The sequence below is a fragment of the Microtus ochrogaster genome, unplaced genomic scaffold (assembly GCF_000317375.1).
Source record: "Microtus ochrogaster isolate Prairie Vole_2 unplaced genomic scaffold, MicOch1.0 UNK46, whole genome shotgun sequence".
In the NCBI taxonomy this organism is placed as follows: Eukaryota; Metazoa; Chordata; class Mammalia; order Rodentia; family Cricetidae; genus Microtus; species Microtus ochrogaster.
In genome coordinates, this window is record NW_004949144.1 from 2,223,231 (window position 1) to 2,295,319 (window position 72,089).

Sequence of the window (72,089 nt, forward strand, 5' to 3'; positions counted from 1 at the left end):
CAGAAGCTGGGGGAAGGTAAGGGAAGCCCAGCTCCTAGCTTGGAAAGGTTTAGCTTAGGGGGTGGGGTAAGAAGTGCTGGGAGGAGCCATGAGTACTGTCCAGGGTTTCTTTAAGACCTGAAAGTGGTAATGTTTCCATGTACAAAAAGTGACATTTTAAGTCAGAGAAAGGATGAATTCATCTTGATTGGTAGCTAATAATTCTTGTGTTAAAAGGTAATGGGTATTTTTTCTCTGACACTTGCAATTAGCGTTTATTAATTCTGTGGCCTTTTCTCTCTGTATTTTGTTCCAGGCTTAAGATCACTGGGAACGGTCAATATGCCTGTCTACACAAAAACGGCATCAGCAGCTCCAGCAGTCATCTGTTTAAAAAGTGGGTTTGTATCAAATGAAATGCCAATTCCCAAAGAAATTAAAATCTCGTAGATCTAAAACATTCTATATCAAATGTAGCTTTAATTCTCTCTGAAAAAGATTATATTATTATGAGCATGCATGAAATGTATGCTTAGACTTTTTCATTCTTGTCTCCTTTCAGACTTGATTTCTAAATCTGGTTTTTATAAATCTGTCCAGTTCTTGACATGTAAGATGACTCTGTTGTACCCTATTTAAAAGCGGCTTGGCTTGGGGATAGCTCAATGGTAGAGCATGTACTTGCTTAGTTTGTGTAAGGTCCTGAATCCTACTTCAGGGTTAGACATATACACATTTCACATCTCTTTGGCTAATGAATTTTCATATTTAATAATTAAATAATAATGGAAATTTTATATTTTAATTTATTCAATGTGTATATTAATTCTTTGAATTGATTTGAATTTAAATTAAATTCAAGCTAATCTCACATATAATTACTTCTCAGGAGCTCTAACTCTCTTGGATTTGGAGGGTTTTCTCCTTTCTTTTATGAGCAATACTGGCAGTTAGCTATCTTTTATTTTTTTATATTTGCATTATTTTATTAACGCAACCCAAGTATGTAGTGTAATTGATACAGAGAAACTTTACAGAAAACATTATTTTTTTGCACTGAAGTTGCCTGCCAGCTTGTGAGTAAACAGTCTGAATTAGCACCTCCTTCTCTCTACCTGTGACTGCCCAGGGTCTGTCGCCCAATGGGCCCTGTGAGTGGTAAGGCTCTGGCAAAGACCTTTAAGGGCGTTGTTGGTACTTGGCTGTTCAAACTTCTCCAGTGTCTGAGGGTTAGTGTCAAATGTCAGCCTCTTCAGAGGATTGCAGTTTCATGTTCACTGAGGTTAACACTGTTCCTCTCCAACACACAAGGCTTTCTTAATGTTATTGTGAAGCTGGTGGCACACATCCTCTGGGTGCTAAGTGTATGCTCTTTGGCTGGAATTTAGATTGCGATGGGATGCAATGCAGAATGAGTCAAGAGCTACCTTCGCCTTATATGGCAGACCTCATCTCAGCCTCTCTCCAGCCTCATTCTTACTTTCCATTTCTCTCTGTGCTTCCAACATCCTCTCCGCTACAAATGTTCTTTCGATTATTTCAGTCTCAAAATGAATAGAGAAAATTGCTGTTTGTTGTTAAGTAGGTTTCAAGTAAGTAAGAGGCTAAAAAATATAATGTTATTCCTAGCCATAACCCACCATAGTACATGCAACAAAACTTAGGATTTTGTTCCTTGGATCTTTATGCAATCCAATTATATTGCATTATTGCTCCACCATTCTCCTGTGTCAAGAATAAACTAATAGCTGCAAATGGACACAGTGGAATCTTAGAACCAAACTTGTAATTACTTCAGAAATGTAGAGACTAAATAAGTGTGCAACTTTGTTATTTGATACCAAATACTACAAGATGCACAGAAACACATGTGTCAGGAATAAGAAGAAGTTAGTGGCAGAACAGAATGAAAGAGCCAAGAAAATTATCACTGGAAAAATATTTTCAGATGGATAAGTAAAGAAAAAAAGGGAATTTTTAGGCAGACATGGTAGCTCAGGTCTATAATTCAACATTAGGGAGGTGAAGGCAGGAGGATCTTAGGTTCGCAGTCAGCTGGTGCTATATAAAATTAACTTAGGCAGAGAGGCAGAACAAGAAAAATAGGACAAATACATTTATCCCCCAAAAAATTCTCACCAGAAGTGTGAGAGCAGAGTGAAAGGAGCATGTGAGGTTTTGCACAATTTAAAAGTTATGCTAGTCTCTTGGAATGATGGAGAAAAGTAAGCAGGATGGGAGCAGATCTTAGATATGAATGCAATCAAAGAGGATGAGAGAAACAAGGAAAAAATTATATCCCAAGTTTGTGTCTCAGTTTACCAAATGAATACCAGCATTGTTAGCTGACACAGAAAGGAAGGTTATTGAGACAAGCTGAGTTTCAGAGGGTTGTGGATATATCTGGTAGAAATTCAACCAAAAGCAAAAGGTGCAGCCACGGAAATAAGGAAGCAGTTCAGAATGGACACATGAGACAGACAACATGAGAGTTTCAGGGATGTGAAAGAGCAAACCTATGCAATGAGAGGAGAGAGGTGGGGCAGGGACAATGAGCAAGCAGCCATCACAATCATTTCCTCACTGGGGGAAAAAAAGAAAGAAAACCTTTCTTCTTACACATGAACTTACTCCCTTGTTTTCTTTTATTCTTTGTTCCTGTATCTAGCTTTTAGCAGGGATGGGGTGGGTTGGGAGTGCTTCTTTGGGTCTTGTCTTTTCCAAGCTAAATTTGTGCATAGATTTGCATGAGTGAACAATACTATGTCTTCAGATGGAAGACATCTCCACACATCTATAGAAGTAGTAACTAACAGCACTACACAGTTTATGAGATTGCTCTAACACACTGTTGGATCTGTGATAACCCTCATGTTGAGTAATGTCTGAACACAGTAAGAAAATATGTATATGGCTCTTTACCTACTTCAGGTTATAGCTTGTCATTTATAAGAACATTTTGTTATAAGTTTTGAAGATGGAGAGATCATGTCACAAATCCCTCTGTACAACCTATGGTTTAAACAGCACTTCATGCTGGCTCACACTTGTTGACATAGACTTTAAAATGTTGATGCCTGCTTGTTAATTAATACTAAAATAAAAACTTAAGGAACAAATTGAGACTTTTGCTTATTATTTCAATAAAATCACAAATATCCCCACATAGCTATTGAAGGAAATTATGGAAAATTTTACCTGTAAATATTTATCACTAAGAATCTGGAAAGGCGCATCTAAGTGTCATAGCTTTTGATGCTATTAGGATGAAGTCAAGGTTGCAGAAATGGATTCTCTTCCTTTAGTGATTTAAGAAATTAAAAGACAGGAAAAACAATGTCTCAGAAGCCAGCCAAGTTTTATTCAAATGAAAAGTGCTTAATGTGCATGCACACATGTATATACACACAAGCACACCCAAAAATGCACATATGCACACATACATGTGACATGCATGTGAACACAAACAAATGGGAAAAAATAGAAAATCCAGAAATCTGTACATATCAGATAATGATTTCGAAGTAATATAGCACAAATGTATCTGTAGAAAGGACACTGTCTTCAATGCTGTTGGAACAAAAATATATTAGATAATCAGAAAAAAATGAAATTAGACCTTTATTGCATGTCAAATTTAAGTAAAAACAGTGGATTAAGAAGTAAAACTGTGAAACCTCTGGAAGAGAACAGAAAAGCCTCTATCGCATTGGTCTACAATGTGCAGCTACTGTTTTAGCTTTTGCTGTTGTTTTGGTGTTGCTTTACTTCTTATTTTCTTTCTTGTTTGTTCAGTCATCACCTTAATCATCACACTCCAGTTTCTTTAGCCTTTGAGTTGGAACTGCAACAATCACATTCCAAGGAACTTGCAGAGTTTCCGTCTCGGAATAGGTCTCCATTACTGGCCCCTCTTGCTCAGGAGAATCTAGATTTTGAACTGGCTGTCCCATCTCTCTGGTTCATGTTGGAAAATCTAACCCCTAATCATGTGAGCCAATCTCATAAATCCTCATTTAGAATTATATGTTTTCTTGTTCCTTTTTCTCATAACAGCCTTGAATAATACAAGTGGATAAAAAATAGGACGGTATACAATATGAATATCATTCGTTGACTAGGAAGAAAAAGAAGATGAAAGGAAGAAGGGAGAGGAAAAGGAGGAGGAAATCTTGAATTTATAATAATATGGACAAATCTGGAACTCACCGCATTAAGTGAACTAGGACAGGCACTGGAGAAAATACATAACCATTCTTATAAGTGATGAATAAAATACTAATTTAACAAAACAGGAAGTCAAATGGTGGGTCCCAAGGTTTAGAAGGATACATTTGAAAATATCAAATGACGCAAAATTTCTTTTAGATAAGGGTAATATCTTCAAGATAACTAGTGTTTACCATGATGACTATAATAAATAAACCATATATTGCAACTCTGAATCTCACTAAGAAAGTAGGATTTTAGATTGATTAATTAAATTCATTGTCCATAGGGTTGAAGAATATTTGTCGCTCTTGCATCTGATAGCACACGATCACCTGTTACTTCACCTCCAGTGACTCTAACACCCTTTTCTGGTGCACTTCTCATATGTTTGTTTACAGACACACACACACACACACACACACACACACACACACACACATAAATTAAGATTTTTTATTTTGAAAAAATTCAATTTCTTAGAACCTCCTCATCAGAAGTTTACCAATATTTCACACACAACACAAAATTTTGAATTTAGTACAGAATGTAGTTTAAGAATAATCCTTAACAAGACATTTAAAGAAATGTAGTCGAACTGTTTTATGTATTTATTTATTTTAACATTTAGTTACTTCAGTGTTTTAATGTTTACATCAAAATCAGTGTTTGTGACTTAAATATTAACTTTCTGTTATTCTCTTCTCTCCTTACAACTTTTTTCTATCATCTTTTCTCACATTTATCAAATATCCACCTTAATAAATAGTGCATAGTTTTTCACACTCATGTGGCTTTATGGATTGTTTTGCATTTAATTGTGTGTGTGGATGTGGGTGTATTTGTACCATATGTGTGCAGGAAAGCACAGAGTGGAAGCGCGAAAGCTCACCCCTAAGCCCCACGAATGCTTGGGATGTGGTTCTTAACAAGTCATGTGTTTTCACCTCAATAAACAAGGTTCGTTGTCACAATTGCACCGGATCTTGGGATCACATGTAGGTTGGAGATGCATAAGCAGGAAGTATATCAGGATACATGTTTACTCCTGATTGGATGAAGGCGGGAAATACCATAGCGTTCTGGGTGTTTACTTTTATGAGCTCCTGACTGACCTGAATCCAGGACCACGTCTCTGAGAATTCCGGGTATGTACGTGAACAGAGTCCATTTTCCTGGCAAGTACTAGAGCTCTCTTTAATTGGATAATTGTGGGCCGCTGTTTCTCCTCGCAGTTCTCAGGTTTAACATTTGGAATTCCCGATTTTTTGCCTGGCAATCTTGTCTACTTCCCCTACCCAAGAGGATAGCTATATGTTTTTCTTTGGGTTCACCTTCTTATTTAGCTTCTTTAGGATATCAAAATATAGACTCACTGACCTTTATTTGTGGCTAGAAACCAATTATGAGTGAGTACATCCCATGTTCATCTTTTTGGGTCTGGGTTACCTCACTCAGGATAGTATTTTCTATTTCCATCCATTTGCATGCAAAATTTGAGAAGTCCTTGTTTTTTATCGCTGAGTAGTACTCTAATGTGTATATATTCCACACTTTCTTCATCTGTTCTTCCATTGAAGGACATCTAGGTTGTTTCCAGGTTCTGGCTATTACAAATAATGCAAAAATCGGGATCTTAAGGGTGGGGTGGGAGGGGGGTAAGGGGAGAAGGGGAGAAAAAAGTGAGAAGGGGAGGATGGGGGAGAACTTGGGGCAACGGGATGATTGGGATACAGGAAGGTTGGATAGGGGAACAGGGAAGCACATATCTTAATTAAGGGAGCCATCTTAGGGTTGGGAAGAGACTTGGACCTAGAGGGGCTTCCAGGTGCCCAAGGCGAGGTCCCCAGTTAGTTCCTGGGGCAGCTGAGGATAGGGAACCTGAAATGATCCTATCCTATAGCCATACTGATGAATATTTTGCATATCACTATGGAACCTTCATCTGGCGATGGATGGAGATAGAGACAGAGACCCACACTGGAACACTGGACTGAGCTCCCAAAGTCCCAATGAGGAACAGAAGGAGGGAGAAGATGAGCAAGGAAGTCAGGACCAAGAGGGGTGCACCCACCCACGGAGACAGTGGGGCTGATCTATTGGGAGCTCACCAAGGCCAGCTGGATTGTGACTGAAAAAGCAGGGGATAAACCCGGACTCTCTGAATATGGCGGACAATGAGGGTTGCTGAGAAGCCAAGGACAATGGCACTGGGTTTTGATCCTACTTCTTGTTCTGGCTTTGTGGGGGCCTAGCCAGTTTGGATGTTCACCTTCCTAGATCAGGATGGAGGGGGGAGGACTTTGGACTTTCCACAGGGCAGGGAACCCTGACTGCTCTTCAGACTTGAGAGGGAGGGGAGAGGAGTGGGGGGAGGGCGGGAGGAGTGGGAGGCTGGGAGGAGGAGGAATTTTTTTTTCTCAATAAAAAAATAAAAAAAATAAAAAATAAATAATAAAAAAAACATTTGGAATTCCCTAGTGAAATCATATCATTCATCCACATTCTGAAGCTTGTCAAAGCTCCCAGACAGGCAATCCAGGAGGCCTTCCCCTTGGAATTCAAGGATCCAGGACTTATCTTTCAAAAAGAAAATACCAAGCATGTTTTTCTTATTCTCGGCTGCCCCCTTCTGGTAAGTAATAGAAATCGTCTAGCTTTTTCGGTGTCATTTGGTTTCTGGTTCTGTGGGATCACAACGTGGCGACCTGGGCGTGATGAGAGGCAAATATTTCTCTGTCCAGAGAAAAGTGAGACATCACGTGGCCCTTTGGTTATTTCTGGTTAACTGGGAGTCCGGCCAGGGTCACCAGTTCCTTTCCTGACCTACTTTGAGATCCTAGCAATGCCTTGAAGACTGGGGACTGAGAATAAACTTGGAGGGGCCAGCACCTGAGTATCCACTGGCTGGGTTTCAATACCTATTCTGTACAACAGAGTTGAGGAGCCATAAGAACATTTCACAACACTGGAAGCCCAAGCGAAGGTTTTGGAGAGACCCAGCGTAGGATGTCAGGTCTTCCAGGAGACAAGGAGATCTCAGAATTGTCAGTGTCAGGATTGTGTGGGAATGCTACTGAGGACAAATGGGGGGTCTCCTATTTGTTAAGAAAATTTCTTTGGTCAAACTGGTGAATCTCTAAATGATTACAATTGTCGATGTCGTTGTCTTGTGTTTCCTGCTGTCATTTTTGCTCTGAGCTTTGTCTTGTGTTTTACCTGTTTTCATGTGCTCTCAAAAAAGGGACCGATTTGTCTATAAGATGTGTGTTTGTGTGTGTGTCTTTGCTTTCTGATATGTCTGTAACTTTTGTGTTGCAACCACGGAGCTGAGGAAGAAATGGGTCATGCTTGGTTGAATGTATGAATTATTTGTGTCTTTTGTTTCTGACTGGTCTCCTTTACGTATGAGCTTCCATGAATTCCATGGCTTCTTTGATGACTGGGGCTCAGAATTTAACTCTGAGCTTTCTGGTCACTGGATTTAGTTCAGTGGGGGTTCAAATGACTTTTGGATATGGATAATAGTAAAGTTGTTTTATGAGGTTCTCACTTTATTGAAAATCTGTAGGTAAAGTTTTTCTGTCTTACAAACAGCTCCCAAATGACCACACAGGGACTTATTAATTATAAATCCTGGACTAATAGCCTAGGTTTATTACTAATTAGCTCTTACAACTTAAATTAACCCATATTCCTTATCTATGCTCTAGCACGTGGCGGTACCTTTTTTCAGCACAGCATGTTCTTCTGTTTCCTCTGCATCTGGCTGGTGGCTGCTTGTGACTCTACTTTTCTTCTTCCCAGTGTCCTCTCAGTCTGGATCCCCCCTCCTAACTTCTTCCTTACTAGCTATTGGCCACTTGACTCTTTATTTAACCAATGAGAGTAATACATGTTCATGCTGTACAAAAGGATTATTCCACAGCAAAAATCTGGCTCTGGAATTGGGTTATGGTTCTTCCCTTTTCAGACCAGGCGTGCTTTAAAGGTCTCTATGTCTAGGGTCAGAGGATCCACCTGATGCTGTGACAGGGAGAAGAGAGCAAAGCAGAATAACTAAAAAAAAAAGATTATTGGTTCTACTTAATTGTATAAGATATTTACTAAGATATAAACCTTATGTATAGAATTGCAAGTTTACTGAGAATGCTTAAAAATCTTTAATATGTAAAACAAAAAAAGTTAATTCAGTAACACGGGGTTGATAGTTTTTTTTTTTAAAAAGTCTATGCTTAGGTAATCTTAAAGGAACCACGTGGCATGATGTCATTTGGGGATAAAAGCTACATGTGATTTCACCACCATTTTTAGGCAGCCACATGTCTGGCAAACATCTTTGCTAGGGTTGGAGAAGATGAATGTCATGCAATTTCATCACCATCTTGACTAAAAATGATCACATGATGTGGGTCAAACAAGGTGGCAACATATTTTGGATTAGGATGTTTTTTGTATGATAATTCCTGTCTTGAAAACAAGGTTTGTTAAAGGTAAGATTTAAAAATAATGCTGGTTTAATAAGGCATCAAACTTTATAATGTAAGAGTCACCCAGGTGGTATTGGTTTAAGATATGAAGGAATCATGGAGAGCACCTGAGACTTGGCACTGTGTGGCAGGGCTAGAATTCCTAAAGAGAACCCAGTTTTAATGGGGACCCCAGATACATGTGCCATGTTATAGCCATCAGAAACCCCAGATCTGATGAAAAGAAGCCATTTGGGTCCTTGAAGACAGGCTGTGTATGTTGTTGATGGTCAGGCCACAGAGGTGACCTGAGCCCCAGAGAAAGCACAGAGGATTGTGAATGAAACCTAGATAATGAACAGTCTTGTTTCCACTGCTGGAACTTGATTTTGCCTTGTGCAGATTATAGTTGTGCCCTGCCTCTTCCCTCTTGAAGTAAAAAATGTACTTTTCTTTATTAAATTGTAGGAACACACAGTTGAGAGATTTTAAACTTCTTTAAGGGGAAAATTTTGGAGTTTTACAATTTAATCTTTAAAAAAACAGATGTTTTTAAAAGAAAATTTTTTTAAAAAAAAATATTTAAATTTGTAAGGCTATGGAATTCTAAGTTTATAAAATGTTTTATGTTATAATGTCTTTATTCACATGTAATCTTAAAAGATAAACAAATAAAAGGTTGAATAATTAAGGCAACAGCTGTGAACACCAAATATGAAACACCAGAAATTGGCATGTTCTTATCTTATCATGCAGCTTGACATGACCTAAACAGTCTGCCAAAGAGTCCCCCATGGCCTAAAGTATATTCAGGCTAATAGAGACAGCTGCTTTGGACTTCCCCGCATGTTTCTGCATAATTTCTCTTCCATATTTATAATAAACCTATTCTTTAAAGTGACCATGGAGCAGTGTCATTCAATATTCAGTGGTTTACTGTGCCCCCACTTACAGCTTGTTTCTTTATTTGTAAGTCAGAATTGCTGAAACCAGACAAATGTGTGCATAGCCAATCAAAACTGACTAAGGAAAAAGTATAATATGCTGCAAACGGTTTCCTTATTCACCATTTACATGTCAAATGCCTGGCCTCTCACAATGATGAGGCAGTACTGATGATGCTGGGATTGGTAGCTTCAGAAATACCATAATTAAACAAGTAAGATACAAAATGTTTAGTGTGTGACAATAAAGTTGCTACAGGAAACTTAAAAATATATATCAAATCCACACACTTTATTCTGGAGTGGAAACTGGTCAAAGCAGTATCCTCTGCCAAATGGTATGTGATAGCCTGAACAATAAAGATAAATGTGGCCCGAGTGTGTGTGTGGCTCAGTGATAGAATGTTTGCCTAAAGTGCACACGTCACTGAGTTCATTTCTCAGAATTAAAAGAATAAATACAGTTAAACAGACAAACAGGAAGAATGTTAAACTAAGACAGACAAATGTGATCAGGTTAAGGGTCAGAGATTCTGTAAGGAGTTAAAAGTGAATAAAGCTTAGTGTGACTCCATCATAATAAGTACAGGCTTGGAAGTAGGGATCGAGGAGGTGATGCCATGAAATCAAGGGGCTGGAAAAACAGACCCTAAGCATTGAACAGCAGGCAGCATAGTCTGATGTGAGGTTTAGAGAAGCTGTACTGAGAGTGGATATCACGGTATGTCTCAGAATCATCCAGTACTGGGAGAGGATGTCATGGTGTGTCTCAGCACCATCCCAATATTGAGGGTGGATGTCATGGTATATCTCAGAGCCATCCCAATACTGAGAGTGGATTTGGTAAACCAAATATAATTGAACAAAAAAGGCTCTCCTTGAAACCCAGAACAATAAACTGGGTACAAATATAATAAAGGCAAATCCAAAGTAATCCAATTTGTAAGACTCAAGTGAAGCTTAGAAGACTGACGGAGAGAGGAGGGCAAAGTCATGGCGTATTTCAGTGTCTCAGTTAACTAATACAGGTGAGCTTCTGAAATGTACTGGACTTTAGTAACAGGGAAGACCCAAAGCCCCTGACATACCCATACAGAGATGTCCAATTGACAGTCATTTAATAAGGTCCAGTTTGGAAATGAGGGTATGGAGATAATAAATTGATGACATTATGAATGGAATGAGTTCAATCATCGGTTGTGTGTATTAGCAGACCTAGGCAAAACTCTGCAGAATCTCCATGTTTGAGAGAGCAGGGAAGAAAACCCACACAGGAAAGGATACAGTGACAGAGAGAAATGTGCCATAGACACCAGGCTAAGAGTTCAAAATGGAAGGGTTGGTTAATATTAAGCAGAGCTCCTGAGAGCTCCAAAAATCTAGAGATCCTTCTTTGTACTTACCTGGAAGTCGGCTACTGGTGGCATGATGAAAATATTTTACTGAAACAGGTAAAGCAGAAATCAGATTTTAAGGAAACTTGAAATAAGAAGTAGAAAGTGGAAATCATATGCCTTGGTATTTTTACAGGAAGTTTTTCTTAAAAGAGGAGAGCCTGAACAGAAGGCAGAAGTCACATGGGTTACAGGAATGGTTTCTTATAGCCGCTTTAGGTTTGGTCACAATAGAAAGGGAGTGAGAAAGGAGATAGAAGGGAAAAAAAAGAAGTGGTCTCCTAGGAAAAATTTAAAAGGCTGAAATTCAAATTACAGACTAGGAGATTTGATTTAATCAGAAAAAAGAGAGACAACTTTATTCACAGTAAGCACAGGAAGAATAAGAAGCAGCCAGTTGGGCATACAAAGTGGTAAAATTTCATGTTGCAAATTAGCTCAATATGGGAAATAACCAGGCCAGTTTAAGGATAACAATTATATTTTTAATGGTTATAATTGTTCACACCACAAGAATCAGGAGTCGGACTTCCTCTGTGTCCGGTGGGAATCATGCAGAGAGAGCGTGCGTGCCTGGTCCATCTCAGTTTTCTTCCTGGGTTCCAGGTAGCCACTCCTTAACTAGGCGTGATTGGTTAACAGAGCTTCCCCATCATCTCCCCTTTTGTCTAAACAAGATGGATCCAAACCCAATACAACTATATACAATAGGAACAGATACCAAATATAACATTTCAAACAATATAAACAATATTAAGCAAAGAACACATAACAAAAGTTTTACTAAACATTTTATTTCAAGGAGTCTAAATATTGCGTTGAAATTAAGCTTGGCTAAATTATGAGGAAGGTAACTATAACTATATAATCTTTAACCCAATTGAAGATCTGAGAAGGGAAATAATAATACTTGAGTAAGCAGGAAGTGCAATCAAGCAACTTCCAAAATATGTAACAAATGACAGAGACAACTAGATACCTGTGCAATTGCCCAAAGTCTCATTTGCAATGTTGAAGCAACCAACTAAGGCCTAACGTAACTGACATACCATTTTTAAAAGTAACTATCTTACCCTGTCTTGGCAGGACTTGACAGTCCTGTTTTATCCATTTACGGATACTATGTATCTTTGTCAGTGGTTGAGGTATGGGCATTTCTTTGCCCAAAGGCCAGTTCTGCCAAGAAGACAACAAGCACCTGGTCCATCTCAGTTTTCTTTCTGGGTTCCAGGTAGCCACACGTTAACTAGGCATGATTGGTTAACAGAGCTTCCCCATTAACTAGGCGTGATTGGTTAATAGAGGTTCCCTATTAATTTCAGAAATCATCTACTGGTCACCTTTATTCCTAAAGTAAAATGAGATCTTTTGCAGGATGTGAGCGGGTTGGAGAAAGGTTTCCTCTAAAGTAAGCACTGTCAAGAATGTTGATGAGATATCGTGTCAGGGACAGAGGTGACCACAGGGATCAGCTGAGACTGATTGCATGCTCACATTTGAAGACATTTATTTACACATTATTAGAATCACCATACACTCAAGAGATAGAGATAGTAGGGTATCTGTGAATCTGAGGCCAGCCTGGTCTACATGAGTTCCAGAACAGCCAAGGCTACATAATGAGACCTTGTTTCACTTGTCTGGGGAAAAAAATACAAATCTCCATAGTAGCTTATTCTTTTCTAATAAGAGAAATAGTTATGGTCATTCAAATGCCATCCTCTGTAGATGAATCTTGACAAATCCAGTAATTGTGAGTGAAACACCTTTCCGAGAAAACACCCTTCAGTGTTATCAGGGCACAGGCATTGTCTTCCACCTGGCTTGTGACTTGAAATCTGCAGAGGAAAAGACCACATATTAGTGACTCCCAAAAGGGCAGGGATCCACCCCAGACGCCCACTCTCTGCTACAGTCTATCAGTGTTTTGTGTTTTCCTTCCGCTCCAAGGTAGAGACTTCAGATATTGCAATGTTCAGACAGGAAACAAACTTTCAAAAACCTGAGCCAGACAGCCTGGAGTGCTGAGTGGCACAACAGAAGTAATAAGAGAGACCCTCCATGTTGTTTCTCAACATAGGAGAAACAATTCCTAGTGGTTGTCCTTTCACATGGCCACCGTGGCGTGTATGCATGCACCATACACAATTATAAATAAATATGTATTTTGCAAATAAAAAGTAAATCAAATTATTAACCTTTTCTTCCAGACCCAAATCCCGAATGTCACACATTTCCCTCATTGCTTTGAAAAAGTTCCTTGATAATAATAATAATAATAATAATAATAATAATAATAATAATAATAATAATAATAATAAATAAACCTGCTCTTTGGTATATTGTGAGCATGCTAAAGATAAAAATACCAGTTTCAAACAGGGCTGAAGGAAGAGTTAAGTAAAGAGACTTCCCCCATGCCTCTGTTCCGCAGTGTTCAGACCAATCTTTTCTATCTTAGGTAAACAAGTGACAAGACCATTTCATGATTACTGTACGTAATCTTGGATATCAACTTGGCACATCTGGTAAGAGGGAACCTCAACGGAAGAGCTTCCTCCATCAGAATGGCCCATAGTTCTGTTCATGGATCATTTTCTTGATTGTTAATTGATGGAGGAGAGCCTAGACCACTGTAAGTGGTGCCACCTCGGGGCAGGTGGTCCTGGGGTGTATAAGAGAGGTAACTGAGTAAGCCATGGAGAGCAAGCCAGTAAGTGAATTTCCTCCATGACCTCTGCTTTAGTTCCTTCCTTCAAATTCCTGCCCTGCTTGATTGAACTCCTCCTCTCTTGGCTTCTCTCAAAGATGGATTTGGTCAGGAAGTGTAAATCAAATAAAACCTTTCTTCCCCAAGTTGTTCCTGGTCATAATGTGTATCACTACAAAAGAATGTAAACTAGAATATGTTGATTATGATTTTCTGTTTCTAACTTCTGTATTATTCAATTAAATGGACATTTAAATAGGACCATACACTATTTTATGAGCCTCTGGTTCTCTAAGACAAATTTTATAAATCTTTATATGTTAACTGGTATCAAACTTTTCCATCCTACAATCACCTGACCATTTGAAGCTCCTGAGTGCTACTAGCTGGGGGTGATCTACGGAGGTCTCACATGTCCCCACAAACACCAAACACTCACAGCTGTGGGTGTAGCGGTGTGTCATCCAGCCAGGTCCATGTTTTCTGTGTGTCTGGAACATTCAATCCAATCCAAAAGTAAACTCCATCATGTATTTTACTCTGGATGAAATCTTGAGAAAAGAGACGCAAAGGGAATCGTCTGGATGTCGACTTCGAAGAGACGCTTCTTACTTCTTATGCCCAAACCTAAAAGGATTCTGATGCTCATATTTTCGGCCAGGAAAGTTGTAAGAAGTCTTGTGAATATTTAGGAAAAGAAACCACATGTGGGGTTTTCCAACTGTGTGACTCTCATGTACATTCTGTTTGGTGAAATTCAGGACGTTACAAAGAGCAGTCTATGAAAGGGCACAGAGGAGACCAAAGGAAGAAGAATGAGGCTGCCTAAAGGTAAGAGAGATTCAGTCTTTCTATCAGTGAAGAGACCGGCGAATCAAAACTAAACATCTCTTCTAACTAAAACACTACTGAGATTCTAGACATACTGCCAGGAACTGGCAATATTTTACATTTAGTTTACTTGAGTCTAACTTTTTGAGACAGGGTCTTACTGTATTGTCTAGATTAGCCTCAAAGTCACCTATCTCAAATTTTACCTTAGTCTCCCAAATTCTGGGATTGCTGGTGAGCACTCCTACAGCTGGCTAGATTGGGAATGTTTTGATGGGTCCTTTGAACTCCTCTTTCCCTCCATGCAGGATCTCAGTATTGATAGTAAATTATCCTAATAAGCTGACTGTGCCACTTACCTGTAGAGTAACATAGTCAACTTATGCCCCTAGGGAAACTGTGTAATATCCCCTGTGTCTATAGGGAACATTCTGTGTAAAATGCATTGCATAGTGTGTAACACATGATTGGCATTCAACAAATGACAGTAATTAACAGTGAAATAGTCATGTTATCATAAAATGCACCCACACCTGGTCTACCAAGGACTAAATTCCATGAGATTGACTCTTACCAATTCCTCCTTGTCTTGGATCACTAAGAGTTGTGATTTATTTACTGCACAGGATATTTTACTATCAGTCCATGACTTAAAGTTCATGTAAAATTTGTAACATTTCCCTTGTTTCTGCAACCAGTCATCAGGGCATGACTTTCCTGGAAGGAAAAAAGAAACAATATGGGAAGAAATAGGAATGAGAAAAAAGTTTTACGACCAGAAACAACTGTTGCATTGTTTTTAACTTTAAAAGGAAAAACCAATGGGTCTGCAGAAATGTCTCAGTTGTAAGAGCACTTGTTGCTTTTCCAGAGAACCCCAATGCAATATGCATTTCCCATGTGGCAGCTGTAACTCCAGTTCCAGGGGATCTGATGCGTTTTTCTGGCCTCTGTAGACATTGTACACACATGGTGCACATACAGGCATAAGACTCATACACATAAAATAATAATGAAAATTTTCTGGTTTGGAATTTTTTTTAAATAACAAACTTGCCTCATTTTTAGTGAACAAAAATCCCTTCTTACTTTCCCTTAAAGGTCAGTCCTTAGAAGAGGCAAATGCTAACACATCACAGTTATATTTATTGAATAACTACTACATATGAAGTCTTTTCCCAAATTCTGAAAGCATATGAATGTATGAAATATTTTCCTTACAAAAAAACTTAGACAGGTATAAAGTTATTAACTTCATATTCTTGATTGTGTAAATAAAGACAGTAAAGTTAAACTTAATCAAATAAAGAGAAACTGAAGTTTAGATAGCTGACTTGGGTCGTACAACTGGTGGGTGGAATGAAAAATTAAAGCAACAGTAGCACATCTGAGCAGACTACGGAAGAAACCAGCAGGACAAGGGAACATTCTCCACGACTCATGCTCTCTGTCTTAAACTCAGGCGTTCTAAAACAGTAGCCAGAGGATACAGTGTGTCTTCTACCACTATCAAGATCTGACAAATTCACGTAAAGAAATGTTTACTTACTGTGTGTGTGTGTGTGTGTGTGTGTGTGTGTGTGTGTACTTGAATGCATGCATACTCCACAGCCTAAATAGGAGGACTTGGTTCTTTCTTTCACCACGTGGAACCCAGGGACAGAACTCAGACTGTCAGGCTAGGTGACTGGTGCCTTGCCTACTGAGCCATGTGACCAGCCAAGAACGACAAATTTTAAAAGTAGAATTAGTAAGAAAAAATATTTATAATCTCTTTACAATAGAAAATCAGTCTTTGAGGTTTTGAAGCAATGATCGAAGGGTGTTAGAAGGAGAGGCATGGACTCGGGATGAAAAGTGCGGTGTTGTATGATATTTTGTGTTCTGACAAATAAAGCTTGCTTGGAGTCACAGGCTGGAGCTAGCCACTAGTTAACCATAGAGGTTTGGAGGACTGTAGACAGAGAGAGAGAGGAAGTGATAAGGCAGGACAGAGAGAGGATCTCAGCCCTTTTGGAGAGAGGAATGGAAGAGATAGGAAGGCACTGGTGGCTTCTCCTTGGCTTCTCTGATTATTCAGGCTTTTATCTGATATCATTTTTTCATGTCAATATACAACTTTATTTAGGACATCATAGCGGGAAAGTTTCCAGCTAAATGCACAGACAAGTGAGGTATTACTAGGTTAATTCAGAAGCCAATGAGTTCCATGGGTCTGAGTGTGGAGGACACAGCACCAAGGTTGTGGGTCAGACCAGGACAGAGTCCTAGGCTGATGCTGCTTCTCCATAGTGGGGCATACTTTCAATATTTGTATTGTTTCAGTAATGTCAGGGGAACAAAAAAAAAAAAAACTGGAACCAGATTCTATTACATCTTGACGGATGCCGCTTTGCACACAAACACAAATCCAGGGCATTCTAGTGGCACTGCCACAGGCAAAGAAAGCCTGCTTCTTCCTCACTGCTTTCTTATTTTCAATGATGCCTGAACTCCCATCCTTGAACCATGAATGATGAAAGTCACAGGTACACAATGAAAGTGTTTCAGACAGCAATAGCTATGGCTTAGGAGCAACAAGAATCTCTGGTTAGCTATCCAAAGAATAGTTAGATGAACGCTTCAGTGCTGACGAAGAAGTTATTTTCAAATTTTTCTTTCAATACAGAAACTATCTTCTTAATGGACTGCAAAAACATTGCAAAATAATCTAGCCTCAGTGGCCACTAAATTTATCTCCTTGGAAAGAAAACGAGTATTAAAACGGGGATGTCCCCAGCTAGGTCCTTGGGCAGTAGAGTAGAGGGTGCCAGAACTGGCTGGCCTTGACCCACTATCACACCGATGATTATCTCGAATATTACCATAGAATCTTCATCCTGCGACAGATGGAGATAGAGACAGAGACCCTCATCAGAACAACGGACTGAGCCCCCCAAGGTCCAGTTGAAGAGCAGGAGGGAGAAGAAGAGCAAAGAAGTCTGTCTGGACACGAGGGGTTGATCCACCCACTGAGACAGTGTGCCTGTTCTAATGGGAGCTCACCAAATCCAGTTGGACTGGGACTGAAGGAGCATGCGATGAAACCAGACTCTCTGAATGTGGCTGAAAATGGGAGCTGACTGAGAAGCCATTGATAAAGACACTGGGACTTGTTTCTACTGCTTGTAATGGCTTTTTGGGACCCTAGTCTATTTGGATGCAAAGGTTCCTTGGCCTGAATGTAGGGGGGAGGGCCTTGGACTTCCCACAGGGCAGGGTTCTCTGCCCTCTCTTAAGGAGGGAGAGGGAGGGAGGAGGGTGAGGAGGGGAGGAAGTGTAAATTTTTGAAGGGAAAAATAAAATAAAAAAAGATTATTAAACCTAAAAAAAAGAAATAAAAAATAAAACAATATTCAGAAATTGCATATATGTTTTAAGTGAAATAATTATTTATGTTTTAATCTAAGTCACAGATATATAAAATTGTACTTTACTTAGATTTTAGTTACTTTTATTTTCTAAGAGTGAATATTTTTAAATGTTCATAAATATTTTCAAAAACTTGATACATATAAAAGATGATTAATATAAAAACAGAATCTACAGAAAAATTTGAAAATAAACTCTATGCAAAAACTAGCTTTTGAGATCACAATTTCTTCTCTAAAAAAAATGTAGAAATGTATGTGTTTGTCTTGTTTTTGTTTTTGAGGCAAGATCTCTCCTTGAGTCCTTCAGGCTGGCATAGGACATTTGGTGATCCTCCTGCCTCAGCCTCTTGAGTGCTGAACAAATCTGTAACTGTCATAAAGGGCTTTGGGGGGGCAGCAACATGCCTCAGTGGGTAAAAGTATCTGTCACCAAGCCTTCCAATCTGAAAGAAGAAAACAAAGCAAAACAAACAACCAACAATTCCCACAGGCTGTCTTTGGATCTTCACAAGTACATCTTTGTACATATATCCACACACACACATACACACACACACACACACACACACACACGAGGAACCTCTTCTTAGCTCCAGTGGGAATTCTAACAACTTTTTCTTTTGTAATTTTGTCTTTTGCCAGCTTAATTTGCTTTGCTTCCAAAATAGAAGCTGAAAGGATAGAGGTAAATATTCCCCTTCTTCTTAAAATGCAGTGGCACAAATCCCTTACCTGTGGAGTTTATTTTGTCCTGTTGTTTCCCAGGAGAACTATCCATACAGCCACAATGTCTGGTTTCATTATTACCAAGTATCCCCTCCTTGTGCTTCTCACTTAAGGAATATACACTTAGATGACTTACTGAGAAGAAAAAAAAAATACAACGCTAATTATATTTCTACACATATAAGCCTGCATCCCTTTATTTTAATAAAATTTCTATTGAGTACACAAATTGCTTCTCAAGAAGGGGTCCGATCAATAATATCTCTACATTTTAATTTTGCAAACGACATGTGAATTTATAGATGAGGTTTCTTCCTGCCAAGACTCATATAGAGACACAAAATATTATCTAACTCAAATTAAAATAGATAAAAAACTTTTCCCTACCCATATTAAAGATTAAGAAAGTTAAATTTCCTTATATTTATTAAAAAGTCCTAATGTGATGGATTGGAATTATATGTGAGTTTAAGTTAGTCATAAGATCATAACATCACTCAGTATCTTCATGGTAAGCACTTCACAAACACATAGGGTTCTCTTGAGACCTAAACATATTATAAATCGGACATTTATTACAATTTCTGGCAAGTGGTATCTGCAAATGAAAGCAATAACAAATGCAATTGTATATTTTTATTTGTGTGCTGTTGACTTTAGCAATAGACCTTGAATTTGATTTGGACCTACCTTTTCAACTAGCTGGTGAGTTTTATTGCAAGTTTCAAAACATCCAATTTTGTAATATACTTAAAGGGTAAAGCTGACTTCCATAAAACTTAAGTTCTTTCACTAAAATCTACAACTTCATCTCCTAGAAGACTTATGACCAAATTCACATACTTGCCATATAGTTAAAATCAAGGCAGGATAGATATAAGACATAAGAATAGGATATCATTAGTGGTCACAGTGGGATCATTTCATGTCAACAGAAGTAAAATCATGATAAAAAAAAAACCCAGTACAGGGTAAAATGCAAAGTGATTCTATAACTTTGGAGAGAGTTAGGGAAGCAACTCAGAAAATACTCTGGTCTCCACATCTGGGTAGGTAGCTTTGAGGGCACTCACTATGGGTGACTAGTCCTATCACGGTGGCCACCAAGAAAACCAGTGCCATGCTGGCCAGTCTCAGAGCTGTCCGATGTCATCTTGGACACTCGGGGTAATCTGTAATGATGAAATATTTTTCTATAGCATTAAAACATTTAAAATATACAAATATACTTGTAAATGTGTCCCAACAATAGGAAATCCTGAGAGTATACACTGTCTTAAGATAAGAAAGGAACCTATAATCTGTTAAATGGTGAGGCAGGTGTGTATGGCAACTCATATCTGTAAATCCCACATCCAGGAGGTTCAGACAGGAATTTTACCCATTGCTATGTGTTCATGGCTAGCCTAGCATAACAGAGTGAGACTGTCTCAAGCAAACAAGCAACAACAAAGAAGTCCCCACCCAAGATAACCTGAGATGAATATAGACTTCATTATCTTGAAAAACTGGACTGATTGCACCCAAGAGATCAACATTTTTTGTTTACCTTTATTAAATAATCTTCTTGTGTTGGCAATTCCATTCTAAAATCACACATCACACAGTAACGTTGTTTATCTTTCATTAGCACAATGACAGACTTACTCGGATAATATCATAAAGAAAAATTGAGTCCCAGGAAGGAACACACAATAATGCAAAAATAATTCAGTGAATGTAAAACAAAACAAAAACAATTGTCTGAGGATGTTCATGAGCAAAACTAATTTTAATCGTCTTCTCAAAACAAAATACCTTTATATTGATTCATTAAACAAAACTCACTCAGGTGTTAATCATTATAATTGTACATTTTACTTTAATAAATATAAGACTCCCTTAATCTTCACCTCAGGAAAAATCTAACTTATTATACTCACCCTAAGTATATTTATGAATATATTTTATGTGCCAAGAATTAGGCTGCTACACAGTTATAGGAATAGATAAGTACACACTCTAGCAGGTAGGTAAATATATGTAAATAGACCATTTCAAAATAGCTAACAACTGTTGAAATAAGGAGCGGTGGAGCTGCGTCTCCAGCACCCGGCCGCCTGCACGGCTAGCTTTATACCCGAAATAATTACACGGAAACTGTATTCTTTTAAACACTGCCTGGCCCCATTAGTTTCAGCCTCTTATTGTCTAGCTCTTACATATTAATCTAACCCATTTCTATTAATCTTTGTAGCCCACGAGCTGGCTTACCAGGAAAGATCTTAACCTGCGTCTGTCTGGAGTGGGACAATTATGGCGACTCTCTGACTCAGCTTCTTTCTCCCAGCCCTCTGTTCTGTTTACTCCACCCACTTAAGGGTTGGCCTATCAAGGGGCCTAGGCAGTTTCTTTATTCCTTAACCAATGAAATCAACAGATTGATATATGACACTCACACATCAAACAACATTCTTAAGACTAACCTAGTTTAACTTCTAATTGTTAACATTGAACGTAGAGCCAAAATTCCCCACTAATTTTCTAGACATCTAACCAGTTGTCAAGTATAAGATTCTAGATTCCTACCTTTGTATGTCCACTTGTGTTGGCAGTGATAGGAATGCTTTCTAGGCTTCTTTACAGTTGCTCCTTCACCGTGTCACATCTCTCCAACCATTCTATAAATAGAATAATTCATTTTTGAAGGAAACAGAGACATCATCTAGCCAAAAACATGCACCTAAAGTTGTAGTGATGAAACACAGCCTATCACTGTAAAACCACAAAGGATATGGTTGGAGAAGTAAAGGGGAATTCATGCTTTAAACCACAAATTTTCTTTTATCATAAATTTTAGAGTTGCAGAACATTGTTAAAAGCTCTCGTGTAGTCAATACTCAGTTTTTCTATTATTATCTTATTTTCTTTCCCTGTGTAAAAAATAGAAAGGAAAAGCAGACATGCCATTTTTACGATAAATTTGGCAGAAATAATGACTCAATTGGGGTAATTATCCTAATTAATCTCTTGTTTGGATTTCACCTGTTCCCTGCATTTAAAGACTGCACATCCCTCCCCCCCCCCCCACACACACACAGTGCGCTTATTCCTCGTTTCTCTTTGGGATGTTCTTGGATCCTCTCTCATTTGACTATTTTTGAAAGTTTTGGAAAATTCTGATAGCGTATTTCATAGAATGTCCCCAATTTTTTTTATTTATTTATTTATTTATTTATTTATTTATTTTTGGAAACTAAATACATTTTAATAGAAAACAAAATACAAAATAACTCTTTTCAGAAAACAGAAATATTTAATCCTGTCCACACCACCAGAACTTCCTCTGTCCTTAGAGCATGGTTTGACGCTGGTGAGTGCGCACTCATGATTCGCTCCGGTTCACTGAACTGGTGCTTCAGTGAGGGCGGAAGCAGATCAGAGGAAGAAAGACACCAGAGAATAAGCAGTCATCATATCCCGTGGCCTACTCAAAATTACTCTTTATCATAATTTTGTTCATGGTGCTAGGGATGGAACCTTGGACAACCGACTCAAGGGCTGAGGCCCACCCTCTGCCCACCACAGCATCTCTCCAGGGGAGAGGAGCGCAGGCAATGAAGAATCTTTCCTTCCCACCATGTTCGGCTAAGCACATTATACGGTGCCCCTTTTCCTGATACACTGGGCTACCAAAGTATGAATTCCCCGAACCTCAAACTTCCAAGTATCACAGCCAGTGCCAGGAGTCAAACCTGCAGATACAATTAGAGACACCTCTGCCAATGCTACGTTTCCTCTTCTCAATAATAATAATTATTATTAATTATAGTAATAATAAAAAGTCCTGGTTCTATCAGTATGGAAAAGAAAGACTGCTAGATCATCCCTTCTTTTCCTAGTTCCTGTCCCCGTTTTCCTCGAGAAGCCACAGGAGACACAGGGGAGTTCTGCAACTGTTCCAGTGACCCCACTGGGGAGAGACGGATGCTAAAGCAAGGTGCCTGCACACAGCCAGGAGGCCTCAAGCCTGAGCATCCAGCTCTCAGCTGGAGTCTTGTGCACCAGGGCTGTGTTGGCTAAGTGTGTGGTAGGTGAGGGTTCTTTTGAAATCACTGATTCAGTTTTAGCAAGTCCTGGACTGTGACCAGTCCCAGCCCCACCCAGTCTGCTGGGTGAATAAAAACTTAATGTTCTTGATTCTCAAGTCACCAGGAGGAGGTTGCAGGCCATGAACTGTATATTCAGGACGTTGCTCATCTGTCCAGTGTACACGCCCACAAGCTCACCCGAAGAGCCGTCAGCAGGTGTGTTGCAGGATGTGCTTCTGATGTCCCAGACACGCACAGAGTTGTCCATGGAGGCAGAGGCAACCAGACCACTGTCTGGGCTAAAGGCCAGACTGGTGATACTGTCTGTGTGGCCTCTCAGTTCTTTAAAAAGTGTCCCAGAGGCCAAGTCCCACAGCTTTAACCGCTGGTCCTCACCAACGGACGCCAAGTACTTACCATTGGGAGACGCACTGAGTTGCCCTGCTGGGCACTCCATAGCCGGACAGTTTTGTCAGTGGAACCTGTAGCCAAGTAGTTTGAGTTGGGGTGGAATTTGACACAGTCCACGTCAGCCAGGTGTCCTGCGTATATCCTCAGCGGGTACGTCCGATCAAAGGACCAGAGCCTGGCGGTACGGTCATGGGACCCACCGGCAATATACAGGCCGTAGGGGCTGATGTCCACGTCCCACACAGGGTAGGCATGTCCCTGATAGAGCACAGTGTTGGTGAAGCTCCCCAGGTCCCAGTACCTGATGGGCATATCTTCAGAACAAGAGAGCAGCCCCGAGTTGTCTGCGAGGAACCGTGCGCTGTATACTGGGCCACAGTGTCCACGCAGGATCTTCATCTCTGTGCCTGTACTGTCTTCCTTATTCTCCCCCTCCTCCAAAGTGCCACAGGCTAGACGGATACGAGATGTGTCCACAAGGTGGGGCTCTGATTTCAGCTTTTTGGACGGCAAGCTCCAGAGCTTTACGCAGGAATTGTCAAATCCAGCAGCCAGAAGTTTGCTATCAGAGGAGATCTCTGCAGTATTCAGCAGCTGCTCTGTGTTATAGAAGGCATAGAAGCAGATGGTGGTGAGGGAAGGAGGTCCATCCTTGACTCGCTCGATACTTTCCTGCAAGACTTCCAGGGCAGCCTCATTCTGCAGAATAGGGTTGGGCACATCTTGTGGTTCCAGGCTGCTGCTCTCACTGCGCGAGGAGCCACCACTGGCATACAGCTGGTAGTCTGTCCTCTTGGCAGGCTGCACATCCAAGTGAATGTGTACGGCAAGCACCTTGCACGGGGCAGTGTTGTTATCGCTTTGGAGGTAGCGGATAAGGCAGTTGTAGCTATCTTCCTGGAGACGGACCACGTACTTATTGTCCAGAAATGCACGAAGTTGGAAGTCTGACAGAATGTCCTGGATGGTCTGTGTGGTTTGCAGCTGCTCAATTATGTCCTTCTGGCTTGCATTTTGTAGGAACATTCCATGGAAGCGGCTATAGAAGCTTTCCACTGTGCTTTTGGGGCCACTCTGGACCAGGTTGAGGTGGAGGTAGACAAAAAGGGGGTAGGGGAGAGGCATAACTTCATGACTGTGCTAGGAGTCAGAATCTCTAGACGCCGGAGTCAGAGCGCCTGTGGGGTCGGCGGGGCGGCTACTCCCGGAGGCAGGCACGAGCCGGCCCACTGCGGGCCACTTCCGCCGAGCGCCCCCCGTGAGCTCGCCGTCGGCTACGCGGGAGGGCGCCCGGCGGGGCCGCGGGGTCTCCGGGAGCGTGCGGCCGGGGCCGCCACGTGCGGGGTCGCTCGGGCCCCAGCGCGCGCGCCGGCCCCCACGTTCCCAATTTTAAATAGTCAGAATTTTTCTCACGATTGCGCTTAGATTACATAGTTTTGGCCGAAAAGACCAAAATGGTATAGTGTCATTCTCACCATATCCTCTAGAGGGAGCCAATCATCAGTATAACTATTGCTATATCTATTAACTAGATAGCATTTGCCAGGTGTGTTAACCGAAAGTTCCTCTGCCTGCCCTGTTGGAAGAAATTATAAAAAGAACGTCTATAAACATTCACCTTACGGCTTTCAAAAGGCTCAGCTTTTAAAATGAGAAGGGTGATTCCAGAATCATACCCCAGACTGTCTATCTTTATACAAAACTGTTAACCATCTTTCCAAGCAGCTGCTCCTTTCTCTGCTGCTAGTGTGAATGATGAGCATTATGTCAGCATTCTCCTAGGTATCTGCTGACATCTCAGGGATGGTTTTATTTACATTTCCCCACCGACAGATGATGCAGGACATGTTTATGCGCTAATTGTCATCCTACATGGATCTATTTGGACTGTAGGCACAAGATCTTACTTGGGCTCTGTCTTTCCCTATCATGCAGTATTCAGCGTTCTTCAAATATGTGAACACACATCGTCTGTATTTTGCAAATTTGTACTTCCAGTTTGCAGAATGTTTTCAATATCTTTAAACTGTCTTATACAGCAGTTTTTTTTCTTATTTATGAACTGAACTTTAGGCATTGCATATAAAATTTTATAAATTTTGTACCAAATCAAATTTATATAAATCATCAACTGTATTAGCATCTGAGAGTTTTACAATTCTTTGCTTTTATATTTAGTTCTTTGTTTAAAAATTAATTTTTGCCTATTTGAAGGCTTCATATGTAGATCTCTAGGTGTTCCATGTTAGCTTGTTTTACATAACAAGTTCCAAACCAGCCTAGGCTTCAAAATGAGACACTAGATAAAGAAAGAAATGAAATAGTTTTGTGTGTGTGGGGGGGGGGGGTAACTCACTTGCACAATATAGGGCTATACCAGTTTTTTGTCAAAGCAAAAATATTATTTCTGCCCCAGCAGAGGAAAAAATACATAGATGCAAAATTGTGAACCAGAAGGGAGACCTTGTGCTATACATCTGTAATCCCAGGGTGAGAGACTGGAACAAGAATGTGCTTGGTTCACCAGAGTGATCTACATAGCAATACCTTGTCTCGAATAAAACAAACGAATTTTAAGTAGAAGGTGCACAGAACAATGGCTCTGTGCTCCAAATTCTAAACACATTTGACCTTGTAAGCCAAAAGCCTTGCTCAGATTTCTAAACTGTTTCCTACATCAAAGAAAGGCAAAGATTGGTGGGACAACCGCAGTCGGTTCCTTGTCAGCAGGATCAGTGACGATGGCATATCTTAGACACACTGTGAAGCCTGTGGTTTATCTAGACTTTTACCATCTATTTCCTGTGCCTTTATAATTCGTTTGAAATTTCGCACAAACTTTAATGGTTCAGAGTAGCAAGTACAGAAATACACATACACACTGCCTGCCGGCATGAGAGCTGAACCGCAGCAGAAAAGTCACATGGAAGAGAAGGTGGGAATCCAATGGGATTTTTCACCAGCATCTCCACTAGGAGAGACTACTTGTTAAGAGACTGAAGTAGGTGCAGAAGCATAGAACAGCATAGAGCAACCTAGAGAATAAAAATAATGAGCTTAAAGGCAGTGATGAACAATGGGTGTGTGCACGTGATGTCTAGTGCAAGTTGTTTATACAAATGTGGTGCACATACATACAGGTCAGCAAAGTTTATTGGACCCCCAGGAACTGAAGGTACAGATGGTCCTGAGCCCTCATGTGAGTGCTGAGAATCGAAAGCCACGTCTTCTGCACACACACACAATATAAACAACCTCAGCCATTTTTCGAATCACTGTTAATAATTCTGATAGACCTTAAGAAAAATAAAGATGTAGTCTTCTGGGAAAATCCCAATTCTAAATCAAATCAAGTATTTCTAGAAGGTTACAGAAAGGAGGCCCTTCTCAGAAAACCAAATGTGGTCTGTGAAATGGAAGATAGTATCTCTTTCTTACATGTTACATGATCTTTAGAGATAGCACTCAGCCAAAGGGCTCTCCAGGGCTTGGACTATGCACCTGACCACACAGATAGATTGTGTCTTCCATTTTATTGTGTTGATGAAAATGTCACACAATGGAAAATAAGCTATGGCTTTCTAGAATAAAAAGAAAAATCCTGTCTTTTTATATACAGACTATCATAACTTCAGAGGTGAGAATCTATTACATGACATTTTGAATTGGTGACATTGGTATGCTGTAGAATGTGGCGATGCATTTTGAACCAAATTAAACACACAAAATTTTAAGGATTTCTGCCATCAATGAGATAAAGTACTATGAATCCTACCATTTGAGTATGCGAGGAGATAACGAGATGAGCCAGATGTATCAGCATGAAACTGAAGGCAAATCTCCATGAACTAATAGCATCTGGTCACATCACATCTACAGTCAGAATATAAGAGAGAGTAAACACATCCTACTAGGCAATATAGAATCTCAACCCAAGGGTACCACCCTCAGTGGTGGGTCTCCTTACCTCAATTAACATAATGAAGTAATCTCCATGAGCGATTCTAGATTCTTTCAAGTTTTCCATGAACCTAACCCTTACAGTATCTATTCCGTTGTTATTGTTGTTGCATCTGGACCCTAGGCTAGTGAATAGGCTTCCTTCATTCAGAGAAACTCTTCCTCCCTCAGTTTGCTGACCCATACACCAACTGTCTCCAGAAGCACCTTGATTTTGCTAAGTATCTTCTAACACAATCAAGTTTACCACCAAAATTAGACAACCTTCAGACATATATTTGCACCAAAGTGTTAAAAAAAAAAATACCAGCAAGACATAAGAAACAAAACACATTAGCAGAAGCGAACAAAATCTTTTCAGAAATGGAGACACCCAAATGACTGGTACAGGTATAAAAAACTTGATTGTCATCATTTATGATCAAGTAAAAAATGCAAAATTTAGCCAACATACAGATCAGCAAATTTTAATACAACTGAACACTTAAATATCAGTGAGACCGTGAAGCAATAGGAACAATGGTCTATCATGAACTTGAAACAGAAAGGGATGCACAATTATTTGGAAAAGTAGTTTAATACTAGTTAAGAAAAGTCACCCCCAGTTAGTTCCTGGGGTAGCTGAGGATAGGGAACCTGAAATGATCCTATCCTATAGCCATACTGATGAATATTTTGCATATCACCATAGAACCTTCATCTAGCGATGGATGGAGATAGAGACAGAGACCCACACTGGAACACTGGACTGAGCTCCCAAAGTCCCAATGAGGAATAGAAGGAGGGAGAAGATGAGCAAGGAAGTCAGGACCAAGAGGGGTGCACCCACCCACGGAGACAGTGGGACTGATCTATTGGGAGCTCACCAAGGCCAGCTGGATTGTGACTGAAAAAGCAGGGGATAAAACCAGACTCTCTGAATATGGCGGACAATGAGGGTTGCTGAGAAGCCAAGGACAATGGCACTGGGTTTAGATCCTACTTCTTGTTCTGGCTTTGTGGGGGCCTAGCCAGTTTGGATGTTTACCTTCCTAGACCAGGATGGAGGGGGGAGGACTTTGGACTTTCCACAGGGCAGAGAACCCTGACTGCTCTTCAGACTTGAGAGGGAGGGGGAGAGGAGTGGGGGGAGGGCGGGAGGAGTGGTAGGCTGGGAGGAGGAGGAAATTTTTTTTTTCTCAATAAAAATAAAAAAATAAAAAAAAAAAACTAAGAGGGGTCAAGTTAAAATGAACAACTCTCCACAAAACGAAAGGTGACTTTATAATGTTTAATATAAAAGACAGGTGAATAACAAATGGTATGGAAATACTCAAAAATCATAAATGTCACCGGAGTCGTTATACATGACAGTATCCAGTCCTGTTGTGAACTGGTTTCTTTTAGACTTTTCTTCCCTGTAGCTCGGACAAAGGTTCCTATCGCTTGGAAAACTGATACTTGAGCATAATAAACTCTACTTTGCTAAAACAAAAAAAACAAAAAAAACAAAAAACAACAAAAAAAAAGAAAAGTCACACCAAAACCTTCTCATTCAACAAATTCTACTCTTGGGTCTTTTTTTCTAGGAAACAAGTAAAATGTCAGAAGTTACATGCTTAGAAATGTCCATTGTACTTCACAAAAGCTCTAAGCAGTCATAACAATAATTGACAAGTCTATCAAAATAAGAGGGCTACAAAGCTACTTTAGAAATTCATGTTAATGGTCAACTTGACTACCTGCAGCAAGACTGTCTCACAAGCATAATACTGTGAGAAAGAACAATCACTTCATAAACAGAAAACTGATAAAGATGATGAGTAGATGGATTCATGATAGCTAGATAATTGATAGATGATAGATACATGCATACATAGATATATAAATACACAGGTACATATACACATAATGCATACATAACGTATGCATACGTACATAGAGACATAGATCTAATACAGGTATAATAAGCTCTAGGGTGACTGTTTGAATGGACCCCCATAGGCTTGTGTATTTGAATACTTGGCCTAAATTTTGTGGAACTGCTTAAGAAATATTAGGGAAGTAGCATTGTTGGAGTAGGTGTGTCAGTGAGGGCAGGCTTTGAGGTTTCAAAAGCACATGTTGTTATGTTGTTCCCAGTTAACTCTCTCTCTCTCCCTCCCTCTTACTTGTAGATCATATGTAATCTCTCAGCTACTGCCCCAGTGCCTGCATACTTACTTCCATGGCTTCCATCATAGAGATAATGGACTCACCCTCTGCAACTGTAAGCAAGCCCCCAATTAAATGTTTTCCTTTATTGGTTGCATCTCTTCAAAGTATTATAAAAGATACTGTCTGCAACCATAAACCCTCAAATAATCATTTGCTTCTTTAAATTTTCTTAGTCCTGGTGTCTTATCACACTAATAGAAGAGGAACTAAGACAGCTGCAATCCCTGTAACCCCAAACATAAGCACAGGGAGACAGGAAGATGTTAAGCTTGAAGCTAGTCTATACTGATTGGAGACAGAAAAAGAAAGAGGAGGAGAGGGAGAGGAAGAAGCAGGAGGAAGAAAAGGAAAAAAGAAGAGGAGGAAGAAAAGGAGGGGGGAAGAAGAGGAAGAAGAAAAAGAAAAAACAAAGAAGGGGAAAAGGAGGAGGAGGCAGAAGAGAAGGAGGAGAAGGAGGAGGAGGAAGAAGAAGATGAAGAAGAAGATATGATTATAATGAAACCAGAAGGATGATAAGTTTGGGATAGATACAATGGGAACACAAATCTGTAGGACTAATAATATAAAACTATTTTTAGCAGCTCCAAAACCTGTCTTCCTTTTTTAAAACTTGTAAATGACAATCTATACAAGTGTCTTTTACTTTTAATTGTATATTTTTAATGTTAATGTTACAAACAGTAGTAATAGTGGAAATATAGATGCAGATGAAAGATGAAGATGTATCATATGTGTCAACGTAATGGAAGACTAGCATTTCATAACAAATGTGGGGTAGGGATCAACTGATATTTATATGAAAAAATAAAATACTTGAAAAAATACCTTCATCTCTAAAGAACGTGAGCCGCACTCTCAGCAAGAATGTAATCGATTGTTAAGATGGGTTGCAATTTTATGCTTAGCTCTGTGAGATTACAGAAACCTGTCCTTCAGCCCCCTACTTCTTTAACGTTCCTGTCGATTTTCTAGTTTTAATCACTCACTTGCCCTCTCCAATATTTTCTAGTGACGATTTTCACAGCTCCAATGTGATATTCACATTGTGATAGTCAAGAAAGAGTGATTGTTGCTCCGTAAGTGATTTGAAAAGTTGGTTTGGCTTTTGTCTGCAGGGGTCCTTGGACTACAAGGCATCCTTGTTTCTGTGCTGAGGATTTCCATCCAGACCGGTGAGTATGTGCCATCCTGGGGTGGATAGTCTGGGAAGGGAGCACAGGGCCCCCTCAACTCCTGCTGCAAGGGCTTCTTTGTTACATATGACCGTGCCTCCCGCAAGCCTGCCATATTGTCTGCAGGGTCCTTGGCCCAGTAACAGTTCCGACTCTGCACTGAGACTATCCACCCAGAGGGGTGAGTGTCTGCCCGCTGGGCAGGCCGGAAGGTCCCTGCAAGGGAGTGCAGGGCACCTTCAGCTTCTGCTGCAGGGTCTTCTTTGTTCTATACAACTCTGCCCTCCCTACTTCCTCCTTTTGTCTGAGGGGATCCTTGGACTACTAGGAGTCCCTGTTCCTGCACTGAGGAGATCTACCCAGAGAGTCAGTCACAGCAAAGATTGAACAAAGATGCCAAAACTCTCTTGGCTGCATTTGAAGGAAGAGATGGGCAGGCACCAATGCAAGAATTCCTCCAACAATCTGAAAGGCATGACATCACCAGATCACAGGGATCACGCAACAGGAAGAATTGAACACCCTACTCAAGAAGAAGTCAAAGAAATTGACTTTAAACGGAACATTATGAAAATAATAGAGGACCTTAAACAGGACGTAAAAAACAGCCTTAAAGAAATGGAGATGACAAACAAAAAGGTAGAAGAAATGAATAAATCTCTCAAAGATACCCAAGAAAAGCAAGAAAAAGCAATCAAACAGGTACTGAAAACCTTTCAAGACTTGAAAAATAAAATGGAGGTAATAAAGAAAACACAAACCGAGGGAAGGCTGAATATGGAAAATCTGGGTAAATGAACAGGAACTACAGAGACAAGTATTACCAACAGAATACAAGAGATAGAAGAAAGAATCTGAGACACTGAAGATACTATAGAGGAAATAAACTCATTGATTAAAGAACAAAACAAATTCTTAACACAAAACATCCAGGAAATCTGGGACACTGTGAAAAGACCAAACCTAAGAATAATAGGGATAGAAGAAGGAGAAGAATTACAGCTCAAAGGCCCAGATAATATATTCAACAAAATTATAGAAGAAAACTTTCCCAACCTAAGAAGGATATTCCTATGAAGGTTCAAGAAGCATACCGAACACCAAATAGACTGGATCAAAAAAAAAGTATTCCCTTGGCATATAATAATCAAAACACAAAACATACAGAATAAAGAATGAATATTAAGAGCTGTAAGGGAAAAAGGTCAAGTGACATATAAAGGGAAATTTATCAGAATTACACCTGACTTTTCAGTGGAAACCATGAAAGTCAGAAAGTCTTGAATAGATGTGCTGCAGATACCAAGAAACCATGGATGGATGCAATCCCAGACTACTATACGCAGCAAAGCTTTCGTTCACCATCAATGGAGAAAACAAGATATTCCAGGACAAAAACAGATTTAAACAATATATACCCACAAACCCATCCTTACAGAAAATACTAGAAGGAAAATCACAAAGCAAGGAAGCCAAAAAACACCCATAATAACACAAGCATCTGACAACCCTCCACTAGCACAACTCAAAGAAGGGAAACACACAAACGCTATCACCAGAAAAAATAACCTGAGTTAACAATCACTGGTAATTAATATCACTTAATATCAATGGACTCAATTCACCTATAAAAAGGCACAGGTTAAGAGAATGGATACAAAAACAGGATCCAACATTCTGCTGTTTACAAGAAACACACCTCAAACTCAAAGACAGATACTATCTCAGAGAAAAGGGTTTGGAAAAGGTTTTCCAATCAAATGGACCAAATAAACAAGCGGGTGTGGCTATACTAATATCTAACAAAATTGATTTTAAACTAAAATCAAATAGAAGATATGGAGATGGACACTTTATACTCATAACAGGAACCATTTATCAGGAGGAAGTCACAATTCTGAATATCTACGCCCCTATTATAAAAACACCCACATATGTAAAAAAAAAACATTACTAGAACTCAAAGCATACATCAAACCCCACACTCTAATAGTGGGAGATTTCAACACTACTCTCTCACCAATGGACAGGTCAAACAGACAGAAACTTAACAGAGAAATAAGAGAACTAACAGATGTAATGAACCAAATGGACTTAACAAACATCTATAAAGCATTCCACCCAAACAGAAAAGAATATACCTTCTTCTCAGCATTGCATGGAACCTTCTCAAAAAATGGATCACATAAGTGGTAACAAAGCAAGCATCCATAGACACAAAGAAATTGTATCTGTGTACTATCAGATCACCATGGAATAAAGTTAGAATTCAACAACGATTCTAACCCCAGAAAGCCTACAAACTCATAGAAACTGAACAGTCAACTACTGAACCACCCCTGGGTCAAGAAATAAAGAAAGAAAGAAATTAAAGTCTTCCTTGAATTCAATGAAAATAAAGACACAACATACCCAAACCTATGGCACACTATGAAAGCAGTGCTAAGAGAAAAGTTCATAGCACTAAGTACCCACTTAAAGAAAACAGAGAAAGCACACATTAGAGACTTAACAGCACACCTGAAAGCTCTAGAAAAAGGGAGCCATCTTAGGGATGGCAAGAGACTTGAGCCTAGAGGGGCTCACAGGTGTCCAGGGAGATATCCCCAATTAGTTCCTTGGGCAGCTGAGGAGAGGGAACCTGAAATAGCCCTCTTCTGTAGCCATACAGATGAATATCTTACATATCATCATAGAACCTTCATCGGGCAATAGATGGAGATAAAGGCAGAGACCAAGATTGGAGCACCAGACTGAGCTCCCAAGGTCCAAATGAGGAGCAGAAGGAGGGAGAACATGAGCAAGGAAGTCAGGCCCATTGGGGGGGGCACCCACCCACTGAGGCAGTGGGGCTGATCTATTGGGAGCTCACCAAGGCCAACTGGACTGGGACTGAAAAAGCATGGGATAAAACTGGACTCTCTGAACATGGCGGAAAATGAGGGCTGATGAGAAGCCAAAGGCAATGGCACTGGGTTTTGATCCTACTGCATGAACTGGCTTTGTGGGAACCTAGCCTGTTTGGATGCTCACCTTCCTAGACCTGGATGGAGCAGGGAGGACAAACCCCTAACCAAACTAATCAAAAGGTAGAGAGAGAACACTCAAATTAAAAAGAACAGAAATGAAAAGGGGGACATAACCACAGACACAGAGGAAATTCAGAGAATCATTAGTTCTACAAAAGCCTGTATGCCACAAAAGTGGAAAATGTGAAAGAAATGAACATTTTTTTAGATAAGTACCATATGCCAAAATTAAATCAAGACCAGGTGAACAATTTAAATAGACCTGTAAGTCATGAGGAATTAGAAGCTTCCATCAGAAACCTCCCTACCAAAAGAAGCCCTGAACCACAAGGTTTCAATGCAGAATTCTACCAGAACTTCCAAGAAGAGCTAATACCTATAACCCTTAATGTGTTTCACAAAATAGAAACAAAAAAGTTATTGCCATGCTCCTTTTATGAAGCTACAGTTACGCTGTTACCAAAACCACACAAAGACTTAACCAAGAAGGAGATTTACAGATTAGTCTCACTCATTAACATTGATGCAAAAATTCTCAATAAAATACTGGCAAACTAAATCCAAGAGCACATCCAAGAAATTATACATTATGATCAAGTAGGCTTCATCCCAGAGAGGCAGGACTGGTTCAACATACGAAAATCTATCAATGTAATCCATCATACAAATAAGCTGAAGGAAAAAAAAAATATGATCATTTCATTAGATGCGGAAAAAGCATTTGACAAAATTCAACACCCCTTTATGATAAAGGTCTTGGAAAGATTAGGGATATAAGGTTCATTCCTAAATATAATAAAAGCAATATACAGCAAGCTGACAGCCGACATTAAGTTAAATGGAGAGAAACTCAGAGCCATCCCACTAAAATCAGGAACAAGACAAGGCTGTCCACTCTCTCCATACCTCTTCAATATAGTGCTTGAAGTTCTAGCAATAGCAATAAGACAGCATAAGGAGATCAAGGGGATTCGAATTGGAAAAAAAGAAGTCAAACTTTCGTTATTGGCAAATGATATGATAGTGTACAAAATCGACCCCAAAAACTCTACCAAAGAACTCCTACAGGTGATAAACACCTTTAGTAGCGTGGCAGGATATAAGGTCAACTCCAAAAACTCTGTTGCCCTCCTATACACAAAGAATAAAGAAGCAGAGAGGGAAATCAGAGAAACATCACCTTTCACGATAGCCACAAATAGAATAAAGTATATTGGGGTAACTCTAACTAAGTAAGTGAAAGATTTATTTGACAAGAACTTTAAGTCTTTGAAAAAAAAAAAACAAATTGAAGAGGATACCAGAAAATGGAAGGATCTCCCATGCTCTTGCATTGGGAGGATCAACATAGTACAAATGGCAATTCTACCAAAAGCAATCTATAGATTCAATGCAATCCCCATCAAAATCCCAACAAAATTCTTCACAGACCTTAAGAGAATAATAATCAACTTTATATGGAAAAACAAAAAACCCAGGATAGCCAAAACAATCCTATACAATAAAGGAACGTCTGGAGGCATTACCATCCCTGACTTCAAACTCTATTACAGAGCTACAGTATTGAAAACAGCTTGGTATTGGCATAAAAACAGAGAAGTCGACCAATGGAATCGAATAGAAGACCAAGATATAAGCCCACAAACCTATGAACACCTGATTTTCGATAAAGGAGCTAAAAGTATACAATGGAAAAAAGAGAGCATCTTCAACAAATTGTGCTTGCAAAATTGGATTTCAATCTGTAGAAGAATGAAAATAGACCCTTATCTATCACCATGCACAAAACTCAAGTCCAAATGGATTAAAGACCTCATTATCAGCCCAAACACACTGAAACTGATAGAAGAGAAAGTGGGAAGTACTCTATAACAGATGAGCACAGGAGACCACTTCCTATTTACAACTCCAGCAGCACAGACTTTAAGGGCATCATTGAATAAATGGGACCTCCTGAGACTGAGAAGCTTCTGTATAGCAAGGGACACTGTCACTAAGACAAAAAGGCAACCTACTGACTAGGAGAAGATCTTCACCAACCCTGCAACTGACAAAGGTCTGATCTCCAAAATATATAAAGAACTCAAGAAACTAGACACTAAAACTCTAAATAACCCAATTAAAAAATGGGGTACTGGACTGAACAGAGAATTCTCAACAGAAGAATTTCAAAAGGCCAAAAGACACTTAAGGCTGTGCTCAACCTCCTTAGCAGTCAGGGAAATGCAAATCAAAACAACTTTGAGATACCATCTTACACTTGTCAGAATAGCTAAAATCAAAAACACCAATAATATCCTATTCTGGAGAGGATGTGGAGTAAGGGGATCACTCATCCATTGTTGGTGGGAATGCAAACGTGTACAACCACTTTGGAAATCAGTGTGGAGGTTTCTCAGGAAACTGGGAGTCAATCTACCTCAGGACCCAGCAATTCTACTCTTGGAAATATATCCAAGAGATGCCCAGTCATACTGCAAAAGCATTTTTCAACTATTTTCATAGCAGCACTATTTGTAATAGCCAGAAACTGGAAACAACCTAGGTGCCCCCAATAGAAGAATAGATAAAAAAAGGTGTGGAACATATACACTTTAGAGTTCTACTCAGAGGTAAAAAACAATGACATCTTGAATTTTGCATGCAAATGGATGGAAATAGAAAACACTTTACTGAGTGAGATGATCCATACCCAAAAAGATGAATATGGTATGTACTAACTCATAAGTCGATTCTAGCCATAAATAAAGGAAATTGAGACTATAATTTGTGATCCTAGAGAAGCTAAATAAGAAGGTGAACCCAAAGAAAAACATATATTTATCCTCCTGGATATTGGAAGTAGACAAGATTGCCAGGTAAAAGTTGGGAGCACGGGGGTGGGGATGCAGTGGGGTAAGGGGAGATGGGGAGAGAGAAGGGAAAAGGGGAAGATTGGGGAGAGCTTCGGGGAATGGGATGGTTCAGATGGAGGAAGGGTGGATATGGGAGAAGGAAAGTTGATATCTTAATTAAGGGAGCCATTTTAGTGTTGGCACGAGACTTGACCAAGTGACCAAGGAGATGTCCCCAGCTTGTTACTTGGTCAGCAGAGGAGAGGGTGCCTGAACTGGCTTTATCCCATAGCCACACTGATGAATATCTTGCATATCACTATAGAACCTTCATCTGGCAAAAGAGATAGAGACAGAGACCCACATTGGAGCACTGGACTGAGCTCCCAAGGTCCAACTGAAGAGCAGAAGGAGGGAGAACATGAGCAAGGAAGTCAGGACCTCGAGGGGTGTTCACCCACGGAGACAGTGGGGCTGATTTAATGGGAGCTCACCAAGGCCAACTGGGCTGGGACTGAAAGAGCATGTGATCAAACCAGACTCTCTGAATGTGTCTGACAATGAGGGCTGACTGAGAAGCCAAGGACAATGGCACTGGGTTTTGATTCTACTGCATGAACTGGCTTTGTGGGAGCCTAGTCTGTTTGGATGCACACCTTCCTAGACCTGGATGGAGGGGGGAGGACCTTGGACTTCCTACAGGGCAGGGAATCCTGACTGCTCTTAGGACTGGAGAGGCAGGGGGAGTGAGGGAGTGGGAGGGAAATGGCAGGAGGGGAGGAGGTGGAAATTTTTAATAAATAAATAAATTTAATAAATAAATAAATTTTTAAAAAGTAGGTTTGCATTGTTTAACTGTAGAATTTCTACAATTTTTTACCAAAAGTCTGCCTATGCTTTAGCTAATGCTTTATGTTGCTGCCTAGTGACAGCAACTTAAAATGACACATTTACTTTGCATCATTAAAGAACTTCCTGTTTTTCACACTACGACCTGATGGTGCCCATAAAAATACTTTAATTCTTATAAATTTGGTAGGCTCTTTCACAGCTTCAGATATCAGTATTGGAAATTTTATTAAAAACTGTTCTTTGTTCTTGATAATATCTAAATGTGGTATATTCCCCTAGCAGCCATTGTAAACTTACATAATGAATTTATCTCATCATTTTGCTGGAATTAAATCCTGAAACGCTAGAGCAATCTATCCATTTTTCTTTTCTCTCTCCACATATCAACTCTGAAGTAATTATCACAATATGGTAACATTTTCACACAAAGCTTGTTCTGATTTCAGGGTCATAGAATGTACACCTGTGAAAAATATCATATAACCAAGTGCTGCATTTGCATGAAATAAATTAATTATTGATTTGTCGTTAAGATATTTTTTTCTAGGATGGTTCCAGACAATGAGCTAAATCTTATATATTCTATGCATAAATTTTATATTACATATTAAAATTTATAATAAATATAAGTAAATAAATATAAAGTATCCATAATATACACATATAATAACAATATGTAGCAAATTCAAATATGAATACAAAAAATAAAAAAACATAAATATAATTAAATAAACATAAAATAGATATAATAAATAAACATAAAGATATATAATTCATACATCACATATTATATAATTTATAGTATAAAATATGATTACTCTTTTAATTATAGTAATATCAATAGAATTATAATTAATTATATCACATATTATATTATACTTAATTAATATGTAATAGTAATATGACCATGTGTCAATACCAATGCATTAACATGTAATAATATAAAATGTTATATATTCTATATTTACTTATGATAAATAAATCTCTGCTAATATAAATAAACATAAAATATATAATATATAGATACCTAATATAATAAAATGCATAAAATAACTATAAAATATACAAATATAAGTTCAAATGTAAAATAAATAAGTAGATAAATAAAATGTAAGGAGAGATTTTATATAAAAATTATAATATGTAATTTATATATTACATCATATAATTATTAATATATTAATATATAACTGACAAAGAATACAATATTAATTATAATACCAATTATTTTGTGATGTTATATTTAATTAATATATGATATAAAATATATGCTGTATATTTATATAAATCTTATATATATTAATTCATTGAAATTAAGTGTTAAATTCAGCATTTTGCATTATTCCTTTTCCTAATTGATTTTTTCAGAATAAAAAGTTGGTCAATGTTTACAAAGAGTGTCAGGGAGGTAGCAAATAAGAGACGCGTATGTTCACCTAGCTGTTAAGGCTCCATGAAAACACAAGCTTAGTCTGTCTTTTGCTTTGAGCTCACAACTGACACAAGTGAATCAACAAAGCAGAAAGTACAGTCAACAGCAGGTGGGAAGAATGTCACACCTTGTTTTAAAGTTCTGAAGTATGACATTCAAGGTTTGGGTGTTTGCTTGTTTCTGAGACAGATCTCACTGTGTAGCCCTGGCTGGCATAGAGCTACTATGTAGAGTTAGCTGGCCTTAACTCTCAGAGATCCCCTACCTATGACTCCTGAATGATGCGATTAACGGTGCATGCCACCATGTTCAGCAAGGTATTCAAGTTTTATGAAAATAAATTAAAAATTAAATGCTGATCATTATTTGACCATTTAAACAACCCAGTACAAAATCTTTCATGTTTTAAATAAACATAGATAAATACATATGCATATATTTTTGTAATGCTACCAAGCTTATCAGAGAAGCAGGGGTGCAATGTTAGCAGGTGTTGTCTGGAATCTAGGATTTGGGTCTTGTCTTAGTCTTTCTGTTTGAATGAACTTTTCCTTCTGAAGCAGCAATAGCTTCATCCACTTTGGCAGTGTCCTTTCAGATGGATTGACATAGACAGCAAATGATCAAACTTAAGAAACAACTTGAGAATGATGGTTGGGTATGTTAATTAGAATTTGTATTTGAGGTAAACGGAGTGATTTCCTGAACTGTAGGAAGTGTTAGATCTTTGGTAGGTTATTTCTTCTCTTCCTGTTTTAATTGGAGACATAACAAATACACTTCTCAGATTATGACTCATGAAAGGCACTATGTGTTTTACTAAAAATGCATAGCCTTTTCCCTACAGAAAGCTGAGAGCACGTCGATCCCACAGGACGAGTGAAGACCTAAAGTTTCTATCTCCAGACTCAATACAGTAAGGACTGGTGAGAGGGGATGCAGTGTTATCCAAGGAGCAGAAATGCCCACAGGCTTCAACCTGTGCCATCCTTAGTTATTTTGCATCTTGCTTTGGTTATTAGTAATGCTGTTGGATGAAGCTGGTTGAGACTTCATTATTTCATATGAAGGAAAATAATTTGCTCAGGAAAGGGTGAGCAGCAGAGTTTCTTCAACTTTCTGCACTGGTGATAATTTTGAATAGGACTCTGAGCAACGTTAATTTTGGCAGGTGAAGATGACCCTTGAGACTCTTTTAAGGTTCATTTTTAGTTCTATTTGTTGGGAGAGGGAGGGGGGGAGAGAGGATGAGGGAGGGGGTGAGACCAAGAGAAAGAGAGAGAGAGAGTGAGAGAGATAGAACAGGGCAGGAGACAGGAAAATAGGGGAGAGGAGGGGAAAGGAAGAGCCTCCGGTGTATTGCCTGTGGGTGCACCAATGCTCAGCAGAGGGCACTAAAACCTTGGGTAACTCTGCTAACAGAAGGTTTTAAGCTGACTGAAGAAGATGCCAGGGGAACAAAACTGTCCTCTAGAAGAAAAGGAAGCAAGCTCTGAGGCATCTCTCCAGCTCCTCATTCCTCTTGAAATTCTTTGCTCTGGATGAGGATAAGAAGATGAGGGGCAAAGAAGAGGAGGAGAAGAAAGAAAAAGGAAGAGAGGCTTGAGACTCCCATCTGAGTTTTAAGCTGCTTGTTGATAATATCTACAAATGTCGTGTGGGGGAGTGGCTTTCAGGATAGCCACTGCAAAGACAAGCAAGGCCACTCTCTTGCTCCCTGCATTGTGCCTCTGATGCTCCATTCTCAGGGTGAGTAGTCTCTCCAGTTGTCAACATATGCATGCTTGTAATTTCATGTGTGTGTGTGTGTGTGTGTGTGTGTGTGTGAGTGTGTGTGTGTGTACATTGGTTCTCTCCTTCCATCACATGTGACCACTAGGAATAAAACTCAAGGCATTGGGCCCTGGGAGCAGAGCCCTTTGAATCATCTTATCTACCCGCATTTCAGTGGTTTTGCTTGGATCTGTAATTGTTTATTGACCAGATAATTCTTGGTATAAGAAGCAGTTTTTCCTGTGCATCATGCCCCCTTTATTATATTTTTTAAGCCAAAATTGAGGCAGGCATGCTTATTTTCTTTGAAGAACATATAGTTTCATTTTCACAGATGCAATGATCTAATAGTCTTATGGATTTTCATAGCCAGACTGTTATGCTGGGGAAATATGTGTTAGTGTCTGCCCTTGCCTGATTTGTTTTGTCTCCTCCATTCATTGGCTAAAAACTGTTAAAGCTCTCCACCAGTTATGTGCTTTCTACCTCAAGGCAACAGCATACAAACACTTGGTCCCTAGGTGGCCAGATGTTTGGGGGAGAGGTTAAGGAACCTTTAGGAACTGTTACTATAGGGGACATTTCTTATTCAAACCACTGCACAGTCCATCATTGAAAGTAATTGAAGCAGCAGGCATTTGAAGCAGCTGTTCATATTACATCCACAGTGAAGAAAAAGAGCAATGAAGTGATGAACACACCCTAATGCACAGCTCAGTTTCTCTACGCTCTTACAGTCCAAAATCCTCTGCCCAGAGAATAATATCCCCTACAGTGGGAGGGGATTTTCACCTGCCTCCCTCAGTTGTACTCACATGCTAACCTAATCTAGATCATCCATCCCTCAGGGAAATTCCCTTCACAAGTGATTCTAGACTGTGTTAAATTGGCAACCGAAACGAACCATGTGTGAGCATTTCAGAGATGACTGTGATAACACCCATTTGTCCTTCTCTGATGCAAAATCACTAAAAGGTCTCTCTTACTGTGCTCGATTTACGGGTTCCCAAATTTGTTTAATCAGCACCCATGGAAGTCCCTGCTGTCCTTGGGTGTGGGTAAGCACATGTAGTGTAGTCTGGGACTCTAGCATTGGAATTTATGGGCCATAGCAGGAGGCTTGGACCTCATATTGTAACTGGTTCTAACAAAGAGCAATGATGGAAATATAAGGGATATAATCAAAATGCCCATTTGGGGAACACAGAAATCAAGGCTGTATTTTTCAAGACTGACATCAGCTTGGGTTTACATAGATGAAGAACTGGCACAGGGGCCAGAGGGCTTCCTAACCAGGCACTCTCAGTTCTACCATGCTGTGCTCAGTTCTGCCTTCTCCAGGTGGGTTGAAGAAGTCCCATTGCTTGAGAGAACCATCCAGTTTCCTAAATCTCCCTCTACTTAAGGCTAAAGTCCTGTTGGGACCCCAAAGATGAGCTTGGGCCAATGGGTCCCTTTGCTCCCCTTCTCAGCACATCGATTAAATTTCCTGTCTCTGTCCCCTTCTGAGTGACAATGAAGCTTGGCTGTTCCCCAAAAAGGATGGAGAAAGGCTGTCAGTTCATCAATGTCATCAGTTTGGAGAGTTGTCCTTGGAAAAGTTCTGGAAACAGTACCTTCCCAATCCTTGAAATGTACTGACCTTTGCCTGGATGCTAAACTCTAAAGAGAGGCCCTGCCTGGGTGGCTACCACATTGACTACCAAATATTTCTCTACAGTTATAGGTCCCAGAAAAATCTAATGAACTTTGTAACCCACTTCTGAATCTGCCAGAAGTCTGAGTCCATTGTGAAACATTTCTGGCCATAAATAAAAAAGGAGAGGTCAAATATGGCTGCTAACCTTGCTCTGCAATCCCTTTTTACCTACTGATGCCCTCAGAGGCCCTCCATACCAAATTGTTATGCGGGAGGAGTCCTGTCTTTTTTTCATATTGAGAAATTTGGTTTGTTTGTTTGTTTTTGGTGAAGTCACTTTCTTTGTCTCAACACATTCTTTCTCTACTCAGATACCTGGTGGTGGAACAAAAAAAGGACATCCCAGCTTAGCTCTAGGTAACTGGCATGGCACGTACAGAAATGAGCTGAGAAACACGTCCCTTCCCCCTCCTTCAAGTCCTCACTCACAGGCCGCACCACCAATGCATAGACACCTGGGGGAAGGAAGGAAAATAGGGACTGTCCTGACTGACACCATCAGTGCAAAGAGACCTGGGGGAAGAAAGGGGGACAGGGTCAGTGCTGACTCACAGGCCACACTACCATTGCTCATAGACCTGGGGGGAAGGAAGGGAGTGGGATCAGTTGCACATAAAAGACTATTCAGACCCTGGAATCAGATTACTCCTCCCCCCACCCCGTGAAAACTAACAGAATTCTGCAACACTTCCTCCAAATGCACAGTTTTGTTCCTTTTTCTGATAGTGTCACAGAAACTTCTGCTTTTATTGGAAAACAGAAGTGAAATACAGATGTTAATCTCTCGGTGGTTTCTCAGAATATCCTGTGTATACCAAGTGTGCTTCTGACATTGTCATGGGCTTCACACACCCACATTCACAGTTTTATCAACCCCGTCAAGCTACACCACAGATGAACACACAGAAAGCCGTGGCAAAAAAAAAAAAAAAAAAAAAAAAAAAAAATTTGAGGAAAACCCAAATTTGCCACTGGGATGAATTGGGAAAGCACTGCTCAGGCACTTTTGTAATTCTTTAAGACTGAAGAAGCTGTGGATTTTTGTTTGTGTTTTGGGTCAACGTGCTCAGCCTTAAAACAAGGGGAGGTGCTTAGTCTTACCACAATTTGATATGTGCTTTATTGATACCTATGGGATGCCTGCCCCCTTCTGAGAAGAAACAGAGTAGTGGATTGGGGGAGGCAGAGGGGAGTGGGAAACGGAAAAGGAAAAGAGAAAGAAGAATTAACTTAGGCCAGGTTATGAAATAAATCAATAAAAAGAAAAGACAGAGAGGGAGAAAGAGAGAGAATGAAGAACAAGTGAATCAGTGACTTAAGGCTTGAGGAAAAAGGCAGATGTAACTGGAGTTTTAAAAGCATCGTTAGCACATTTGAAGCAGGAAGCAGGAGAAATATCCTGAGTAACAAGGACAGATAGATGTGAAAACTTAGGGTTTATGAGAAAGTTTGAGAAAAAGTTAAACTCACAAATGCTGAGGCCAAAAAAAAAAAAAGCACCAAAAAAATCACTAGAGCTTAATGTTCCAGCACTGCTGCCAATATCAACTTTGTTCATGATTTCGGATAAGTCAGACATTTCCTGATTCCTCATTCCTGTTGGCTCTTACCCACACTTGTATAATAAAGCATGGAGAAACTTCCTGCTAGCAGAGATCTTCTTGATAGCAGTTATTCAGCTCTGTCCATAAGCACCTACACTGCCCTGTAGGCTGTCCTCATCTGCCTGTGGCCAGAGCCACTTCCCCCCTGTGACTTCCCGGTGCTTTCCCAAACAGGAGCTCCTTCCTCATTCTAGGGAGAAGTTACCTGACTGTAGCTCTCTACATAAAGTGTGTGTGTGTGTGTGTGTGTGTGTGTGTGTGTGTGTGTCTGTGTGTGTGTGTGTGTCTGTGTGTGTGTGTCTGTGTGTGAGGACTCACTGAACTGAAAAGAATTTCAAATGGGTCGAAGAAGTGAATGTCAGCCAACAAATAAAGAAGTTGAGGCTTATTTTTGAGTACCTGTAACTGTATTAAAATAATAAACTCTGCAGAAAACTAGCTTCAGTGTTGTCTGCTTTTGTCTTTTGTTGTTGTTTTTGAGGGGATCAAATAGGTTTAAATAACTTCTATAAGGTTTGAATATTAAATGTCTCCTGAAGACCAATGTGGTAGGCAGTCTGTGCCGCCGCTGATAGGGAAGTGGCAGAAGCTTTAATATCTGGGACTTAGTGGGAGGAAGTTAAGTCACTGGTGTCGGTGTCCTTTCAGTTCTTGACTTGGGGAGGATGGGTAGTTCTGATCTACCCTACAGTCTCCCATCCTGGTGTGTTGCCTTAACACAGGCCCAGAAGCAATGGGACCAACTAGCCATAGTCTGAAACCTATGTAACCTCTACCAAAATGAGCCTTTTCTCTTTATAAGGTGACCATCAGGTGATTTATTATAACATCAGAAGGCTGATACAATGTCCTTTACTAGGTAACTTTATCCTGTTTTACTCTAAAGCAGAATTCTCTCCATTCTCTCCTGGTCTGCTATGGTTCCTTCCATAGACTTGATCTTTCTACTCATCTTCCACCTCTTCCTTTGTGCCAGAAAATTTCCCAGGCTTTTAATTCCATGGCTCTATTAAATAGGGAAGAGTAAATTTTGATAACCTTGTGTCACAGAGTCATCAAGAATAGTAGATGTATCTGCTTCCAAATGCATTGTCAGAAACATTAAGTGTGGCTTGTCTGAGCTACGGAGTGAATTCGAGGCCTGTCTGAACAACTCAGTGAGCACACTCCTCAAAATGCCAACTCTAAAGAGGGCTGGGGATGAGGCTTTGTGGTGGAGTGCTTAGCATTTACATGGTTCTAGGAACTACACCCATATTCAGGAAAACGAAACCGATCCTTAACATGCTTTTTTGGTCCATGTAATTCGATACTTGGATTCTTTTCAGCAGCCACAGCCAAGGGGTTTCCACAAGTCATTTCTCAGGCATCCTGAGATGAGGTTAGTGACATGGAAAGAAAAAGCCCAAAAGTCCAAGGTGATCAATTTTCAAACAAGACTACAGTGTTGCAGCCTATCCTGGGGAGAGCAAGACAAAAGTTATCTTTGTTTAGTCACACTGTGGCAAAGGAGACATGGCCTGGGATTCATGGACTTCAGCTAAGGGCCTCAGGCAGGAACAAATGGAAAATTACAAGTGCGTCAGTTTCTGGGAATGTTTATAGCCTTGGCTTAGGTTCAATAAACAGTTCTCGTAAAAGTCTGCAGCAGCTGCCAAGGTCAACAGGCAGGCAAGTTGTTTTCTGTCTCCCAGCTCACACAGGAAAGCAGAGGGGGCTGGGGAATAGAGCTCCATATAAAAGCATTTAAAAAAATCTTTGTTATTTCCTTCTTTTATTGTTTTCAAGATTAGATAAACTATGAAAGCGAAGCCTATGGAAATAAAAGTTATGCTGTGCTTCTGATGCTGTTGTCCATTGCCTAAGAGTAATCTTGAAACACAATACTCTCCAGCGAAACTCCAGTGGAGTGACTGAGCACTGTCTCACTGAAGCCTCCCACCATTTCAGTCAACTATGTCAGTATACCTAGGATCACTCCTTATATGTGGCCTGCTGAGGATTGTAGCTTTCTGCCGAGGATCCCAGTTGAGTTAATAAACAGGGACCATCAATTCAAAGCTGAAAGGTAGTTCAAATCTTAAAGCAAAAAGAGTTAGATAGAACATGCATGTCCTTCTCATCCACCATGAGAGAGCCCTGTAAATAGATCTTTTAAATTTATTTATTTTACATCCTGACTACAGTTTCCCCTCCAATCTCTTCATGCAGTCTCTGCCCCTACTTTCCCTCCGCCTCCCCTCTCTCAACCACTCACTCCTCCTTTTCTATTCAAAAAAGGGCAGGCCTCCCATGGATATTGACAAAACATGCTATGTCAATTTAAAACTAAGCACCTTACTGTTGGAGGACGGCCTCTTGTTGGTTCCCATTGAACACTAATTTGTTGGAGAAAGGCCGCTTTTGGTTCCTGACTGCTCAGCCCTGAAATAATCACACAGAAAACTGTATTAATTAAAACACTGCTTGGCCTGTTAGCTCTAACTTCTTACTGGCTAACTCTTACATATTAATTTAACCCATTTCTATTAATCTGTGTATCGCTACGTGACTGTGGCTTACCTGCTGGAGTTCTGGCATCCGCCTGCAGTGGGCTACATGGCATTTCTCCGACTCTGCCCTTCTTTTTCCCAGCATTCAGTTTAGGTTTCCTGTCTATTCTACCCTATCAGGCCAAACCAGTTTTCTTAACTCATTAATGGTAATCACAGCATACAGAGGGGAATCCCATATCACCTTACCTTGTATTAAGGCTGAACAAAGCAACCCAGTATGAGGAATAGAGTCCCAAAAGCCAGTAAAAGAGTCAGAGACAGTCACTACTCACTGTTAGGAGTCCCACAGGATGACCAAGCCACACAACTGTCACATATATGCAAAGGGCCTAGGTCAGTCCCACACATCATTATATTGACATTTTTCCCTCCAGTACTGTTTGGTTCTATCCTGGGTTTCTGGACCATCCAGCCTCTGTGTCCTGGTGACCCAGGAAGTGCAAGGTTGGCCTTCCCCTTGTGGTATAGGTCTCAGGCTGGACAGTCACTGCTTGGCCACTCCCACAATCTCAGTGGCACCCTTACCCCAGATTATCCCATAGTCAGGACAGATTACAGTTTGCAAGTTATGTGGCTGGGTTAGTGTCCCACTCCCTCCACTGGAAGTCTTGCCTGGTCCCAAAAGATGGCCATCTCAGGCTAAGTTTTCCCTATTTCTAGAAGCCTTAGCTGGGGTCCTCCTTGTAGATTCTTGGGAGTTTCCTTTGCAGGTTTCTATCTGACCCTGCAATGCCCCTCTTTCCTGTCAGCTCTGTCAGTACTCTCTCCCACCCCACCTGACCCCTCAAGCTCCCATCCCCAAGCAACCCCAGTCTACCAACAAAATCTCTTCTTTTTTCCCTTCCTAGAGGATTTGAGTGTCTCATTGAGCCTTCCTTGTTACCTATTCTCTCAGGCTCTGTGGATTATATCGTGGTTTCACTTTGCAGCTAATATTTCCCTTTAAGTGAGTACATACCATGTTTGTCTTTTTGGGTCTGGGTTACCTCACTCAGTATGTTCTTTTTTCTACTTCCATCCATTTGCCTTTGTAAAGGCAAAGTTTTTTTCTTTTTTTGTCACAACCACCAGTTTCCCAATAAATACAAAGACTTAATATTAAATATGAATGTTCAATCAATAGCTTAGGCTTATCATTAACCAGCTCTTATAATTTATATTCATCTACATCCTACAACATGTTGTTACCTCTTTTTTATCTTGTGCCTCCTGTTTCCTGTCATATCTCACTGGTGACTCCTTTCACTCTGCTCTTCTTCCTCCCAGAATTCTCTTTGGCCACAAAATACTGCCTATCTATCCGCCAAACAGTTTTTCCACTAACAAAGAGAACAATAAATATCTACAGTGTACAGGACTGTTCTACAGAACCTTTGAATTTCATAATATCATTGTTTTTAACAGCTGAGTAAATATATATGCTCAAATTGGAGAGGTTCCATGAAGTGATGAGAAAAAAAAAAAGATACTCTTTTTTGTTTTGGCGAAATGTATTTGGTAAATATTTTTTAGATCTATTTGAGTCATAACATTGGTTAGTTTTATTATTTCTCTATTTAGTTTCTTTCTGGATGACCTGTCCATTAATGAGAGTGGGGTATTGTAGTCTCCCACCATTAATATGTGGGGTTCGACATTTGATTTAAGATTTAGTAATGTTTCTTTTGCAACTGTGGATGCCTTTGCATTTGGGGTATAGATATTCAGAATTGTTTCCTTTGATGAACATGAAATGTCCTCTGTCTCTTTTGATTAATTTTGGTTTGAAATCTATTTTGTTAGATTTTAGAATAGCTATACCTGCTTGCTTCTTAGGTCCATTTGACTGAAAAATCCTTTTCCAACCCTTTAGTCTGAGGTAAATATCTATCTTTGACACTGAGGTAGTTTTCTTGTACGTTGCAGAAAGATGGATGCTATTTTCATATCCATTCTGTTAGCCTATATCTTTTTATTACAGATTGAGTTCATTGATCTTAAGAAATATTAATGACTACTGATTGAATGATTTTTCCTGTTATTATGGTAGTAGTGGTGGTGGTGTAAGTGTGTGTATGTTTTCCCCTTCATTGGATTTTGTTGGTGTGATATTAACCATTGCCCTATGTTTACATGAGTGTAAACTTCCTGGGGTTGTAGTTTTCCTTCAAGTACCTATTGTAGGGCTGGATATGTCTACAGATATTGTTTAAGTTTAAATTCATTGTTGTGAAATATCTTATTTCCTGCATCTACAGCAAATGAATTTTTTTCTGGGTATATTAGTCTGGGCTGGCATTCGTGGTTTCTTAGAGTCTGCAAGATATTTGTTCATGTCGTTTTGGCTTTTAGAGTCTCCATTGAGAAGTCAGCTGTGATTCTTATAGGTCTGCCTTTATATGCTACTTGGCCTTTTTCCTTTGAAGCTTTTAATATTATTTCTTTGTTCTGTGTATTTAGTGTTTTGATTATTATGTTACTCAGGGAAATTTTTTTCTCTGTTCCAAACTGTTGGGTGTTCTTTATGCTTTCTTATACCATTTTGGCATGTCCTTCTTTAGGTCAGGTAAATTTTCTTCTGTGATTTTGTTAAATATATTTTCTGGGTTTTTGAGCTGGAATTCTTCTCCTTCTACTCCTATTATTCTTAAGTTTGGTCTTCTCATGGTGTCCCAGATTTCCTGGATGTTTTGTGTTAGAAATTAGTCAGCTCTAACATTTTCTTTGACCAATAAATCTATTTCTTCTATTATATTTCAATGCCTGAAATATCTCTTCCATCTTTTTTTTTTTGGTGATCCTGGTATTTGTAGCTCTTGCTCACATACACAGATTTTCCATTTCCTGAATTCCCTTAGTTTGTGTTTCTCATTCTCATTCATAAATCTTTTTCTTCACCTGCTTGTTTGTTTTTTCTTGGGTTTCTTGCAATTCTTTAATGTATTTGTTGATTTCCTCCAATTGTTTTGGTTGTCTTTTCCTTGATTCGTTAAGGGAATTTTTTTTATCTCCTCTTTAAGGACCTCAATCAAGCCTCATAAAGTTGGTTTTAAGATCATATTCTTGTGCTTTGACTGTGTTGGAATCTTCAGGGCTTGGGGTAGTGGGAGGGCTGAGCTCTGGTGGTGACATATTGCACTGATTATTGTTGCTTGTGTTCTTACACTTACACTTAGTCAGTTGGATTTGAAGAGATTATAGGTCTAGGTGTCAATTTATGGATTGGTCTTCACAGAATGGTGTTTTCTTCCTTTATTCTTCCGTGTTTAATTTTCCAAAGACTTTTATACTCCAATATAAAAGGGAAGAATAAGGCAAAAGACTGCTTTAACATGATAGAAGGGTGGAATATATACATATTAGAGTACTACTCAGCGGTAAAAAACAATGACATCGTGAATTTTGCGTGCAAATGGATGGAAATAGAAAACACTATCCTGAGTGAGGTATCCCAGACCCAAAAAGATGAACATGGGATGTACTCCTCATAATTGGTTTATAGCCATAAATAAAGGATATTGAGCATATAATTTGGCATCCTAGAGAAGCTAAATAAGAAGGTGAACGCAAAGAAAACATAGTCATCCGCCAGGATATGGGAAGTAGACAAGATTGCCGGGCAAAAACTGGGAACTTGGGGGTGAGATGGCATAGGGCTAAGGGGAAATGGGGTGAGAAACGTGAGAAGAGGAGGATGGGGGGCACTTGGGGGAATGGGATGGTTGGGATAAAGGAAGGGTGGATACGGGAGCAGAGAAATATATATCCTAATTAAGGGAGCCGTCTTAGGGTTGGCAAAAGACTTGACTCTAGAGGGGCTCGCAGGTGTCCAGGGCAATGTCCCCAGCTAGTATTTTGGGCAACTGAGGAGAGGGAACCTGAAATGACCCTATCCTATAGCCATACTGATGAATATCTTGCATATCACCTTAGAACCTTCATCTGGCAATGGATCGAGATAGAGACAGAGACCCAAATTGGAGCATTGGACTGAGCTCTTAAGGTCCAAATGAGGAGCAGAAGGAGGGAGAACATGAGCAAGGAGGTCAGGACCACGAGGGGTGCACCCACCCACTGAGACAGTGGGGCTGATCTATTGGGAGCTCACCAAGGCCAGCTGGACTGTGACTGAAAAAGCATGGGATAAAACGGGACTCTCTGAACATGGCGAACAATGAGAGCTGATGAGCAGCCAAGGACAATGGCACTAGGTTTCGATCCTAATATATGAACTGGCTTTGTGGGAGCCTAGCCTGTTTGGATGCTCACCTTCCTGGACCTGGATGGAGGTGGGAGGACCTTGGACTTCCCGCAGGGCAGGGAATATGGACTGCTCTTCAGTCTCAAGAGGGAGGGGGAATAGAGTGGGGGGAGGGGGAGAGGAGTGGGGGAAGGGAGCGATGTGTGGGAGGAGGGGGAGGGAAATTGGAGGCGGGGAGGAGGAGGAAATTTTTTTCAACAACTAAAAAAAATAAACTAAAAAAAAACAAAACATGATAGAAGAGACAACAAGAACAGTTAGTTGTTTCAATACCTGAGACATCAAGCCATTAGTTCCCTAGAAAAGCATTTGATGTCTGGGGCTGTGAATACACCATAGACCAAGGATCCTGAAAGCAGGCACTCTCTATGTCAAACCTCCTATTTCAAAAAAAAAAAAAAAAAAAAAGGAGCAGAATTACGTTTGAATTATCTGACCTCTGGTCAGGGTGGAGTTAATCTAACTCTATGACCCATCTTCATGTCCAAAACACAAAGTAACCACATTCTAGGTCAGGATATCCTGTTTTGTAGTTACACATGTTGTCAACAATTTTGAAAGAACAAAAATAAACTCAAACTCTTTGACCTTCAGACAAGAATAGGTTCACATTTTTTTGGGTTTCCACAGAAAGAAGGTCTGCCTGTGTTGGGAATTGGACTTCTGATGGCTCAGATGACCTCTGGTCCAGCAATGGGATGCTGTCCATGTTTGGTGGTAAAGTTCTGGCTATGTATGTGTGTGGTCTCTGATCTGGTCAGGATTCAGAAGTTGTTCTGGCTTCTGGTGAAATAGAAGGTTTCTGCCTGGTTTTCAAAGAGTTGACCTGGTTCTGGGGGGTGGGAGATTTCCTCCAGAGGTGTGGGCTGAAATCAGGTGACAAAGAGAAGAGGGGGCAATTGTTGTTCTGCTGGGCTGGGCACACAGTGTTTGGGTGGACAGGTGCCCACTTGGTTTTCAGGATGCTGCTGTGAACTCTGATGGGGTAGAAGTCTTTCTTCTGCCAGAGGTGTGGGCTAGGATATGGTGATGAGCAGAAGAGGCATAGCTAGTTATTCTGAGTGAGCACACACAGGGTAGGGTACAGTATTGCCTGGGGTTTAGGATGTTGTCCTGGCCTCTGGGGGCAGAGGAAACTTCCACCAGAGGAATGGGTGAGTATGTGATGGCAAGGAGAGGAGGTGCAGTTGGTGTTATGTTGGGCCCTGCCAATAGATTACCAAACAGTAGGAGCCCTTCTCCACTTCTGTACAGGTGAGAGCCTCAACTGTCAACTGAAAGGGCAGCCTGGAGAGAATGGAGCTGAGGGCTTTTGTTTGTTTGTGTTTGCATTTTGCATTCTATTCAAATACCAATAATTCATTCCAAAGCACTCTCAAAAAACTGCTTCTCTGCAATGAATTTAGAACCTTAAAATAAACAAAAGACAAAGGATGAGAGTTAATGGGAGCCTTTGGGAGGAAGATGAGTAAAAGCCATTTTGTATCCCAGACAGGATCCGGTGATGGGTTGATGAGGGAGACAGGAAAGTGAAGGAGGCTTGAAAGTGTGGACTCCATTACTAATGACATTATATGAGCTCATTAGTTGGACTAATATATCCTGTTAGTGTGGAATGTTAATGATAGAAAAACTGGCTATGAGTATATGGAAACATGCCTTCCTCAAAGTTTTGTTGTTATTCAAACACTGATCTAAAACAAAAGGGGAATTGTCTGTTAGAGCAGACGGAACTACAGTCAATGCCTGTTAAAAGAGGTGAGAATTCATCTCCAGGCTCTAACATGTTTCTCTCTTTGAAGCCTCAGTATCACAGGGCCATCAGACAAAGACAGATGAGCTGTCCTCAACTGGAAGTGTATATTCTGAAGGATGTCAGTACCCACTTAAATGAGAATGAATGAATTTTCCAGACTATGGTCTCACATGTGAATTTAACCCTGAGAAAAACCACAGCCCTTTTAGAGAATTGAAGTTTTCCAACTCAATTACATCACTGAAATTTAAACACCATTTTGCATTTGTGATTCACAGAGATTCCAACTCTGACACATATTTGCCTTTCATGCTGTCCTTTGACATCATGGTTGATCCCCTCAAGAAGGCTTGTGTTCTACAACTCTGAAAAATAAGAATCACATGACTGGCCTCAAAGTCGTCCACCAGCACAAAGTGTCCTTTGACCAGCTTGAACCAGAGCTTCATGGACATGGAACATAAAATTAACTATCACAAGTCCACTTTTTCTAGTACCTTGTGACTCTTATTAAGGGGTATTTAGTCTTTAAAGTTAAAAATCAAACAACAGACATGGTGAGGGTGGGGCTGAGGGGGCCTCTCTAGCTCGCGGCCTGTGTCTATGGTCTGGTCCGTAGCGTCCAGCTGCGCAGGACCGATCCCCGGTGTATGGCGCCGCAGGAACCAGCTCCTGGGCCCAGATAAAGGGCCACCTCCCCAGCTCTCGGCGGGGCGTAAGGAGATCCCCTGCTCGGAGAATGGCAACCTCTCGGTATGAACCAGTGGCTGAAATCGGTGTCGGCGCCTATGGGACGGTGTACAAAGCCCGGGATCCCCACAGTGGCCCCTTGTGGCCCTCAAGAGTGTGAGAGTTCCTAACGGAGGAGGAGCTGGAGGGGGCCTTCCCATCAGCACAGTTCTTGAGGTGGCCTTACTGAGGAGGTTGGAGGCCTTTGAACATCCCAATGTTGTAAGGCTAATGGATGTCTGTGCTACTTCCCGAACTGACCGAGACATCAAGGTTACCCTAGTGTTAGAGCACATAGACAAGGACCTAAGGACATACCTGGACAAAGCCCCACCACCAGGCTTGCCAGTTGAGACCATCAAGGATCTGATGCGGCAGTTTCTAAGCGGCCTAGATTTTCTGCATGCAAATTGCATTGTTCATCGAGACCTGAAACCGGAGAACATCCTGGTGACAAGCAATGGGACCGTCAAGCTGGCTGACTTTGGCTTAGCCCGAATCTACAGCTACCAGATGGCCCTCACCCCTGTGGTTGTCACTCTCTGGTACCGCTCCCCTGAAGTCCTCCTGCAGTCCACCTATGCCACACCTGTGGACATGTGGAGCGTTGGCTGTATCTTCGCGGAGATGTTCTGTCGAAAGCCTCTCTTCTGTGGAAACTCGGAAGCTGACCAGTTGGGCAAAATTTTTGATCTCATCGGATTGCCTCCAGAAGACGACTGGCCTCGAGAGGTCTCTCTGCCCCGAGGAGCCTTTTCCCCGAGAGGGCCTCGGCCAGTACAGTCGGTGGTGCCGGAGATGGAGGAATCCGGAGCACAGCTGCTGCTGGAGATGCTGACTTTTAACCCACATAAGCGGATCTCTGCCTTCCTTCCGCGCCCTGCAGCACTCTTACCTGCACAAGGAAGTAAGTGACTCAGAGTGAGAAGAGTGGCTGGGCTGCCTTTCGTCTCTGGACACCGAGCACGAGACTCTCAACCTCTGCCTTCCTTTAGGGCTGTGGAGACTCCTCCAGTTTTTTACAGAGATATTTTAAGCCTTAAATGACATTCCCTTCCCCACTTCTCCTTAGGAGGCTTACCCTCTTGTCCCCCCATTCTCTACACTAAGGGGTGGGTGTATCTGTCTTCTCCCCTCCCTGATTTATATTGGGATCTTTTTTATACAGCAAAACGAGACAAAGAAAAAAAAATCAAACAACAATTGTGCTGCATCTTCACTGGAAAAGGAAGCAAATTTCTAGAGGGATGTTGACCGTTCTCTTTGCATCCCATAACCGTATACCATGACATAAAATTAATAGTATTTCAATACTAAAGTAAAATCAATACATCTTATATTTCATGATAAAATAAGGAGAAAACAAAAGAAAGATATTCACTCAGTGTACTTTACATTTGATCACAGACAATACTCACAATGCCATGCCTGTTTATATGGTCATAGCCACTATTTACAACTTACTTCTTTTACCGTTTAAAAATATAGAAAGATGTATGCATAACCTAAGCAGTATTGTCAAGGTGTATTCCATCACTGATGTATCATTGTATCTAGCCTCTCTTGCAATGTGGTTGAATAACTTTCCCGACCTGTATGAAATCCCCTCCTAAGAACAAGTTCCTCCTCTGGAAGTTCGCAATGTCTCAGACTTCTGCTTCCCATAGTATGGGATTTCTGGGGAAGTTTAATTGTTTATATATTTTGTTTCAGTGGTGTGGTACCTGATGCAAAGGCCACCTGGTGTTTTTTCTTCAGAAAAATCTCCTTTCCTGATAAGAAACAAGGAACACTATGAAGAATATTATTGAACAACAACACTAGAAAGATTCCAGTTAAAATATCCTAACTGTATCTGTCATACTCACCTACACTGCTAGGTCATTCTTCTTAAAATATAAACAAAGTTCCCTATAAGGTCACATATGACGATGAATGGAAGTCTGCACAGAGTGACACCCAGAAAACCGTGTGTATGCTTCTATGTGGGAACTGAATATGGGGATTACACTCAGGTACCTGGAACTATTAGGTACTATGCAAACCAACTACAGGCAAAATCAAGCACAAGACAGAAGCCGGGGTAATACTACGCCTTCATTTGGATTCTTCTGAGGTGTAGAATGGTAACTTATCAACAGAATGAATGAGGGGGAGGTAAAACTCAGAATGATAAGTGTTGGCTCCAAGCCAGGCCTATCCCCACCTTAGAGGCTGAACCAGGAGAATCAGAGTTCAAGGCCTGCCTAAACTACAGAGTGAGCACAAGGCTAGCCTATGCAACTTAGTGAACCCTTTCCTGAACATAGAAGGTAAAACAAAGTCTGGGAATATAGGTCTCTGGAAGTATACTCAAGTATGTACAAGGCCCTAGATTCAATCCATAGCACTTTAGAAAAAAAGAAAAGAGAAAGAATGTGTGTGTGTGTGTGTGTGTGTGTGTGTGTGTGTGTGTGTGTGAGAGAGAGAGAGAGAGAGAGAGAGAGAGAGAGAGATCAGAAGGAAAGGAAATGTTGGCTCCATACCACATCAGTCTCTGAAATGGGTTCTCAGAAATTGTGGGAAAATTAGATCATCTTGGCTATAGTTCACATGAGATAATCTTTTTGAAAACATTCTTTCACAGGGCACATGGTCTATTACACAAATTTATTTAAAAAAATTACATTGCTTAATGGAATGAAATTGCTGTGTAGTGATTTATGAGCCAATCTCCCATAACAATACTACTCAAGATAGAGCCTATTGCCTCTGCTAAACGAGTTACTGCTTGCTTGTGTTGGCTTTTATTTTGCAGATCTTGAAAATTAACTGTGTGATTAATGATGATGAACACATTCTCATATACCTGTCAGCCATTTCTCTGTCTTTTGTATAAAAATCTATTCAAATCCTCTATCCACCTATAAGCCAGGTTACTCATCCCTTGCTATCTCATCCATGCATAGAATATTGTGATGGTTGGTGTTGCCTGTTATTAACTTAACTGGATTAAGAGTTATCTAGGACTGAAGAAACATACCTGTGTTTGTGGAAGTGTTTCCACAGTAGAATTTTTTGGCACAGTAACTGGGGCAAAGAATACGCCTTCAGTATGCACATAATTCTATCCAGGTGACTGCATGGAAAAACAAACGCAGAAGGAATTAGCCACACCCAGAAGTTTCTTCTTTATGAAGAAGTGTATCTATTGCTGCTACTGCTGCAGCTGTTGATGTTGGTCTTGATGATTGATGTGGGATTCCTCTCTGTATGCTGTGAATACCATTGGTTAATAAAGAAACTGGTTTGGGCTGATAGGGTAGAACAGAACTAGGCAGGGAAAACTAACGTGAATGCTGGGAGAAAGGGCAGAGTCAGAGAGAAGCCATGTAGCCCTGCCAGAACTTTACCTGGTAAGTCACAGTCATGTGGCTATACATAGAGTAATAGAAATGGGTTAAATAAATATGTAAGAGCTACCCAATAAGAAGCTAGAGCTAGTAGGCCAAGCAGTGATTTAATTAATACAGTTTCTGTGTGGTTATTTCATGAGTCTGGGCAGCCGGTAAATGAACAAGTGGCCTCCTTAATACAAATGATAATGATGGGGTAGTGGTGAAGGTGGTGGTGATCAAGATTATCTCTAGTTTCTTTCATCTGACTCTAGGTGGTTTTCCAGTCCCTTGGTACCATTCTGAGGCTGGCAAGTTTCCTGGATTGGGCACAACCTAATTCTCTGCCTCTCCAACATGCAGCAGGCCCACTCATATTGGATTACCCAGCTGATACTGAGTCAACCAACACAATAATTCCTTACTGGGACTCTCTTCAAAGGGAATTCTAAGTTTGTCAAGCTGAGAGTTTAAGTTAACCATCATGATTTTCTTTATAATATATATTCTTTTGCTTTCGTTTCTCTAGAGGACTTTGCCTGATGCAAGTGCCTAGTGCTATCGGCACTTTTGTTTCTCAAATAAATATATGCTCCTCTTCTGGCCTGAAGCCTACAACAGAAGAAACAGAATCATTTGGCTACTGGAAATTTCTTCAATAGCTAAATTAACCAAAATGAGAAAATCAGGAACCTAGTATTAACTGAGTCTTTGCAAAACATATATAATCTACTTCAATTTAATAACTACTGCAGGAAGATGGATGAAACTAGGGTTGCATTCAGAAAGACGAGTCTCAGATGTCCATCAGTAGAACCTAGAGAGAAATGAAAGACTGCAAACATGAGTACAGTGGCAGCAGGAGAAACTGCTCCACACAACTGGTTATAGCAGCCTGAGTGAACTCCAACTCTGATAAAGCTGATGGTCTTGATTTCCACTGCGGAAAAAAACAAATCAGGATGAGACAATAACAAACAAAGTTGGAATTAATTTTTAAAAATTATGAATTGAATTTAAGCATGGGTATTGGGGTATAGCAGTGATACACTTCCTACGGCAAAGCATGACCTGACGAAAGAGGTACATCAAGTGTCTCTACCAACACTTACATGATTATTCAAGAAGGTTGACTTATGTATTTATATTTTAAGTGTATGCCTGTTTTGCTTCATGTATGTTTCTGCACCATTTGCATGAAGTTCTTGGAGGCCAAGAGAGGTCATCAGATCCTTTGAAACTGAAGTTATAGATGGTTGCAATCTTCCTTGTGGATGCTGGGAACTAAACCTAGGTCTTCGGCAAGAGTAACCAGAACTCTTAACCTCTTAGCCATCTCTCCAAATTACAAGGTTTTGGAGCTTACACTGCTCAAACAATTTAAAATTTTTAAGTGGTTTTATCTCAGGAAATTTTTCTAGTCAACAGCTCATAAGGTGTTTGTTTTCTGGGGTGCATTGTGTCAGGTGTACACAGTGAGAAGTAACCAGGAAGTTCTCTGCCTATATTGTAGCTATAAACATGTCTAATCTTGATTGTGGTGTTCTCAGAAACTGTTTGTGGATGAAAAGAAGGTTAAATAACATGGTGACTTACGCTTTCTTTCTAATGTGGTTCCTACCATTTTAATATGCTTATTTGAAGCAGATCTATTGGGTAAAAAGACTGTTGTCTGTATGCAGGTAGTATTCACAGCATCTTTTTGTTAGTTGTGCTGAAATTCTTGACTCTTAGACACTGAGAGATTTGAGTCCAAGGTGAGTTGTCATTTCCTTGCTGTACCTCTTTCTGTTTCCCTATCTGTCTTGACTCACAGTGGATGGGAAAGGCATGACTTCATGCAAAACTCAGTGAAACACATTATCTTTCAATATGCTAATAAAAAATAGATACACCCAGTGCCCTGATTTTTAAAAAAAGATAGCAAAGTTGGACATCTTTCAGATGCTTACATGCAAAATTAACTCAAAATATAGCACATACTTGTAGGATTTTAAATATTATTGCTTTTAGAAGGAAGCAATATTAGACAGACACTAAAGGAAGTACTAGACACTATCAGCATTATATACTAGTGTATCTGAAAAGATGTCATCGAAAAGGGGCAAAGCTAAGCCACCAAGTGGAAAAAACTATTTGAAAATTGTGTATCTGGTAAGAAATTTATGTGTAAGATATATAAATGTCCTATACAATTGAAAATTTAAAAGATAACCCATTTTTAAAATATATTTACAGGTGTGTGTACAAAGAACACAAGATGGTAATGGCCCCCTGTAAGTGGAATTACAGGAAGATGTAAGGCATAACATGTGGGTGCTAGGAACTCAACTCAGCTTGTCTGCAAGAAAAAGTGCTCTTAACCACTAAGCCACTCCAGCCAAAGATGTTTCACTATTTAAGCAGAGAAAAGAGCCAGGCATAAAGGCATATGCCTGTGAATCTGGCATTCAAGTGTCAGAGGCAGAAGGACTCATACAAATTTTGAAGTATAGTGAGTTCCAGGCCACTTTGACCACTGTTCACACAGTTGCTTTTTCTCTAGAGCTGCAGAATAGTTCCCTTCCTTAAGAGCTGGCCTCCACAGCCTTTCATAAAGCCTTTGTGAATTCCGTAGTTTGTTGAACACTGAAATCCCAAATGATGTTCAGCCATCTTCACATGGCCTGACACACACTGGGGTCAGCACTTAGGCTATAAATATCTCTTTCAATTCAGTGAATTTGTTTTGGGTTGTTGAAAAGATGTGTTCATTGTTGAAGCCTACAAGACTTCGATGATATCTCTATGTAACAAATGGTTTCGACAAATAGCAGTTGCTACATGAAATTCTTAAAATGAGATGTAGGCAGCATCTTATTTTGGCATCACTAACTCTGTTTAGTAAAGGAAGACATAAAATACAGCTCTAAATATTTACGAGCACCCACTCTGAGCTGAGACCAGTAAGACAGCAGTGTGTAAAAGCTATCCCCCACTAAAGGTCCAACACTAGTGTTTTCTAAGACATATCCAGCCCAGTTCCCTTCTCAACTGCATACAGCTCTATTTCCATTACTGATGTGGGAGTCTGCTGTTTTGTGTTGATTTCATTGGTTAAATAAAGAGACTGCCTTGGCCCTTTAATAGGAAAAAATTAGGTAGGCGGAGTAAACAGAACAGAATGCTGGGAGAAAGAAGCTGAGTCAAGGGGTGGCCATGATTCTCTCACTCCAGACAGACGCAGGTTAAGATCTTTCCTGGTAAGCCACCTCATGGGCTACACAGATTGTTAGAAATGGGTTAGCTCATTATGTAAGAGTTAGCCAATAAGAGACTGGAACTAATGGGCCAGGCAGTGTTTAAAAGAATACAGTTTCCGTGTAATTATTTCGGGTATAAAGCTAGCCGTGCAGGCGGCCAGGTGGCGGGGACGCAGCCCCACCGCTCATACTACAACACATTACTGATGGATTTATCATTATAAAGCAATCATCTCAAGTCTTCTCATCTCTCTAGACAATTAAATTCCTGGTAGACATAACGTCAATGTCACTCTTCCACCAATACCAAAATTTTTTAGCAATGTAAAGATTATATAAATACAAATTGAGATTAAATTCTGTAGGGCCCAAATTTAGTCATCCTGAATATATTAGGACTATGATCTTTTTATGAATAATAGGTATTGGTGTCACTTGTAAGTTGTATGGGATTGGCCTACAATTGAGCTGGTGGCAGTTTTATATAGTGATTCAGCTGCTCTAAGTAGTACTTTAAAGATTAAGAGTTATCCATGAATATTAAAGCTTCTAATCTTCATAGTCAGGTTATGAGGTATAGGTGCACTCATCCAAGTGGATATGTGCATTTTGATTTTGTTGCTGAGGTAAGAAGCAGATAAAGAAGCTCAGATTGCTCAAACTAAATTACAAATTCCTGTTAATGGTGACACAGATGTGGCTGGAATTGAGTCATGTTACCTCAGAACAGTAAGTTTTCCATTCCAGGAGCAACTTGCAGTTTGCTTTATTTTTCTTTATGCTTAATCTTAAATATTTTGAAGTGAATTGTGAGGTAATACTTGAAATTTCAGACAAAGTAGATTCAGATTTAAATCTCAGTACTGGGTTTTCAGAATTTATCATCTTATCTATCCAGTACCACTCATCCATTGTCAGAGTTTACATTGCCCCATTCTGCCTAATCCACTGGTTAGAGGGGCCTATGGATCTCAAAAGGAAATCATTCACGATCATGATTGAACCCTAAATGTATAACCCATGTTTAGTAGTACCATCATGGCTGCAATAACTGTGCTGACATTTAATTTAATGTTAGACCTTTGTCTTCCCCTTTATTTTCTGACACAGATTATGTCATAAATGTTGAATGTTTGTTTTTAATTTTCCAAGTTAATCTTTAAGCTAGTATACTAATATGGCATGTTATGACATCGTCCTACATTTTTCTCATACATTTATTGTGACATTGTCCTACGTTTATCTCATATGTTTGTGATGTTGAAATTGTTCTTGCACACTTCTCTTTCCTACTGCCTCTACATGTCATCTTCCCAATTCAAACATTAGTTTCCCTTTTTTCTTTCCTGGGAAAAAACACTTCTGCTTTCTTGTCACATGCATTCAATGGTGCTTCTGTTAAACCTGAGACTCTCAAAGAGAAAAAAACAAATCCACAATTGTCAAATTAAAGCTAACTGTATTTTGGGGTACACCTGGGAATGGCCAGGGTTTTGACAGAACAGCCATCTTGACCTCGTTAGGTGCTTTTATAGATGACATAAGGTGTACACACAGGCAAGAGAGTCAATTGTTGTACATTGTTAGAAAAGACAATGAAAGGGAAGGAACAAGGGTAAAGATATACATCATATGAATGGGGTCATATCACAAGTTTAGTGTAGCTTGAAAAACATGCTTTGCAATTTATACCAGATCTAAGAAACAGGAACTTATTTTTAGTTACAAATAGAAACTTTAGCCTTTAAGGACTAAAAAACACAGGACAAACAGGAATATATTCTTTAAATGTAAACAGAAGCCTTAACTTGCAATGGATATTATTCTTGTTGGTCTCAGCCTGCCACTTCCTCACCTCTTAAGTTTGCTTTCTCATTGTTTATGATTTGTTGTTTATGATTTGTTCTTTCCCTCCTCACCACTTTGTTTTGTTTGTTAGGCAAAGTATCTGTTGAAAGAGGCTACTTGTTGGCTCTGACAGCCCAGCTAGCTTAGACGCAAAATAATCACACAGAAACTGCATTAATTAAATTGCTGCTTGGCCCATTAGCTCTAGCTTCTTATTGGATAACTTTTATATATTAATTTAACCCATTTCTATTAATCTGTGTATCACCACATGACAGTGGCTTACCAGCAAAGTTTCGGCAAGTCTGACTCTGGCAGTGGCTCCATGGCAGTTTTCTGACTCTCCCTTCTTTCTCCCAGCATTCAGCCTAGGTTTCCCTGCCTACCTGAGTTCTGCCTTGTTATAGATCCAAAGCATTTCTTTACTCATTAATGGTAATTACAGCACACAGAGGGAACTCCCTTATCAAGTCTCTTCATGTAGTCCCTGCTGTCCAGGAGATGACTGTGTACATCAAGATGATCTCAAACTCACAAAGATCTCCAGTCTTGGCCTCCTGAGAGCACTAAAATTAAGGGTGTGTATATGCACCCACATGCCTATAGCCATTTCTTTCTTATGGTCTTTCTAGATTTTCATGATCATTAACATGTATCTCCAATTGTTAAATTATGTATTTCAGTAAACAAATATATATATACATATATATATGTCTATCTATCTATTTGTATATATGTATATGTGTTTTTATACATATATATTTGAGTTTTAGAGAGAAGCTTTCTCTATGAAACAGTCCTAGCTGGCCTGGACAGAGATCTGCCTCCCTCTGCCTCCGAACTGCTGGGATTAAAGGCAAGCACAAACCACCACCTGGACAGTAAATTACATATTTAAAAGAGAGAGGTTGCAAATGATGCCAAAATTCTTTCTCACCTGCATATATTTCTAAGATTATGATCATTTTGTGCTACAAGTCCACATTATGACCTGTGTCCTGTCCATTGCTGGGAAAATTTCCATTAGCATTTCTCAGAGAACAGTTCTACTGGCAGTTTCTTCCTATGTCAATTATCTGCAAATTATTTCATTTGCTTCATTTTTTTTAGAGGATGCTTTGGCCAAGTATAGCCTTAATTGACATGGCTACAAAAGAGTAGTTTTGAAGGATCCTGGAAGGTCTATGTGCTAGAGCATTTTTGTCAGCCTGTGCCTCTTTTGGGAGTAGTGGAACCTTTACAAAATGAGGTCATGCAGAGAGAATGTGTTTATTTCGAAGGATGCCCTTGAAGAGACTATCAAAACCTTGAAACTGGACCCACCACCACCATGCTCTGGGTTTGGACTGCCATGAAGTGAACAGGAGCTGTCCACCATGCACTTCTGATATGAAGCACCTGCCCCAAAGCAACAGGACTTCTGATTGCCCCTTGGAAGTCGTCAGGAAAAGAAAATTTTCCCCCTAAGTTGATTCTTTCATGCATTTTGTCCCAGCAGTGCCAAGTTACATCTCAAACAGGATAGCACATATCTGCAGCCCCAGTAACAGGGAGGCTGTGGCAGGAGAAATGCTATAAATCCTATTTGAGTAAGCTACAGTTTGAAACCTTGTCTCAAGTACTCAGAACTACAACAGTTCTGGTTGGTCCTCATCCTCCTCCAAATAGGTCCTCCCACTGTCTCTAGAGTATCTGCAGTTTCTCATGAGAAATCACATATGTTTAATCCAAGGATCAAATTATCTCAGTCCATATACTTCTCTGGTCTTAGTTTCTCTTTGGTTCCTTTTCCTTTCTCTAACTCATTAATAACATTCTTATTTGGTTCATACATGATTTTTCCCAGCCTCTTTCCACTCTTGTCTCGTTGTCTTTAATGCATTGTAAATATTTAAGATGGCTGATTCAGTATCCTTAAGTAATAATTCTAGTCTCTAAGTTTCAGGGTGGGGGTTATTTCCAAAAAATATTTTGTTTTAGAAAAAGAGCCATTTGTTGTGCATTTTCAATGTTTTGTTGAGGACTGGATGTTAAGAGGTTTATATGAGGGTTTTTATACTTTTGCTCTCCTGGGACTGTGATAGATCTTGCTTTTGAAGGGGTGTAACTATCTGTAACTTTCCAAACTGCTTTTGTAGAGTCTACATTTCCGCTTTTACATAGCCATTAAAATTTCTTGTCTGTTGTCTCTGCCGTTAACCAACTATCTGACAAAAACTTCATGGAATGCTTTCCCTCCAGAGTGGAGAGGGAAAAGAAAACCAATGTAATTCCTTTTAAGATCCTAATCCACTTCAGTCTGTTCTGTCTCTGATCTGAGAAAGCAAATGCTTCAGAAATCAGATACTTGGTTCTGATATTCGAATAAACAGGTCTCCATTGCTTACTAGACTCCAGAAGCTACACAAGAAACACAGCCAACCCAGCTCATAGTACTATGGGATGTTGGAGAATAAGCTTAAATATGATCAAAATTTATCAAAGTCTCTTCATCAAAGTATTTGTTTGGTGACATAAGTGTTCAATTAAGACTTAAGGCACAAAATAGACTCAAGAAGTTCAAAGCATAGGTGATCATTAGCTCAGGATGATTTAACTTATGACTTTGGACTTTGTGGTAGAACAAAAAAAATGGGCTTCGATAGAAACTACATTTTGAATGCTGAATCTTTACATTGGTGGGCTAGTTGGTGCGATACGAACTTGCTCATGGCACTAGGCATTGCAGTCACACCTCCTCATCAGGCACACGGTCAGCAACTGATACTCTATTGTATAATGCATGGCTAAGACAGGACGCTCAGCATGTAGGGTCAGCATCTCAATCTAATCAACACATAATGAGCACTTGACTTACTTCAAGTAGATTATGAGACATGAATTGTTGTTAGACTGAAAGACAGATTCCTGAAGTTTCCAACTCCAGCATCACTCCTGCTTGTCTTAGCTTGAAATGTTCCTGGCTTCATACAGAATTCTGGTATGTTCTTCAGCACTCCTAAATATTAAATATATTTTCCATAAGGAGAATGGTGAAAACCCTTGCAGACACGTTGTACAAAAAAGCAAAGCTTCAATCTAAAGTGAATCATCTGTGTAGTCTAAACTCAGGAATAAGTTAACAATGTTGTAAATGCTGGGCCTGCATTTAATCTGCTTCATCTGCTCAGCATTAGTACTTGGCAGCAGGATACACAGTAGGGTATAAGCTGCTGATCACATGTCTGGCTCAGAGCTGTGTCTCATTGCTACAGATCTTGGTCATAAGATATCCTAACCCATATCGCCAGCATAGCAGATCTAAATTCCACTTTCAAATCCTGCCTTCTTGGATTTCAGCTGTGTTATATTTCCTTAAACATCAGACACAAGGAAATCAGCAATTGAAGCATAGTTCTCAAATGCTCTCGATGGTAAATTAAGCAAGACACATGCCATAACACCCTCTGAGGAAAAATGCTTTGCTGTGTATGGGAAGTTCTGCAAGTATAGAATCTGCTGTACTCGGGACTTTCATCTATTAAGAGTTAATTAGCTGCCCTTTAGTTTAAAGGTGGTAATACTCTATTAGCCAGGTCTTTCTGACCTATTCCTTTTATAACCAAGCAAAAAGGTCTGTTAAATAGAATCCAGAATGTGAAAAGTCTCTCCAGAGAGTTGTTCCTTGGCTCCTAGGAGATGACCGTTGAGGTTCAATGACCAGCCACCATCTCCTGTCAACTCATTCTTGACAGCAAAGCATCTATCCTGTGACAAATTGGAAATTAACTCACAATGTCATTACTAAGGGTCACCACCACTGCCCTTGGATTTAGCTTCTATGAGATGGGAAACAGTGTCAGACTATAGGTAATAACTGTGATAACTTGAATATCAAAGTATTTAGCATTAAGAAAATATTCTAAGGCTGGTGAGGGAGAATTGTATGTATTTTGAGACACATTATGACTATCACAGGAGGACATGTCATCTCTGTCAACCAAGGACTCTCCTATTTGCCATAAGAATGGCGATGGCATGTTTTCTGAATCTTCCACTTGCTGATATTTTCTTCTCTAATCATGTCTTTCAGTTTGTGGATGTCTTCAGTTAACTGTGATTTCTTGGAACTATCAGATATCAGATCTTGCTATTTGATCTGTTAGACTGTGTCTTTTAATTGATTGTTTAAACCCATTTGCATTCTGTGTTATAATTGAGAAGTCTTTACTATTGTTAATGCCTTTGCTGTTCCTTGTTCTCATTGGTTTACTTATTGGGAATTCCTTTCTTCCTTGCCTGGATGTGATAGATGTTTACTAATTTGCTGCTTTGATTCATTTCTTACCAGCTCTCCTTTATTCATCTGTTGTTTTCATGGGTTGTCTTTTTTCCTGTGTTCTTCCTTCTTGTTCTTCCTTCCTTCCTTCTTGCTCTTCCTTCTTGCTGAATAGAGTATTTCTTTAAGGATTTTCTGTGGTACTGACTTCACTGTCATAGATAAAATTAACTTGTGTTTGTCTTGAAGTAGTTTTATTTCTACATCTATTTTGATGATTTTTTGAAGTATATCCATCTTGATCAACAGTAATTAGTTTCCGGAGCTTTGAAATATATCGTCTGTGCTTTCCTAGCTTTTGTGATTGCTGACAACAACTCTAATGTTATTCCTGTATTTTTGCCTTTGCATGTTAGGTGGTGTACCTCTTATATCTTAACATTGTTCTTTTGAATGTATTTTTGAGATCTTAACTATGATATGTTATGGAGGAGTTTCTTTGGTCATGTCCTTTGTGGTTCTTAATATTTAAAGCATGTTTCTTGTGGCAATTTCTTGGGTCTGCTCTGCTTGCTAGAGGCAAGCAAGCACTCTCATCTAAGAGAGGCTTTCCTGACTCAGCTTCAGCTGCAAAACCCTGCAGCTCTTAAGAGGTCCTGCCACGAAACATTTAAATGGTGTTGATAAAAGCCGACTGAATGCTTGTTCGTTTTCAGCAGTAGCAGGAAAAAACCTGTGTTGTTTTAAAATGCCGGCTTTCTGGGCCGTCCTGCCAGGGCAAACTCTGACTGCTTGAGGCAGGAGGGCCGACTACAGAGAGAGGACTTGTGTGTTGTCTGTGGACATAATGCTGCAACTTACTTGCTGGCAGGGACCTTGAAATGCCATAGAGTTGTGGCAGTAAACATGGCTACAGCCAGTACCTCAGCCATGAGGCAGGAATCTCCCTGGTGGGCCACCTTGTGGGCTACACAGATTATTAGAATGGTGCCCAGACGTGTGGACAACTGAATCCACGACCCTGAGATTAAGAGTCTCATGCTCTCCTCTCCCGGGCAGATGCGATAGCTCTGCTCTCTGAGGCACACGCGATGAAGCTCCGACCCAGGATGGACGTAGGCTAGAATCTTCCCGGTAAGCGCACCTTGGGATGCTACACACCTTATTAGAAATGGGCTAGTCCAGGTGCGAGAGTTAGCCAAGAAGAGGCTAGATACAATGGGTCAAGCAGTGCTTAAAAGAATACAGTGTCTGTGTAATTATTTCGAGGCATAAGCTAGAAGGTGGCCGGGGTGCTGGGGATGCAGCCCCGCCACTCCTATTACAACAAATATTCTCATGTTTGGATGTTTCTGCATCTATGTTTAGGATTTTATCATTGAATAGCTAGTATAAGTCATTTGGCTTCATCATTTATTTTTCTATTCCATGGAATCTTACATTTGGTCTTTCAGAAGATATCAGATTTCATGGACAGTTTAGTTATTATCATTGACTGTTTTTTACATATGAGTTTGTTTTCCATCATTTGAATTTGCAGGTGTTAAGTTCTTGACCAAGGCTTCTTTCTGGTGAAGCATACCTCTAGTGCTTTCTTCACCCTGTTTACCAGAAGAGTGCCCACTTTGTAACACACATACTGTAGAAGCTGTGGGGGATTGAGGTTGGCTTATCACACTTCTGTTCTCTGCCCTGGAGCTATGAACCCCACCCCCACCCATCACCCACATCCTCCCCACAGTTCTGTTCTGTGGTTTACTGGCTTCCTGCACTGCAGGTGGGAGGATGTACTGACTTTAAGCCCCTATAATCTTTGAATCTGCTAAGCATCTCTCCTTTGCTGAATTCTGGTAGGTAGAGACTAGATCCTGCCCAACTCTGTTCTTCCCTTGTCAGATTGTTTGGCCCTGAAGGTGACAGATGAGGAGGATTGTGGGACATTGGATTTCAGATTTTCATAACCATCATCTCAAACTTGTACAAAGTTTTCTGGGGACCAGTTTTCCCTTCTCTACCTGAGTTCAGCCTCACACTTCAGTTTCTTCTGGTAGTGAGAACTGCTTCTCTGGTCCTGAGTATACTGGGTGCTTTCAGGTCACTTCCTTCATCTGGTTCCTTGAGACTGGGATTAGATCAACCCACCTGAGAAGCCAAGCAGAAATAACAAGCTCCAACTAGACTCCTAGTCACCTCTTCCTTGTTCCTTCTTCCTGATTATGAAGGAAAGGTGGGGGCAGTGTTTGCCAGGTGTGACCAAGCTCTGGATGCTTCCTAAGTGGAGGATCCTGGGTGGTTAAACATCATTTTGTTTGTTTGTTTGATAGCTGTCAATTCTTTTCTTTCATCCACCGAAAGTTCTTCCTTTATATCTCTCCTTTTCTAACTTTTTTTTTTATTTTGACCCTCTCCTTAATTGGTACACTCTGAGGGAGTCTCTAGCTTATGATGAAGCCCCCTCTAAATATATTATTAAGTTCAAAGTGGCAGGAAATGATAAGTCTATGAAGAATCTAAAAGAATTTTCACAAAAAGATGAATTATCTAGGTACAGAGCATCGCAAATGTTGCTGATTTTAGCTTGTCATAGGCATTAGAAGGCTCAATTTAATATCACTTCTGAATGCACAGAGGTTTTGGTTGCCTCCTTTGCTTCATGTCAGACATACAACAGAACATATCTTCAACCATGAAGATCTCCTTTGGCTCTTTTAGAGCATGTTCAATAAGGAAGATTTTGTCCCTGGCGAAAGCAAGCTCTATCTGATAAAATAAGTAAATAATAATAATAAAGACTGGAACATGCTGGAACAAGATGATGAAGCATTAGAAACAGCAAGTTATCATACCCCCCCCAGTAGTTTTAAAGATTTATTCTGTGCCTTCATGCATGCTTAATAAGGAAGTAATATAAAATTTATGCCTCTAGCCAGAGGGGAGCCAGATGGGCATTATCCAAATGTAAATAGGCTTTCTTGCAACTTCATATTTGGCTTTCAAACTTCAAATGCGTTGAACAGTAACCTTGGTTCAACGTTCATTCTGAGTAAATGTTTAACTCAGTGATCTTGATAGGATTTCCCCTTAACCTCACCTTTTCCTGTAATCTAAGACAATGGTGGGGAGGCTGCCAACTACAATAAGGAAAGGAACAGCAAATAATTTTTAAGTCTTCTTCTTTCAATGGGAATATATAGATACTTTACATATTCATAATGATTTAATCCAAGTAGTATGTTGATACAGTATATACATAATTGTTTCTTTCATTTCCTTTGTGCTGCAGCAAAGGATTTGTTTTTGTATCTTATATATTAGTAGCCCTTCACATCCCAGAATACTACAAAGTAGACCTTTTCTGACTGAGGGATCCTGCTTTCTTTATGCTTTGTTTTTGGTGGTAATGAGGATTGACCTACTTATGTATGCTAGAAAGGTACTCTAGCCCTGAGCTATATCACTAATCTGTGATGGCAGGGAAAGGTTCTTCCAAAAGCTCACAATGAACATTAATGTTTTAGGAAATATTCATATTTTTAACAACATGCTTGTTATATTTTGTCAATAGAATATTTTGAGCTGTCCTACAAATAATATCCACTCTGTACTTAATGGACAGTTTAATCATTGTATCAACCCTGGGAACTGAGCTGCAATTTCATTTCTTGATATTATAAAACAGTTCACATAAAAAGCCAGGACTCAGATGCAAGCAAGCAATCTATCCTTATTCTGCCTCATCTGTGCTCCAGTATTGAGCACAGCTATGTGATGAGCTATGAGGATGTTAACAAAGTGAGAGCAAGTATTTATTTAGTATGGAAATTATGAGAAATTCCATAGATTTATCAGATTTGGGTATAGCTAGTATCCTAGTGTTCTATTGCTGTGAAGAGATACCATGACTGTAGCAATTCTTATAAAGAAAAACATTTAATTGGGGTGGCTTACAGTTTCAGAGGTTTAGTCCATTTTCATCATAGCAAGGAGCATGGAAGCAGGCAGCAAATAATGGTGCTGAGAGGTTGACAGTTCTATATCTGTATATACAGGCAGCAGAAGGAGAGAGCCATTAGGCCTTGCTTGGAATTCTGAAACTGCAAAGCTACCGCCTGGGATGTACCTTCTATCAGAAAAGCATTAAACTACAGCTTACTGCTACCCATTGTGCCACAGACATAAAATCACATATTTCAGTATATGTTGTAATTCAGCCAATAAGGCTAAGAGCAATAGTTTCACATTCCTGATGAGCTCTTGTGAAAAGGTTATTATGTCTAAATTCACTGTAAGTTATAAATGTCATAGCTAAATGATCTGCTGGAAACTTCTGTAAAAATAAGGCAGGAAGAAAAACAAAGGTCAGAAATGAATTTTTATGACTCTCAATGCTTATGCAAATGTAAAATAACTCAGTTTCTATATATCTCATACAATGAAACTTGTCTATACATGAGTCTTGGGGTTACAAAGATATGAATAATAGTTTAGCATTCATTTATCTCTAGACTCTGTTATCTGCCAATCTGCCTGCCAGGTGTGACCACAGTTTGTAAGGAACTGTGCTTGGAACTGAAAAGAATACCTGTGTTTGATTTGTCTTGAGAACTTAGAAAAGGTAATAATTTGCACCGTGAACACTAGTATAAGAAAACTGAGGGGACTGGAGAGATGGCTCAGAGCTTAAGAGAATGGACTGACTGTTCTTCCAGAGGTCCTGAGTTCAATTTCCAGCAAACACATTGTGACTTGCAACCATCTATAATGAGTTTCTGGTGCCTTCTTCTGGCATGCAGCACACATGCACACAAGATAATATACAAAAAAAAATAAATAGATTTTTTTAAAAAAAGAAAGTTCAGAGGCAAGAACTCAGTCAAGAAATGCTCACACTATTTATAGCAGACATACGTGTAGGAGTCATAACATTGTACAGGAATCCAAAGCCATCTGAGATGCCATGACTAGTGGTCAGAATGTCCACAGGAAGGTGCAGTGTGAAAGAAAAGAGCTGCAATGATGGCAATGTCACTTAGGGGATTTGTTTCTCCCTCCCAACATTTAAAATAAAGGGTCTATTTAGAAGACAGAAATTAGTACCTAACTGAATACAAAAGTAAAATGTCCTTTGAGCTAGTCATTACCATACCACAGAAGAATCTCCAGTGACTGATATCAAAGACCTGTTATGAGAACTTGATTCTTTGCACTAGTTGAGCATCAAAAGGTTAAAAAAAAAATCATGAAAACTTCTCACCCCAGTTTTTCTCTGCCCTACTGCCCTTGGACCCTCTGCCTTTGATAATAAAATGGGTAGAGATAATACTCAGGACCCCATTGTCCTAGTTGGTGTCTGTGCTGCTATGACAAAACACTGATCAAAAGCAACTTGAGTAGAAAAAAGATGATTAGTTTATACTTTCCCATCACATTCAATCACTGAGCAAAACTAGGGAAGAAACCTGGATACAGAAACTGTTGCAGACCTGCAGAAGAACACTGACCACTGGCCTGCCCCTCATGGTTGGCTCAGCTTGCTTATTTATACAACCCACTGATAGGGGAAAGGCCAAGCACTAAGAACATAAAGGAAAATGTGGCATGACCTCCCTTCTATATAGAGCTGCAGTCAGTTCCTGAGCTGACAATCCTCACCTTGCTTGAGCCAAGGCAGGGAATCTTTTGATATCTAATTCAAATATCAACACTGAATTGCCCAAAGACTGAACCCTAAGTGCCATGCAGCTGCCCTACCACCTTACAAATTGAAATATATTAACGGAAGTTTCAAACACCTGCTCAACAAGATTAGAGACAAGATTTCCATATGAGTAAACAGTACACACCACCTGACTGTGGCTACATAGGTCCCTTACAAATGGGCAAGCATGAATAACCAAAGTACCAAGTCCCCATGAAAAATTAGTGTTTCCAGAATAATTTCCTCCAGGAAAAGCAACTCAGGTGATGTACAAGACAATGATCTCAAAATAGCAATACTGAAAATAACCCAAAAACTCTAAGAGGGTATATGTAAATGCCAGAATGAACACCACAAAACATGGTTGAATGAAGTTACAAAAAGTCAAGAAATGAAAACAGAACTTAATACATAGAACCTCTGAAGAAAAGCTAAAAATGATATCATGTTTAAAATGAAAAATTCAAAATTTAAACAAAAAGATCAGAAAACAATATCATCAATAGATTAGATCATGTGGAAGAGAAAATGTCAGGTCCTGAAGGCAAGGTAGAAGAGTCAGATCATTTAGTGAAAGAAAACATCTAATCCAAATAATCCCAAAAGCCAAACAAGTAGGAACTCAGACATATGACAAAGACCAAACATATAAAAAACTAGCTACAGAAGGAGAGGCACAGGT

The 72,089-nt window shown here is 39.9% G+C and overlaps 2 pseudogenes; one reads left to right on the forward strand and one right to left on the reverse strand.

The window, feature by feature from the left end:
- Positions 1–22,841: 22,841 nt before the first annotated feature.
- On the reverse strand, positions 22,842–27,183 carry LOC101985216 (annotated as a pseudogene).
- A 25,706-nt stretch (positions 27,184–52,889) lies between these two features.
- LOC101990969 lies at positions 52,890–53,951 on the forward strand (annotated as a pseudogene).
- Positions 53,952–72,089: the final 18,138 nt, after the last annotated feature.